This window comes from Uloborus diversus, chromosome 1, assembly GCF_026930045.1.
Source record: "Uloborus diversus isolate 005 chromosome 1, Udiv.v.3.1, whole genome shotgun sequence".
Taxonomy (NCBI): domain Eukaryota; kingdom Metazoa; phylum Arthropoda; class Arachnida; order Araneae; family Uloboridae; genus Uloborus; species Uloborus diversus.
Genome location: NC_072731.1, coordinates 241,820,832 through 241,881,779, shown reverse-complemented (window position 1 = coordinate 241,881,779; position 60,948 = coordinate 241,820,832). Strand labels below are relative to the sequence as shown.

The 60,948-nt window shown below is 33.6% G+C and overlaps 2 protein-coding genes across 2 annotated transcripts; both read left to right on the top strand.

Annotated features, from left to right (window-relative positions):
• Positions 1-16,515: 16,515 nt before the first annotated feature.
• On the top strand, positions 16,516-27,287 carry LOC129226199 (uncharacterized). The gene is made up of 6 exons (XM_054860802.1): positions 16,516-16,731; positions 18,454-18,515; positions 21,858-21,959; positions 23,754-23,795; positions 23,930-23,965; positions 27,033-27,287. The coding sequence occupies exons 1-6, from the start codon at positions 16,614-16,616 to the stop codon at positions 27,147-27,149; spliced, it is 477 nt and encodes a 158-aa protein (XP_054716777.1). The 5' UTR covers positions 16,516-16,613; the 3' UTR covers positions 27,150-27,287.
• A 15,752-nt stretch (positions 27,288-43,039) lies between these two features.
• On the top strand, positions 43,040-51,057 carry LOC129226188 (uncharacterized). The gene is made up of 6 exons (XM_054860791.1): positions 43,040-43,194; positions 44,901-44,965; positions 47,091-47,192; positions 48,951-48,992; positions 49,127-49,162; positions 50,908-51,057. Exons 1-6 carry the CDS (start codon positions 43,074-43,076, stop codon positions 50,959-50,961), a joined length of 420 nt encoding a protein of 139 aa, XP_054716766.1. The 5' UTR covers positions 43,040-43,073; the 3' UTR covers positions 50,962-51,057.
• Positions 51,058-60,948: the final 9,891 nt, after the last annotated feature.

The window sequence follows — 60,948 nt, the reverse complement described above, 5'->3', positions numbered from 1 at the left end:
GACAAAAAAAAAAAAAAAAAAAAAAAAAAAAAAAATCAAAAGCATGGTTTTGATTTTGATACTGCTGAAACCAACTGAATAGAGCTGATTCTACTTCAGGAAAGGTACACATCCTCATTCGCTTCAAATTCGGATTCATGGATTCTACCGCTTTAAAAGTTTCTCTTTTTCTTTTAATATCATTGAAAGAGTACTTGCTTAGATGTGTCTTTAATAGTAAAGGAAACTCACTCTGTCTCTCAGGAACTTATCAGCAAATGATCGAACTAAGGAATGAAGGGGAACGCATCTTAACCTAAGAAGTCATCTTTTTTTCAAGGTACAGTCAGTTAACTTGACAGCAAGCAAATTCGAAGTCCAGCAGCATGTCAGAGTGTAAACAGTGCAGTTCAACATAAGAAAACAATTCTAATTTCCGCACGTATAACTCCTTTATTGCACATTGGCTCAACAGGCGCTCTTCTTGCTTAAGAGGTATATTGGGCAGGAATTGAAAAAGTGAAGGTAAATTAATTTTTCTCTCAAAGTCACTTGTTTCTTTCTTTCTTTCTTTTTTTTTCGTTCTTCCAAAATAAATTTCGAGTCATCTTTAAAAAAACTTCGAGTTAAAAAAAAGTTAACTTCGAGATATTGAGAATAATTAGCACGGGACCCATAAGACAAAGAGATTGGAACTTAAATAAAACTTCGAGTTATAGTAATATTCGAGTTATCAAACTTTGAGTTTTCGTGAATCGACTGTAGTTTGCATTTTATATAAATAGTTTGCTCTCTAGAATGTATGCTTTGAGTTTTCTTTCAAAATCATTGGTCCTTCTTGATACCACCAAAATGACCGTTCCCCTGTGGCGAATGAAGAATGGACTTACAGTTAAAATTATCTATGTGAAAATAAAATTATAAAAGAAAAAAAGAAGAAGAAAAGGCTTCATTTTCCGGAAATCCGGTTAAATGAGGGCCGAATTTACTCTACTTGTATTTTTTCTCATACAACTGATTATATTTATAAGATAATGATCCCTCTCCTGACGAGTACGGTAAAGGTTCTCTATTGCAATTTGCAATAGCTATGAGAACTATGTTTATAACACAGGTCTCCCAAAAATCAAATGTATACTCGGAGGAATCACTTTTTTTTTTAAATCTCCGATACTTCAGTAAGCATATAATAGAATATGTAAGTGCTTCTTGACGTTTGCCAGGAGCTCTAGGTCATGTGGACATGCGTTTGTCCAGACACATCTGGACATCGCTCCCAAACAGGGTAGAGCTGGGGATATCACAGCAGCGCCCGGATTGAGAAGAGGTTCGAGATGACAAAAATATATTAAAACTTATTATTATTTTTTGTTAAATACGCGAGATTTCATTTTAATAGAAGCTCACAGAAGTTGTACTCTTGCTCTTCGTTTCCGTTTTATGCAAATTTTAACATTTTAGACGAAATTCAGGCTAATTCCGCGTAAAAATAAGTTTTGGGGACTAAAATGCTCCTGCACTTCTGTTTGCACTCAACTTTATTTTTTATTGTTAATTGACTTCTATACAACACTTTTGTTTTAAAAGATATTTAAAAAGAACACAAAACACGCAAAGCATATTTGAACAAAAGCATTTTTGTTTGCTATATTGTAATCGGAGGCCAGAGTGGTGGAATACATTTAATTCACTTAACTAACTGGTTTAGAATTCAAGGGATAGCTATTTCACGATTCCTCCATCTTCTTTGATGGAATCAATAATTAACATTCATGGCAAAACCGCAATGTTGAAGGAAACGTTATGTAGACCAAAATGCTATGTCAACTGTATCAAGGATTTAAGAACTTCACAGCAACTGCTTTCAATTATAGAGGGTTAGAAATATCAAACATATTTTACGTCCACAATCAAAGTATATTTGTGTATAATGTTTATGTACTTAAAAGTAGATTAATTGGCCTTAAGGTATCCTAAAAATACATTTTAAAATAACCTTATGAAAACTTTGTCTTGAAAAATGGCTTTCATTTTAGCTAATAGAAAAAGCAAGAGATGGCAGCACTAAAATATTTGTCTTAAGCTTGGAGTTCCCGAAACACGCATTGCAACTTTTTCTTCCAACGAGAAGGGACAGGCATATTCCCGTTAATTGGAGGACCAAAAGGGGGGTTGAGAAACAGAATGAAAAAAAAAAGTATTTTCATTGGCTGCGCACAGTAAGAGTACTAGTGATACAAAATATCAGTTAAATTTTAATTTTCGCATTAAAATGAATTAAACAATACATCTTGGAACTCAACCCCCCCCCCCCCTAAGACATTGCTTTTATTTGTTTCCTATGGTTCATAGTGTTGAAAAGAAATAGTGTAACTGCTCTTAAGGTTCATAGTCAGAACAAGCTAGACTCTCGACCCTGGCGGCAAATTCACCCGATTATTATGTTTTTTTTTTTGGTTTGAAACCAGATATAAAAGCTAAGAACGGAAGTTTCAAATTTTTTCCCTGCCTTAGAAAAATTACGGATCCAGCAATGTTCATTATTTCCATTTTTAACTGCCATTTCTAGTTTTTTTTTTTTTTTTTTTGAGCAATCACATTGCTTATTGTTCTCACTTGACTGTCCTTGGCGTTACGCTGATTTTATTTTCCCCCCACCTCCCCCTGCAGCACCACCGTCGACCGGCTCCTCCCGATGCTGCTCTTCTCGCGAAAACCGTTTCCAGGTTGCGTCCATATCCTACACACACACACACACACACACACACACACACACACACACACACCTACACACATACCCACACAAACACACACACCTACACACACACATACCCACACCAACACACGCGCCTACATATACACACTCGTGATTGCGAAAAACATAATTTGAATTCAAAATGTCTAAATTCAAATTAATTTTTTTAATGTTTTTTTAAATTTGTTTCCAGTGAGGCTGTATAAGATGCCATATGGCCTTTATCGGACCTAGTGCGCTTCCTGACAAAAGGCGTCGGTTCATTTTGACGAGAGGAATTCAAAGCTAAACGAATGCCCAAGGCATATTTTCATGCCATATAGTCATAAGACATAGGCGCTGATGATTTTCTACACCCATTTTCCAAATGCACCGACTGGCCACCTCAAGTCAGAACCCGGGTCCAAGGCGTAGAAGGCCAGCGCCTTACCTCCCGCCACCTGGCGGCAGCCATTTCTAAATTGAAACAAACAATTACATTGGTTATAGAAATACAGTATAACCCCTATTTAACGATTATTAAGAGACTGGGAAAAAGTTAGCGCTAAATCATGGATATCGTTAAATCGAGAAGCATGGACATTCAATGCAGTCAAGTCCAGACCAGGGAAATGTATCATTAAATTGAGGAAATCGTTAAACTGGGTATCGTTAAATCGAAGTTATACTGTAGTTTTAAGAAGACTACATGGTATGACTTCTATGCTTAATTAGCCGGGATACGGTAGCCGGACCGGCGGGACGTCGGTCTCATAACCTTAGCGTTCCGGGTCCGATGCCAGCCGGTCGAAGATCCTCCGTGTTCGTTCGGTGGCTGGAGTATGTCAAACATGTCGTGGTCACAAAGTCCTTCAAGTGAACTAACACTTCTGAGGGTGCTGGACCAGAAGTGGCTCGACTTCTGTACTGGATCAAAAGTCAGAGCTGTATTTAGGGCCCCATTCAGCCGGGCCACAAATAGAGGTAGATACGGGGGGGGGGGCTAGGAGCGTGATGTGATTTTGGGCTTAATTGATCAGTAAGAATTCTGCAGTCACCAAACAACTTCAGTCTTCTTCTATTTCTCTCATAGTTAATTTGAGTTGTTGAGTGTCCATTATGTTACAATACTGTTAAATTATGTTATTGTACAGTTAAAATAAAACGATTTTGGATATGGAAATTGTAAGCAAAATAAGTTTTAGCTCACTGTTTATGTATGTTCTGTAATAACTTTTCACGACTAAAACGATTTTTAAAAGGCTTAGTTGTTCACTAGGGTGGGCCGAAATAAGCCGAAAAAATTTTTTTTTCGAAATCAATTTTTGGATAGCGCGCAAAAGTTGCGTAGTGAGCTAGTTAGCACTCACAAAAAATTTCTTGGATATTAAAAAATATCTAGCCGGCGCTATTTGACATTGAAAAACCGTAAAAAAAGAGAAAAATGAATTTTTGTCGAAATTTTTTAAAAAAAACTAAATTCCAAATATTTTGCTGGAATGCACCGAAAATGTTATATAATGAGCCAGTTCGAGCCCATAAAATGTTTCATTGATTTTAATGAGCATTTAACCGCTCCTTTCCGACATCAAAAATTGGACAAAAATGAAAAAATATTGAATTTCTTTAAAAACCAATGTGAAAATTATTTTTCAAAATTAAATCATAGATTAATTAATTAAATAGTACTTTTAATCATAGTAATTATTATCACGCAATAGTATCATACATTTTCTAGAATTACATATATAGATAATAAAATTTAAAAAAAGAAATCTTCAAATTTGATTTATAATACCTCAAGCATAATGAATATTATTTTTTGGAATAATATTGTCCCTTGTTATCAAATGATGGAAGTTCTTTCCTAGCATGAAGTTTTGCACGAATGTATCCATCTCGTGCAGTTTCACCACGAACTTTTATTGCAGCTTCGGTTATTAGTTTCACACAACGTTTCACAGCTTGTGTTAGACAGGGAAATTTCTCGAAAGTAAACTCTGTAGAATGTTCTTTGCACATTTCTTTCCATTGTTGGTCTTTTAGATGCATTGTAAGAGTTGGCTCTGTTACAACACAGTTTGCCCAATCAACTAAATCAACATAATCAACGGCTTCAAAATTGAGTTTAGGACAGTCAAAAAATCGTACACCATCCGAGCACTTCGTCTTCTTATTTCTAGAGTTCAGAATGCGCCTAACAGCTAATTCCCGAATGTATTTTCTTGAGTCAAACAACATTGTCAACAGGAGCTGTTCAGGATGAGCGAAATATGCATTACTTGAGAGAACTTTGAAAATTATCTCCTTAACGTTGTCTGGAAACTGCCTTCCAAGAGAAATCATTTTCCAAAAATGTTGGGCGCCGTACTGGCAGTTCGGTTTTATTTTTATTTCAAACCACATTGGAGCATAAACTAACATTACATACTTTACAAGTATTGTAAGATTTTCTGATGGAGTTGGAGTGCCTATATACAAAAAAACAAATGGTTTGCAGTTGTCAGCCATCGCGCTCGACTGACTGAATTTGCCTGGGCTACTGTCAGCCACGCTTGAAGGACAACTGACCATCTTTTACGGCAAGACAGATTCTATACAAATATTGTTGTTACTACTTAAATTTTTTATATCTTCCATGTCCAAAACCAGAAGATTGCAGTCAATTTTATCAAATTTGACCACCGGATTTTTTTACAATCTCTAAGAAGTTGTTCGATAGCTCCAGAATATGAATGTGGCCACTTTGTGCAACCGTCCAATTCCAGTATAAGATGCCTCAGTGGCAACTCATTGTGGACATTGGACGCAAGAGAGGACCCCTTTAATTGCTTAACTCCCAGCTGTGGAGGTGTAGAATTACAGCATTTCTTAAAGAAGAATACTTGCGTTCAATTCATTAATCAGTTTAAAGGACTTCAGAGGATTCACATTTTTTTAATACTCAAGGGCTCTATTTGTCAAATATATATAAAATAGTTATAAAATAATCTTAGGAATAATAGAAGTAGTTGAGCGCCGTTTATTATCCCGAAGAAACTACTGGAACCAAAGATTAAAAAATTAGCATCTTATGTAACTATTTTTTATTTGAGTGTGTGCATTTTTTAAAATTGGCGTACAAATGTCGCATGAAATTGATTGAATTTTCACTGTTTTTTCTAGGTAACGTATTGCGTAACATTTCAGTACTTACTTATTTCAAAACTACTTTTAATTTTTTTTTTTTTTTTCATTTTTCCAATGTTTCAGTCTTAAAGGAGCGTAGCTAAATATTCTACGAAATGTATAAAAATCTTTGAGGATTTCAACTAATGCACTGACAGATACTTCTAATGTTTGTTGAAACTAGCTTCAAACTTTTATTTTTGCCTCCCCCCCCCCCTCTTTTTTTTTTGAAAAAAGTGCATTTTTTTCAGTTTTTCAAGGTCAAATAGCGCCGGCTAAATATTAAACAAATTTAGCGAAATTTTTTATGGGTAATAACGGGTCCATATAGCAACTTTTCCGCACTATCCAAAAACAGATTTCCAAAAAAAGTTTTTTCGGCCCACCCTATTGTTCACCCTCTTATACTTCATATGTAACTGAGAGGTCAAAAGATTTAAAAATCCTTCATGAATTACTTATGTACAAACCATTGTGCATACATTCATAAATGAAAAACCATGAAAGATATGCTTGGTTGGTGGTAATTACAGTAGACCGTGTAAAATCTGAATGTACATTTCAAAGTTCTCTCAGCCGGAAATCAGTGATTTTTTTACTGAATTAAAATTAGTTTTTCATCACATTGGATAATTCAACTTTTTCAGAAGTTCATCCAATTTTCTTTAATTTATTACTGTAAAATATTTTCTCACTGAGTTAATTTTTCTTTTATATTCAGTAAACAGTTAGATTTTGTTACAGTTAGAAAAAAAAGATATTACATACTGTAGTGTGAAATGTGCTGCATTGTAGAGTAAATTGTCGTATCACGCCTCATCAGGTAAAATGTCTGAATCTAATTCACAATTCCAGGGACAGACTGCGCCTGTGCAGATTTAGTGTATAGAGAAGTTTTGTGCATATACTACATCCATTTTCAGCGAAATTTTAGGGGTAGTTACAGCTTTATAGCAAAGTGAAAGGGAAGAGTGACCCTTTTTACGCAGTTTAAAACCTGATTACAATCATACTGTTCTCCAAACCGGAATTTTCTTTGTTATTTTCGAAAATCCGAACTGCTTATATCCAGGAGCGCACTGGCTATAGGTAGTTCGACCCGCGAGCCGAAGCATCCTCCCACCTGTGCGCCCTCGAACGTCCTCTGTGCGCCTTCGTTTTTTTCATTTTTTTTTCGCGTCCTCAAACCCGTGCAACTCTTTTTTTTTCTTTTATTTTTTTGGATCCTTGAACCTGTGGGTCTTGGTTTTTTGTGCCCTCAAACCTGTACGCCTTCTGTTTTTTTTTTCTTTTCCCGCCCCTTCGAACTTCTTTCGTTTTTCACTTTATTTTGCTTGCGCCCTCTAACCTGTGCGCCTTCTGTTTTTTTACTTTTCCCGCTCCTTCGAACTTCTTTTGTTTTTCATTTTATTTTATTTGAGCCCTCTAACCTGTGCTCTTTTGTTTCTTTTTGCTCCTACAAAACTGTGTGCCTTTTATTTCTTTACTTTTTGCGTCTTCAAGTATGTGCTCCTTCGATTTTTCTCTTTTTTTTTTTTTTGGCTCTTTTAAAACCTGTGCGACTTTTTTTTGGCGGTCCTCGATCCTGACCGTCTTTTTTTTTTTTTTTTTGTACGCTCAAACTTGTACGATTTTCCCCCTCAACCCCCGTGCGCCTTTGTTTGTTTGTTTGTTTTTTAAATATTTTTTTGCACCCTTTGAGAGTCAAGGTTGGCGCCCTCTGGGGCACCCAATCGGTCCCTGCCATTGCCTAAATTAATTCGGATTTTTTGACGTTCTACTAACTACATTAAAATTGATTTTAAAAATCTCTTAAAAATGTCGATAAAATACCTTCTACGAACTTACCTGGAAAACCCAATTAGCTTGCAAAACTTTTGTACACACGTGACGCAATGAGAAGCAAAAGGATGTAAGTGGACATTTTCAAGTGTTGAGTAAAACGCGTATAAAGATTACGTCCTAGGTAGGCTTTCATTGAAATTTTTTTCTAAATCATGCTGTATAGCAGCAACTACCATGGCTACTAGTACCATCTCTTGCCCCAAGACAGAGGAGAGATTCACCTACCGTGCGTACCAAATCTCCAAATTTTTAATTTTGCCACTTACATCCCTTTCCTTCTCACTGCATCACATGACCTTGATGAAGTAGGAAATATTTATCCCTAAAAACGAAAATAAAGTTTATGCAAATATCGGATGAAGTTCACCCGCAAAATTACTTCCTTATGAAGCAAAAAACGCCACCTATATTCTAATTCAAAAACGCATGAAAGTTATTCCACCTCATTCAGATATATTAGTGCATTCAATAACTTTCGCATGCAACATTTCAAAATCATGCAGCTATATGCTTATCATGTCACGCTCTCAGTTATTTTAGAGCACTTTCCTCTTCAAGAAGAAACATAAATATGGCCGAATCCAAAGTTACTCCAGTTACCCTCTTATCAACCAACGCGAGTAACTCTGGGGTCCAAGGGTTACCTGCCAATCGAAGGGTTGACGTTATTTACCAACGCGGATTGGAGTTAACGCCGTGTTGTGAACAGGTTTTTCAGCTCCAAATCTAACGCTCGTATTAACCAGCGCGAGTTGAGGAAGGGTAACACTGCCGAGTAGGTGAACCCAGGGCTAACTCAAACCGCGAGGTTACTCACAGTTGTTATTATCCAACAGCGAGTCACCCAGACCGCTGATTTTTTTCTCCCTAGATGTAAAAGCCCCTCTCATTGGTGGATTTTGGTCATGTGATATTGTTTACAGGAAAGGCAAAGCCGACGGTCGGGGGGACGGCTAGCACGGCCTCGTTGTTGATTTTGAAGCACGTTGTTAAGCTGATTTTCGAACGAAAGTGTCTTTTTTCCTTCTATTTATCACTAAAAGATGAATTTCGCTTCCACAAAAACAAATTATACTCCTTTCGAAGTTAAAATACTGGCTTCGCTGGATGACAATTACAAAGAATTCAGTGCAAGAACTATTTTTCAATATCTTGGGAAATTCCATGAAAATTATAATTTAAACGATTTTTTTTAAACTAATTTTATTGATATGATTTTACAAATTTTTCCCCATTATACATATTCACTAAATTTATATGAGACAAGTGTGAAATTTTTTTTTTGTTTGTTTTTTTTATTTAAAATATTGTTACTTTTATCTTTATTAATAGAATTTAAACATTCTTGTCATGTCGTCACAGCACCTAAACCTCAACTATTTTAATCCGCAGCATAAATCGTTATTCAGATTAACAGTTTCTTATTGTTACTTCGGTATCTTAAAAGTACTCATCACTTAAAAAGAATTAATTTATACCGAATTCACATAAATTTCGTTTGGTAATAAGAAGTTCGAAAACTTTGTTGACAAAAATGTCACTATATATACTCATGAAACAAACAATAGCGTAAAAGATTAAAAATAAAACCTATAAAAATACTATATCTTTCTGTTTTTGTTTTAGTACTTTAGTTATGAAAAAAGAATTGGAAAAGTTATGGAGAAAGTTAGTTATGGAAAAAGAAAAAATATCAGTTTTAATGAAAATTATTTTACTATATAATACCTCAGACTATTGTTTTTAATCAAAAATGTCATTCAGTCACACATGAGTTTGCACAGCTATTAATGAATAGACTTTGTTATAGATTGTGCTGCATATTCATGGCTGTTTATTATCAATTTTAACCAGTTATGGGCCAATTGCAGGAGAGTCGGGGAGGGGGGGGGAGGAATGGGACAGCTGTATATACACCGAAAGAAACTGTTTCAGGCTCTTTCCTGATTCTGACTTGTTACGTTTACTTGACAAGAAATAGTTTTTCTTTTATTTCGGTATGATTACAGTTCTCTCATTCTTCCATTTCTTCTCATTTTTTAAATGACAATTAACCTCACAGTTTATGTTTCAGTTATAAGATTTAAATAGTTTTTAATTAGGAGAGAGAAATAATGGAGAGTTTTTACCAATCATAGTGTAACAATTCACTTAAGCTAACGCAGAAAAATATTTTAAACAATAAAAAATTGAGACGTCCCTTATACTTAAAAAAAATCTCCAGTTATTTCCTCATCAAACTTTGATTTTTCTGTATGTTTATATCAGAACAAAATCATTTAAGCACTTTTGACCAACACTGCTTTTTAAATAGATCTGACCCTCTTAAAATTTTTTAATACATCAAAAATTTCCTTTACCACCCTTTCATCTTCCACACGATCCATTCTCCTGATAAAATCGAAACACTGGAACTCGCTAAATTATTTGAGTAAATTTCAACGATTGGTCTCAGTTCGGAGAATTCTGATTTGATAACTGCCATAGAATAAGTCTTCAAACAGGACGTTAAAAATCAAACAGTATAATAATACAAGCAATGTTAAAAAAAAAAAAAAAAAATAATACGTATATTGTAATATTTTGTTATCAAAAAATATTTTTGGTAATATTTAAAGGCTAAAGTTCTTGTTATTAACGTTTGAAATATTAAATGACACCTACTAATATTCAGTGCAGCATTATTTGCTTAATATTAAGCATATTTGTATAGTAAATGCTTTGTACTATGAAGCATTTCCTGTCCATGCGGAGCAAAGTGGATGGGGCTATGTGAAATAGTTCATATCATTTACTAATTCAGTCTTTTATCAAATCACGTACGTGTTCATTTATTAATTAGTTCAGAGGTTCCCAAATTTCAGACTCCCATGGACCCCCTCCGGAAAAATTACGAACTTCGAAGAGCCCTCCCCCCCCTTGCCCCCTCGCGCAAAAAAAAATGATACAGTTAAATCTATTCTTTTTTCTAATATATTTTCACGCTTTTTTCCCATAAAATTTATTTATTCATTGTTCTGTATATTTTTCAGAGCACTTATCTGGTTTTCATTTCTTTTTCTAAAATTATTTTTTTGAGTTATGGAAGTAAATTCTATTTGAAATTCAATTAGGAATAAAAATGTTATCAACAAATTTCTACAACAAGTTTACAATTAAGAATGAACTTTTGAAGTTGTGAGCAAAACAGTGATGAATTTTGGCGCGTACTCCACTGGCTCGCTGAATGCTTACGCTTGCTGTCTACCGCGCTTTCAGGTTATGATATTTAAGAAGCGAATTAAATACTGCGGTCTGTGCTAATGGCGTCAGTGAATGCTAGTCAGTTGTGAAGCCTTGTGCAGAAGCGTAAAAAATGAAATCGAATCTGCGCACTAATTAAGATAATTGTTGAAAAATATTAAACTTTGTCAAATTATTTCAAAAATTCCCAAATCCTATGTTTTTAAGCATGCTCTTTGAGAGAAAAAAAATACTTTCAAATTTCGGAAACGATCTCATTATTAAAATCGACTGCAAATTATAGCATTTGATCTATTTCAGCCATTGCTAGAAATTTTGAATGTTGACTATTAAATTCAGTTTTAAAATTTTTGGAGCAAAAGTTTTATTTAAAGTGTAATATCACAGTTGTAAAAATGTTTGCACTTTCCTCAATAGTTTTGTAACAATATGAACTTTGTCACGCACACAAAATTAATTAATGTGTAGTGTGTTTACTTCTGAGAGTTCCGGGGTGGGAGGGGGGGATTGCTGCGTCCTGCATGTACCTAAGCAAGAACTTTTTATTCCTCATAAATGGGCTTTCTTTTCGAATTAAAATATCGTTACTCGTCCTTCAATCTCAATTATATTTAACGTTTTAGCTGGTAGCACCGCGAAACCCCTGGCATGGACTCGCGGACCCCGGGGGTCTGCGGACCGATGTTTGGGAAACTCTGAATTAGTTCATTTACATTTCTTTATTTAATAATTCCCTTATTTACTCCTTCCTTCATTTATTTTCTTATTAATTTGCTATTTTATTCACTCATTTAAATTATTTTCGTTTATTCTTTCATTTTCTTCTCATTTAATTCACTTTTTTATTTACCCATTTATTTGATAAAAAATTCCTTCAATCATGAAATTAAAAACAGTTCATTAGAAAAATATTTCATTTTTCACTTTGCCCCATGAAAAAAAAAAAAAAAGATGAAAAATTTCCACCTTTTTTGTGAGGCACAAATTTACTGCTAAAAATAAAAAATAATATTCCATTGCGAGTTTTATCGTAAAATATATTGGTCTTCCTTCATGTACCGTAATTTTCAGAAAAAAATTCAAATTTGTTCATATTGAAAAAAAGTAAGTTACCTTAAATGTTTCACTTTGCCTCCATATACAAAAAAAGACGTGCAAAATATTTAATTTATTCACATATCACCATTATCAAGATAATTTAGTTTGTAATTACTAAAAATCAAGTATATTCGATTCTCATCGCTGATTACTGTTTAATGTTAAATAATTGCAAATTTCATCACCAGAGTCAGTGGCAGATTAATCATGTCGCAGTTGCGAGGAGTCCCCATGACATTAGGGCCCCTTTCTTTTATTTAAGCCGAATTTTTCGAGGCTTACGTTCAATTAATTCCAGCAGTTCCAAATCCTCCAGCATAAACAAGTCGTAGTTGCGTTGTTGTCCGATGTCCGCCATCTTTAGTAGCTCGCTGTCGGGAGTTAACTCGCCGAATCCGAGGGGTTAGATTTGGAGCTGAAAAACCTGTTCACAACACGGCGTTAACTCCAATCCGCGTTGGTTAATAACGTCAACCCTTCGATTGGCAGGTAACCCTTGGACCCCAGAGTTACTCGCGTTGGTTAATAAGAGCGTTCGGTTTCGGCGAGTTAACTTCCGACAGCGAGCTACTAAAGATGGCGGACATCGGACAACAACGCAACTACGACTTGTTTATGCTGGAGGATTTGGAACTGCTGGAATTAATTGAACGTAAGCCTCGAAAAATTCGGCTTAAATAAAAGAAAGGGGCCCTAATGTCATGGGGACTCCTCGCAACTGCGACATGATTAATCTACCACTGACTCTGGTGATGAAATTTGCAATTATTTAACATTAAACACTAATCAGCGATGAGAATCGAATATACTTGATTTTTAGTAATTACAAACTAAATTATCTTGATAATGGTGATATGTGAATAAATTAAATATTTTGCACGTCTTTTTTTGTATATGGAGGCAAAGTGAAACATTTAAGGTAACTTACTTTTTTTCAATATGAACAAATTGGAATTTTTTTCTGAAAATTACGGTACATGAAGGAAGACCAATATATTTTACGATAAAACTCGCAATGGAATATTATTTTTTATTTTTAGCAGTAAATTTGTGCCTCACAAAAAAGGTGGAAATTTTTCATCTTTTTTTTTTTTTTTCATGGGGCAAAGTGAAAAATGAAATATTTTTCTAATGAACTGTTTTTAATTTCATGATTGAAGGAATTTTTTATCAAATAAATGGGTAAATAAAAAAGTGAATTAATAAATGAGAAGAAAATGAAAGAATAAACGAAAATAATTTAAATGAGTGAATAAAATAGCAAATTAATAAGAAAATAAATGAAGGAAGGAGTAAATAAGGAAATTATTAAATAAATGAATGTAAATGAACTAATTCAGAGTTTCCCAAACATCGGTCCGCAGACCCCCGGGGTCCGCGAGTCCATGCCAGGGGTTTCGCGGTGCTACCAGCTAAAATGTTAAATATAATTGAGATTGAAGGACGAGTAACGATATTTTAATTCGAAAAGAAAGCCCATTTATGAGGAATAAAAAGTTCTTGCTTAGGTACATGCAGGACGCAGCAATCCCCCCCCCCCGGAACTATTAGAAGTATACACACTACACATTAATTAATTTTGTGTACGTGACGAAGTTCATATTGTTACAAAACTATTGAGGAAAGTGCAAACATTTTTACAACTGTGATATTACACTTTAAATAAAACTTTTGCTCCAAAAATTTTAAAACTGAATTTAATAGCCAACATTCAAAATTTCTAGCAATGGCTGAAATAGATCAAATGCTATAATTTGCAGTCGATTTTAATAATGAGATCATTTCCGAAATTTTAAAGTATTTTTTTTTTCTCTCTCAAAGAGCATGCTTAAAAACATAGGATTTGAGAATTTTTGAAATAATTTGACAAAGTTTAATATTTTTCAACAATTATTTTAATCAGTGCGCAGATTCGATTTCATTTTTTACGCTTCTGCACAAGGCTTCACAACTGACTAGCATTCACTGACGCCATTAGCACAGACCGCAGTATTTAATTCGCTTCTTAAATATCATAATCTGAAAGCGCGGTAGACAGCAAGCGTAAGCATTCAGCGAGCCAGTGGAGTACGCGCCAGAATTCATCACTGTTTTGCTCACAACTTCAAAAGTTCATTTTTAATTGTAAACTTGTTGTAGAAATTTGTTGATAACATTTTTATTCCTAATTGAATTTCAAATAGAATTTACTTCCATAACTCAGAAAAATAATTTTAGAAAAAGAAATGAAAATCAGATAAGTGCTCTGAAAAATATACAGAACAATGAATAAATAAATTTTATGGGAAAAAAGCGTGAAAATATATTAGAAAAAAGAATAGATTTAACTGTATCATTTTTTTTGTGCGAGGGGGCAAGGGGGGGGAGGGCTCCGCGAAGTTCGTAATTTTCCGGAGGGGGTCCATGGGAGTCTGAAATTTGGGAACCTCTGAACTAATTAATAAATGAACACGTACGTGATTTGATAAAAGACTGAATTAGTAAATGATATGAACTATTTCACATAGCCCCATCCACTTTGCTCCGGTTGGACAGGAAATGCTTCATTGTACAAAGCATTTACTATACAAATATGCTTAATATTAAGCAAATAATGCTGCACTGAATATAAGTAGGTGTCATTTAATATTTCAAACGTTAATAACAAGAACTTTATCCTTTAATATTACAAAAAATATTTTTTGACAACAAAATATTACAATATACGTATCATTTTTTTAAAAAACATTGCTTCAAACAGGACGTTAAAAATCAAACATTATACTGTTTGATTTTTAACGTCCTGTTTGAAGACTTATTCTATGGCAGTTATCAAATCAGAAATCTCGGAACCGAGAACAATCGTTGAAATTTACTCAAATAATTTAGCGAGTTCCAGTGTTTCGACTTTAACAGGAGAATGGATCGTGTAGAAGATGAAAGAGTGGTAAAGGAAATTTTTGATGTATTAAAAAATTTTAAGAGGGTCAGATCTATTTAAAAAGCAGTGTTGGTCAAAAGTGCTTAAATGAGCTTGTTCTAATATAAACATACAGAAAAATCAAAGTTTGATGAGGAAATAACTGGAGATTTTTTTTAAGTATAAGGGACGTCTCAATTTTTTATTGTTTAAAATATTTTTCTGCGTTAACTTAAGTGAATAGTTACACTATGATTGGTAAAAACTCTCCATTATTTCTCTCTCCTAATTAAAAACTATTTAAATCTTATAACTCAAACATAAACCGTGAGGTTAATTGTCATTTAAAAAATGAGAAGAAATGGAAGAATGAGAGAATTGTAATCATACCGAAATAAAAGAAAAACTATTTCTTGTCAAGTAAACGTAACAAGTCAGAATCAGGAAAGAGCCTGAAACAGTTTCTTTCGGTGTATATACAGCTGTTCCATTCCTCCCACCCTCCCCGACTCTCCTGCATATGGCGCATAACTGGTTAAAATTGATAGCAAACAGCCATGAATATGCAGCACAATCTATAACAAAGTCTATTCATTAATAGCTGTGCAAACTCATGTGTGACTGAATGACATTTTTGATTAAAAACAATAGTCTGAGGTATTATATAGTAAAATAATTTTCATTAAAACTGATATTTTTTCTTTTTCCATTTCTTTTTTCATAACTAAAGCACTAAAACAAAAACAGAAAGATATAGTATTTTTATAGGTTTTATTTTTCAATTTTTACGCTATTGTTTGTTTCATGAGTATATATAGTGACATTTTTGTCAACAAAGTTTTCGAACTTCTTATTACCAAACGAAATGTATGTGAATTCGGTATAAATTAATTCTTTTAAGTGAAGAGTACTTTTAAGATACCGAAGTAACAATAAGAAACTGTTAATCTGAATAATGATTTATGCTTCGGATTAAAATAGTTGAGGTTTAGGTGCTGTGACGACATGACAAGAATGTTTAAATTCTATTCATAACGATAAAAGTAACAATATTTTAAATAAAAAAAACAATCAAAACAAAAATTCACACTTGGCTCATATAAATTTAGTGAATATGTATAATGGGGAAAAATTTGTAAACTCATATCAATAAAATTAGTTTAAAAAAATCGTTTAAATTATAATTTTCATGGAATTTCCCCAATATATTTAATGAAAAATAGTTCTTGCACTGAATTCTTTGTAATTGTCATCCAGCGAAGCCAGTATTTTAGCTTCGAAAGGAGTATAATTTGTTTTTGTGGAAGCGAAATTTATCTTTTAGTGATAAATAGAAGGAAAAAAGACACTTTCGTTCGAAAATCAGCTTAACAACGTGCTTCAAAATCAACAACGAGGCCGTGCTAGCCGTGCCCCCGACCGTCGGCTTTGCCTTTCCTGTAAACAATATCACATGACCAAAATCCACCAATGAGAGGGGCTTTTACATCTAGGGAGAAAAAAATCAGCGGTCTGGGTGACTCGCTGTTGGATAATAACAACTGTGAGTAACCTCGCGGTTTGAGTTAGCCCTGGGTTATTCTTTGGTTACTCTTCCTCAACTCGCGCTGTTAATCAACCGGCATCCGTGCACGAAAAACTTCCATCATGATCCTCGGACTCTTTCTCTGCTTTGTGCTCGCAGCTTCCGTCCCATACGCCCTAGCCGGTGAAAAATCTGAAGAAAAAGATGTGGCTTTGGCGATGATGTTTATGAAGGTCTGCTGTAAGTGGAATTTTTAAAACTGTGCTATGTTGTATGTAGAGTAAGAAATAACAAAGTTTAATTGCACAAATTTGCAGATTACTGCCTACGCAAGTTACTAGTCACTCCCTTTTCAATGCAAAATAAGGGAGCTTATGGCTGAAAAAATATCCGAAAAAAGTTGTCGAATTTCAGCTTTTGTCGGATGTCTTTTCATCCACGAGCTCAGTTATTTTGCATTGCAAAAGGGGTTCATTGATACCACGAAACACGTTTATGCAGTAATCTGCAATTTTAAGCAGTTAAATTATTTTTTTTTTTTACTTTTCAACACAAAGGTTTTATTCAATTTGATGATGTGCGGCATTTTTTAAGGGACAAATTTGAAAGTGTTCACATTCATTTCTTACCCTGTCTTTTCGTTTTGCTTACAATTGATACATTTACCTTGTTTTCAGCGCTCTTTTTCTGTAAGAAGGGTTAAAAAATAAAGTATAAATTAAAATAAATAAAGAAGCATAAGCATGAAAACAAGTTTATTATCTAGCAAAAATATTTCAAAAAACAAGGGAAGTGTAAAAATGTATGTCTGTTGGTCTGTCTCTTCGACAACCAAAATAATAATAATAATAATAATAATTAATAAAATAAAATAAAATAAAATAAATAAATAAATAGATAAAAAACATAATTAAATTAATAAAAGCAAAATTTGAAAAATGAATAACTAAAATTAAGAAAAATGTGCTGTTGATTTCTGCTTACTATTGATACATTTCCCTTGTTTTTAACGCACTTTTTTGTAAGAAAAGTTAAAAAATTAAATATAAATAAAAATACATAAAGAAGTACAAACATAAGAAAAAGCTTATTCTTTCTCAAAAATGTTTCAAAAAAAAAATAAATAAAAGGGGGGGAAGAAAAAAAAATAGAAAATGTATGTCTGTCGGCCTGTCTCTTCGTTCAACAAAAGAAAAATATTAATAAATAAAAAAAATAATGCAAAACTTAAAAATAAATGAATAATATGAAGAAAAATGGGCTATTGATTTCTGCTTACTATTAAAAGAATTACCTTGTAATTAACCACTTTTTTTTCGTACGAAAGGTTTATAAGTAAAACATAAATAAAAATAAATAAAGAAGCACAAGCATGAAAAGAGGCTTATTATCTCAAAAAATATCTAAAAAAAATAACTAGGGAAGAAGAAAAATGGAAAATGTATGTCTGTCGGAGCCTAAAAACTAAATAAAATTCAATATGGAATTAAATTTATAACAATGATTACATTTGAACACTTAGTCGCTGAATGTCCATTGCTGACTGCAACTCCCTACAACTCCAGTATCAACAATAGGTTTTCTTAATTCAATGAAGAACACCTTAGCGAATGATTTTGGTCCATCCTAAAGTTTTAGTTGAACAAAGTACACAAAGACCTGTTTTCTTTTTACTATAGCCATGTAACTTTTCCCCCATCACAAAAAGAGGAAAAAAAAAATTTTTTTTTTCAGGAAAAAAAAACTCTTAAAATATTTATCTACATACTCCTTCAATGAATTTATTTATTTCAGAAATATTTTTCTATTTTTGTCCAAACCGACGAATATTCGATAACTCTCTTTGTATCATCAGTACAAAGAAAAAAAAAATCTTACAGGCTTTTTTTTTTTTTTTTTTTTGAAAAATTGTGTTACAATTTTAAAATTAATTTGCTACAAAATCTGGTTATGTCGTTTTAGCAAGTGAAACAGACGAAATTGTGGAGAAAGCTATGGAGGTAGACCAGGTCCAGAAAGAAATAGTAAGGCTTTTTTTTTAATGTTTTAAATTTTTAACCCTAGAACCCAAATATAACTTTTCCAAAATTTTAAATCGATCATCCAAAATATTTTTGTTTTATACTAATATTTTCCAAGTTTTGTGCATAGTAATGAATTTTTACGTAAGAGCTAAAACAATGCATATCGTCGCCTCAGAGAATCAGTAAAATATCTAATCCCAGAAATAGCACTAAGATATTTTACTATTGCTCTGAGGTGACGATATGCCGAAAGTTTATTAGTAACTTTAGATCAAAGCAATCAAAAATTTGCTGTTAATAGATAAGTAGTCATTGTTAACGACAGGGTTATTCTACAACCAAATGTAGTTACATTTTCGTCAGATACGGGAGCTCTTAATAGCATATCCTGCACTACTATCGAGACATCAATTATTATCTAAATGCTTTTCAAGAATAATTCATAGATCTGTACATAATGCAATTTTAAGCTGTGGAATAATATGGAAAAATGTAGTTCTATAGGGGAAAATCCAGCTATACAGGACACGTTGAAAAACGAAACGTAAAATCATGAGCAGCTTTTCATTGGATACTTGCAACTTGTCCTTCTACAAAAAGTTTGGTGGAAGTGTTTGAATGCTGGTGTTTCTGTTTTAATTTCCGACACTTTAGTTAGTTTTTGACATTAAGTTGATCTTATTCAAGACATTGGCTTTAATTTCTACAAGTGCTAAATTCATTAATGCTTGAAATAAAAGAGTCGTGTTTCAAAGCAATCAGCGTTGACAAGACACAGCGACTACTCTTTTATACTCGTTGCACCGAGCTAAAAATTAGCCCTGGTAACCAATCAGGATCACTCATCAACCGCTAATCGAACCTATCGTTTTGGATACGAAAAATTTCTGATACTGCTTGGGTGTCAATAAAAATCAAAAGATCGACTAGAAATAAGGCATATAATATAGGCATAAAAGTTGCATATTAATTTTATAAGAAATGAAAAGAAGTAGTGGCTCAAAGATTTACTTTCAGAAATAATTGATGAATTGAAAAGACTACTGAAATCATGAACATTTTATTTGCTAAGTGTTCGAACTTAATGTGGGCGGATAATATTGTCGACGATTAAGAGTGGTCATGACCCCCATGTCCCTCTCCTTGTATACGCCACTGGATTCACGTACCCAATTAAACCACTAGCCAAGCAAAGTATAACTAGAAAAAAAAATCGCAATCTTAAGTAATTTTAAGTATACAGGGTGTCCCTCGTATAACACGGTTAATTCGTTCCGTGTAGTATCAAAACCGTGTTATACGAGACTTTTTTTTATAAATTACATTTTTACTTATTTTTAATACTAATTATGAGCTCGAGAAAAATCAGGTTAAGACGTATCGTGTTATATCGAAACCGTGTTCCGTGTTACATCGAAACCGTGTTGTACGAGACTTAGAAATAATGTAAACCAAGGGATGTGTACCGTGTTGTATTGAAACCAAATTCTATTAAAAAAATTAAAATATTGGAGATATTCGGAACTCCAGCGCTCGAATACGCTACCTTGCGGTGATTTATAAAACTGCGTCTGCACCTAAAACATTGCCACGTTGCGCATCACGTGTGTCTGTTGACGTAAACGCGGTCAGTTTGTTCTGAGTAACGCATTCAACATGTCTAAGAACGCCTTCAACAACAGAAATTAATTCGTCCCTTAGTAGTATTCTCGAGCTTCTCAAAATAATGTTAGTTTTCCTTATTTCTTTCAAAAAAGTATTAAATGGTGGAAGCGTAAACAAGAAAACTCTGGATTAACAAAATTGGATAACGTTATACCAGGTAAAATTTTTTATTGTTTTGTATGAATTTGTAAGAATATGGGGTTTTTTTTAATCTTAAATTAATTAAACTTACCATATTTTACAGCAGCATTTAGTTGGAATGGACAGTATGCAAAATATTTTCTTGAATATATTATCGTAGAACAAAATGAATAACCGAGAAAGAATTTACTTTATTCCTTTTATTCTCAGCTGAAAGGTTTCGCCAAATTTGTTTAGGGTTATTAATTTTTAGTATTGTGCGAGCAAAGTAGCCTTGGCGAGATTTCGCGTTTTTAGTTAAACCATTTTTAATTTTTATCATGAGTGGAATAAAATGGTAGTAAGATTACAGAATTCGATAAGTGAAAGGAAATAATGGTCAATCAACTGAATAGAAAACTACCACCATATATCCGTGAGAATTTTGTTGATGATTTGCATAACATGACACAATTAAATCGTAACTCAGAAATTAGAAAAATCGAAACAGAAAATTTTTAAATGAACCGATTCGGGAATTCGAGAGAAATAACTCAACTACAAATGGAAAAAAAAATAAGCGCTAGCCAAGCAAGGCAAAAAAGTATCATCTTCTTTCGATAACAATTTGTAATGTCACATTGAATTTTCTAGCATTAATTGTTATTCTTGTCAGGCCACAATTATTATTTAGTTTTATCAAGAATTGATAAATATCGAATTCAACATCGTGGAAATAGCTGCTTAGAACTACGAACTACGTAGTTTGAATGAATCTTTGACGTTTAGTAATGCTTCTTGAATTCTCATTTCTTTCTACGTGGGCCAGAATATCCACAAGACTTTGAAAATTAATTTTAAAAGAATAAAGCGAAAAAATCATACGTACGAACAAAAATCACAACACTTTTAGCATTTTCTTCGTTACCATGTGCGTTTGTTGTAGTTTTCAATTCCGCCATTAGACAGTGACTTCAGTGCCCCCTATAGTTCGTTGGAGTTGCGAATTAGCAAAAATTAACAGAATGTATTAAACAAAAATGAAATTCCATCTTTTATAAATGTAATATTCGTGTTGTATCAAAACCATGTAGCATTAAATTCAAGTTTCGTACCGTGTAATATCGATACCGTGTTATAATAATCGCAAATTTGGTACCGTGTAATATCGAAACTGTGTTGTAGAAGTACCATGTTATCCGAGGGACGCCTGTACCTCTTAATGATTTACTGCGAGAAATAAATACAAATAGTAAACAAACATAACCATCAAAGTTTTATTTTATTTTAAATAATTATGAACAATCGTTTCCGCCACATTTTAAGCAAGGACTTACCTACGGTCAGTGTAACTTGAGCTAAGGATCTTAGTAAATAATCTGCATTCTCGTCACAATGTCTAAACTTGAGAAGTGCAGGAGCTAAGCTCCTGTGAGCTCCTACGCAAATGAAGTCCTGCTTAAGCTCTATGAAGCAATAGAGTACAAGCAGCACAAAACATCAATTTTACACTTCTACTTTAAAGTCTTTCACACGAATCTCTGCATTTCATTACAGATAGATTTGATACCCAAACCTTGTTGGACAGGCCTTGAAGACTTTTCTGCAAAAGAATTGAAGAATTATTACTATAGACAAGAAGGGGAAACCGCAAGAGAGGTGAGAAATTTATCTTTTTCTACATAGATTATAACTCAGCTGCCTATAACTTGCGCGTTTGATTTGATATAGACGTTCATTGAGTTAAATATGGGTTATCCATGGAAACGTAATGCATTCCATGCCTTCTTTACATCCATCCGCACTGAATATGTTCTACTGAGTGATCCAAAAGTAACGCAACCCATTGTAAAAATCTCATTTGAAAAATTCTTTGAATTTTAAGCACAAATTATTTAGCTTGTTGGCAATATTGTACTTTTCGGAATTAAACGTCATTTTGATGTTCACTTTCCATGCATACTGACACTTTTAGTACCTTTTAGTTTGTAGTAATCAAGATGGATTTTCCTCAGAAGAAACTTTTGTCGAAAGGTAAAATCTTTTCATGATTTACGTACGGATTTTCGGTGGATCGAATTCTCGTACTCTGATAACTGACATAGCCTATGAGATGAAATGACAACCCTTCATCTGCAAAGAACACGGAATCAACTTTTTCAATTCCATTTCCATCAATCCTCAGCCATCGACATTAACTAAATATAATTAATAAAAATGGACCCTTGTTTTGGAGAAAATCCAATTATCCAAATCTTTGATTATCGGAATGGGATCTAGTCCCAATTGATTCGGATAGTTGAAGTTCTACAGCAATAGTGTTTTTAAATAAGATAATTTATAACGGGTAGCTTGATTGTGGGTGCATAGGGACTTATGCTTCCCACAAGACTTATACTTTTGCAGACAGTGTCCCCGAGACTGATAATCAATGGGAATATTCAAAAGATTGACATGGAAGGTACATTTTTTATCTATAACTTCTTGAACATGTGTTTTAATATTTCCTGATGGAAATTGTTGCGTGACTAGTTCATTTGGTGCAGTTGACTTAACATTATGCACGTATTCATGAACATATAATTGAAGCTAAAACAAGCAGAGAAAGCCTTTTTTTATGTCACTTCAACAGAAACTGGTTAACAGTACTTTAATAATGAAGTGCAATAAGTGAACAGCACAGGAAAGAAAAGCGAAATGTCAATCCTTTTCCAGCAGTAAACTTATCGTTTTGATAGTTCTCCTTTATTACCTGTTTTAATAGAGCAACAGATTCTACTCAACAATTAATCACTGTTGTCATACTAATCTCAACGTGAGCATAGAGATATAAAATAAATAAAATGTGTTTTAAAAAATGTTAAGAATTCCAAAAAAAAAAAGAATTTTTGGCATTTTGAATTTAAATTATGTTTTACACAATCACGAGTGCGTGTGTGTGTGCAGGCGTGTTTGTGTGAAAGACGTGTGCGTGTGTGTGTATGTAGGCGTGTGTGTCTGTGTATGTATGTAGGATTATGTGTGTATGTAGTGGTGTGCATGTAGGCGTCTGTGTATGTGCATGTAGCTGTGTGTGTATGGTGGTGTGTGTATGGTGGTGTGTGTGTAGATGATTTTGTATGTAGTAGTGTGTGTAGGTGTGTTTGTATGTAGGCGTGTATATGCGTGTATGTGTGAGTGTGCGATATTGACGCAACCGCTCAGGAGTAGCGGATTCCAGTAAACAGTGGTGCTGGTAGAGAACCAGCACCAGAGGAGCAGCACCTGCAGGGACCATTTGCGATTGCTGAAAAAGAGAAGAAAAAAAAAGACTTCCGCCTTTCTTTCGTGCTGTCTTCCAAGTATTCCTTCAATCTATATTATTTTCTCTTGATCACTTATTTTGACTTAAAACTATACTTCTTATAAAAGTAATTATTCTTGGCTCTTTTTTTAAATTTCTTCCCATTGCAGTGCCATAAATGTATTGAAAATGCGGTGCAAAATGCCGACAATGTAAGTATCCTGTTTTTAATATCATCTTACGAGATTTTTTTTCTTTTTCAAATATTTTTAAAGTATGTACTTTGCCTGATTATTCTAGGAACACTCAGAGGTTGATTTATTTTTTATTTGTCATTTCCTTTCAGAAAGCAGAAATTGAGGAAGCAATGAGGGCACCAATGGTAATTGGCTTTTGAACTAGCTTTTTGTTTTCTGTTTTTATTTTCAGTTCTTATACTTTTTACTTTATAGATTGTTAGTTTTACTGTTATGAGAGTTGGTAAGAACTACGCTGAACTCCGACACTGATTTCTTTACCCTACTCATTGAGTTTGTTTATTAGGGGTGTATTGTCCGTTTTTCACGAGAAGGCACTTCGCCACGCCCCCTCGAACTCTGAGTTCCATTTTACGCAGGGGTGATCGGTACGCAATCAACGCGCTTCTAAAGGAAAAAGCAATACAGCCTTAACTTAAGGCGTGCATTTTAATGTGCAAAAAAAGTGTTAGTGTCCTTTACATCACTTGCTTCACTTGTCTTGTTGTCATTTTAGTTATTCTTACATTTTAAAAACTGCTGCTGCTACAACAAAATGCTATGATCCGAATATACCTTCTGCCGAAAACAGCGAAATAGAATCATCGGATACCACGTGACAAGGGAGAAGTCAACTGCCATCTTGTGAAAAACGAACAGTATATATAACTTTGAGCTTGCTGTTTTCTTAAAGAAATCCCCTTGATCAGAGGGCAAACAAAAATAGGACAGTAAAGTTTTACCCTACCACATTTGCAAAAAATTGTTTTCGCACAATACAAACTTCTTAATAAAATAATGTGTGGTTGCTAATGATTTTTTTTGTGTGTACTTGTGTGTGTGTGTGTGGGGGGGGGGTCTACAATGCATTCTATTAGCAATTACACGAGAGAAATATTACTTTAAATTTTGACAAGTTAGAAAAATAATGATTTGGCAATGCTTGTCTTTTATTTTGACTTTACCGGAGTCAAAGAACAGAGAATAATGTGACTTATTCAGTGTCTGTTAATGTATTTAAAGGACGTGTCTTGTTTAAAATTAAGAATTTTATATTATCCGTAAAATGCTTTTTTTTACATTAAAAAAATAAACATTTTAAAGATTTTGATCCTTTTATTAAAAAATTATAATTTTTACTTAAGTGTTGACGCTTTGATCAGGAGCCAATTTGAAACTGTAAACTATCATAATTTATTTTGAGTTTATTTTTAAGTCTGCGATGTTTTAACGATATAGTAAACTTAATTTTAAGATATTATTAAGATTAATAGCTGCGTCCCACGGCTTCGCAGGGTCCACCTCGAAAATAAAAGTTATGTCAAATGACGCGTGTTCAATAATCAGGCAAAAACCGAAAAAAAAAAAGAAAAATCAGTAAAATTTTGCGGTAGATTGCGGAAAAATAACCAAAAAGGAAATATTTTCAATCCCCCGATATCAGGAAAAGCCTCAAAATAAACGCCTGAATTTTATTTCTTCATATTCGAGAAAACAAAATGGCAACACATCTTTCTTTTCAATGATTTTCTTCACGCTACAAATTTTACTAAAAGCATTGTTGCGGAAAGTTGAGATGAAGCACTGAATAATAATTTGAATGGAGGAAAGCCTTCGAAAAATAGGAATTTTATGTCGAAATCTAAGTGTCATAATTAATAGTTTTTAATTCGGAACTCCAGCGCTCGAATACGCTACCTTGCGGTGATTTATAAAACTGCGAATGCAACTAAAACTATGCCACGTTGCGCTCCATGTGTGTCTGTTGACGTAAACACAGGCAGTTTGTTCTGAGTATTTATTAACGCAATCGATGTGTCTTAGTTTGCTTTCAGCTACAGAAATTAATTCGTCCCTTAGTAGTATTCTCGAGCTCCTCAAAATAATGTTAGTTTTCATTATTTCCTTAATAATAGGTGAAAGCGAAAATTCTGGATTAACAAACTTGGATAACGTTCTACAAGGTAAAAAATTTTATTGTTTTGTATGAATTTGTAAGAATATGGGAGTTTTTTTAATCTTAAATTAATTAAACTTACCATATTTTACAGCAGCATTTAGTTTGAATGGACAGTATGCAAAATATTTTCTTGAATATATTATCGTAGAACAAAATGAATAACCGAGAAAGAATTTACTTTATTCCTTTTATTCCCAGCTGAAAGGTATCGCCAAATTTGTTTAGGGTTATAATTTTGGCATTGTGCGAGCAAAGTAGCCTTGGCGAAATTTCGCGTTTTTAGTTAAACCATTTTCAATTTTTATCATGAGTGGAATAAAATGGTAGTAAGATTACAGAATTCGATAAGTAAAAAGAAATAATTGTCAATCAACTGAAAAGAAAACTACCACCATATATCCGTGAGAATTTTGTTGATGGTTTGCATAACATGACACAATTAAATCGTAACTCAGAAATTAGAAAAATCGAAACAGAAAATTTTTAAATTAACCGATTCGGGAATTCAAGAGAAATAACTCAGCTACAAATGGAAAACAAGCGCTAGCCAAAGCAAAGCAAAGAAGTATCATCTTCTTTTGGTAATAATTTGTAATGTCATATTAAATTTTCTAGCATTAATTGTTATTCTTGTCAGGCTACAATTATTATTTAGTTTTATCAAGAATTGATAAATATCGAATTCAACATCGTGAAAATGGCTGCTTAGAACTACGAACTACGTACTTTGCATTAATGTTTGACGTTTAGTAATGCTTCTTGAATTCTCATTTCTTTCTACGTGGGTCAGAATATCAACAAGACTTTGAAAATGAATTTAAAAAGAATAAAGCGAAACAATCATACGTACGAACAAAAATCACAACACTTTTAGCATTTTCTTCTTCTTCGTTACCATGTGCGTTTGTTTTAGTTTTCAATTCCGCCATTAGACAGTGACTTCAGTGCCCCCTATAGTTCGTTGGAGTTGCGAATTGGTATCTCCGCAAATTAGTATCGGAGGATGATATTAAATAGCCAAACATAAAGACGGGAAAAATGCGAATCTCTCGATACCTGGTTCGATGGTCAGTTCACTATCGTTCGGGAGAAGTAACTTGGACATACATACATAGGTACATACATAGATACATACGCTCAGTTTTAAATTATATAAGATTAATTTTAAGATCTTTGCATGAGATTAGCGTAAACAAGTATTTTGATTCCCTACCATTCTCTAACTACATTGTTGATATTTTTTTTTACAATAGGGATGCATCATGGAGCATGGCCCCCCTGAATACGTAACGGCCGTGGCAATCGCTGAAACTCATGGCAACAAAGGGGGCGCCACTGACTACCCCTGTTTTTGTTTCCACTTGGCGTGATTGTGAGCGTTGGCGCTTTGGCATCAGTGAATACGTGATTTCTCGACTTATTGTCGGGCGTACGTCATTTGACGAAAATTTCAATTTCAAAAAAAGGAATGAAGAGAAAAAGTGCTGAATAAACATTGTATTACAAAAGTGAAGAGCATTTCTTGTCATTATTTTAATATTATATCAAAAATTACGCGTAATAAAATTTTTTAACTAAACACAGAAAACATATGATTCTTTTAATATTAATGCGTAATTCTTAATATATTTTTTCAAACTTTTTTTTTTTTGAAAGCTTTGAATAATTTTCAAATTTTTTATTGAAAATCCCTTGGGGTTTCCTTTTTGGATACAACAGTTCTAAGATTGATGATATATGGCAGGCAGCCCTCATTTCTAATTTTACATGCTCATTTACATGCGAATTTTTTTTCTGCTCAATAAATTACATCGAAAAAAAAAAAAAGAAAAGAAAACTTAATTTGAATTTTGACATCTTGAATTCAAATTATGTTTTTCGCAATCACAAGTATGTGTGTGTAGGCGTGTGTGGGGGGTATGTGTGTTTGTGTGTAGGGGGTATGTGTATGTGCGTGTGTAGGCATGTGTGTTTGTGTCTGTGCACTGGCATAAGTGTGTGGGTAGTTGTGTATATGAATGTGTGTGTGGGGGGGGGGTATGTGTATGTGTGTGTAGTTGTGTGTATGTGTTTCTGTGTGTGTGTGCGTGTGTAGTTGTGAATGTATGCGCGTGTGTGTAGGACATGGATGCAACCTGGAGATGGCTTTCGATATAGGAGCAGCATCATGAGGACTTGGTCGACGGTGATGGTGCAGAGGGTGGTGGTGGGAAAATAAAATGATAGGACATCAAAACACTCAAGTGAGAACAATAAGCAATCGTGATTGCTCAAAAAAAAAAAAAAAACACGCTCCGCAATCTGTAAATACATTCATTTCGCAAAACTTGAGAGGGTCATTCATTGCCCCTTTTGACCCTGATGGGGATTAGAGGGGGGGGGGGTATAGGAATTTACGTTAACAATTGCCATTCTTTTCGCTCGTAATGTAATGTATATTTTACAACGAACAGAATTTAATTAAAAATGTACGCTTGGGAACAGGTCCGACATTTAAAAATTCGCGGGGGGGGGGGGGGGGCAAAGGTTTTGTGTTCCGGAAAAAACAAGCATAATGCCTAATTTTAGTATGTTTGTAAAATTTAGGGGTGTCATAATTGCCCCCCCCCCCGTGATATCCCCACTTGACAGGCCTGGTTAGGAATATTCTTTTTCAAATGAAGAAGAACAATAGAAAAGTTAAAAATATGACGGCAATTTGAGAAAATGAACCATTCACATAATTTCAAAAACATTTAAAATAAGAATGTGACTAATACATGGTTCTACGACGGGTCCGTGGTTCTCGCACCAATATTTTACCGACACCAAAATAATGTCATTTATCTTTTTCCCCTTCCATTTTTAGCACATCTCATGTTATAATAACTTTAGTGTAGATTTTAGTAGTATATTAGTGTACAATACGCATAGAGATGCACAAACGTTTAGTGCACAAGAGCTATTTCGAAAAAGTGCAGATTTTTTTCCTTACAAAAGGAAATTCATAGCATAATCAAAAAATAAATAAAAATAACATGGAGCTAGAAAAAACTTTCATTTTTCCGAAGGTTAGTTTTTAATTTTTTAAATGTCTGATTTTGAAAATAAGACGTGGTCTTTATGACGTCACAAATGATGTATTTTCGCGCATCTGTCTACCGCGTTTCTACGTTATGATGATCAAGAAACGAATTACATATTGCACTCTACGCTTACTATCAATCATATAGTTGCCAACACTTGTGAGTAAAGAAACTAATTGAATATTGTGCTCTGTGAGTGACATCAGTGAATGGCATTTCATCATTTGTGATGTCAGCTGCAGAAGCGTAAACAATGAAAGCGCACCGATTAATGCATTATTTTTTAAATATTAAACTTAGTCAAGTCATTTTAAAAAATGGTCAGATCCTATGATTTTAAAAATGTTCTTTCAAAAAAAAAAAAAAAAAAAACAAACCCTTAAAAATTTTCGCTCGTTTTATAAATAATTTTTATAAACTACACAAAAAAAAGTCCGCACAAAAACAGGTTTGAGTGTACATACACACATCGGAAGGCGCACAGACCGGAGAGCGTTCACTTTAGTTCAGGTTCTATCCCCACCCCCAGGCTCCCACCTTACCGTTAGCATCCCAGGTGCTATTACTTCAATATATTTTTCAATTGTTATAAAGTGTTCACGCAAATAATAATTTTTATGATAAAGGTCAGATTCGGCCATAAAATATTTATCTTATTTACAGACTCATATTACCTATTCTAGAAAATCAACAGACATATTATGACGGGTGCAAATTTCTTGGTCATTTCCATTTCATTCCATTTGTAGAAATAGTCCAGTCAATAGATACATTTTACCTTGCAAAAAATGGGGTCAAAGATTTTATTTTTTAAATTTGTGCATATTGGTGCCGACATGGAAAAACCAAGTTATCCAACACGAAAGACCCCGGGAGAACTTTTGGCGGCCGAAAAACCACAAAAATTTATCACTTTTTTTGTTTTTTCCAAAATATCTCCGAAATGGTTCAACTTAGAAAAAAGTTTTAAGTGTAAAGTTTAAAGAACATAAAATTTCCTACAACTTTTGTATTTACAACTTTTTTGTAGCACAAATAACAAGCTTGCTATAGCTCTTTGAAAATATGCAGTTTCCTCCACTCCGAAAAAAAAAAGCTTTCATACTGAAAGCAAGGCGTCATAATTATTAGAACTTGAATAGAAACTGTGGTTTCAGAGAGTTAATCGAAAGTTAGAGTAGTTTGAGTTTCTTGCTCACCCCCCCCCCCCCCCCCCCGCTGGACACAGTAGCAGTTCTGGCTGACAGATTAGTTCCCACTAGACTCCAAAAACAAACGATGTATTATGAAACTGAAACACATATATACGCATTCATTTAAAGCACATACGACGATGCGATAATAATTTTTAAAAAAAAACCTTCCTCACTGCTCACGAACTAACTTTTCTGATCTGACAGAGGTAGTCTTCATCAGACTCCAATAATAGATGATATAATGTTATTTGTAACTGGATTACACAATATATACATTCATTTGAGGGATATAATTCGTACATTCTAGTCTAATTATTGCAAACAAAGATGCGATTTTTAAATATTAATGTGAAGGAATGAATATTAGGCAGCTAATAAGCAAACAATCAACACAGTCATGCAACCTATGCTCTCATACAATGATAATAATAAACCCTCCCCCACCGCTCACGAACTATTATTTCTAGTCTGACAGAGGTAATCTTCAGTCAGACTCCAATAACATATGATTTATATTGAAGTTTGTAATTGAATTACATATACTTCTCATTCATTTAAAGCACATAATTCGTACCATCTATTCTATTACAAGTGAAAATGCAACATTCGAATATAAATATGAATGAATAAATATTAGGGTGATAATAAGCAAACAATAGACATAATAATGAATAAATAAAGGTACAATAGTAATACGTAATGAACACTTTGAAAAAATTCTGCAGAAACTGACTTTTTGAGGCATGAAAAACCTAAAAGAATTACCTTACAAAATGAAAATCCAACTGTAGAAGATTAATACATACATCTAAATTACAGAGAGATTCATTCGACCTTAAAGCAATAGAGAAATGACAACAAAATGCGCTGTTTATCTTCTTCGAAGCCGTTTTGAAGGTCCAGGTTCTTCCGGTTCAGAATCTGTAGGGGGTAGAAAGAAGCTATGGTCCTTTAATTGTTCATCTCCTTGTTGCGGTAATTCCAAAAGCTCCTGGAACAAATCATCTTCTTCGGCAGTCTCATCCAAAGATGAAATTTCTGCAACATTTTCACAATTCGTGCCACTGCAGTGTTTGCACGTGCTGGAGCATTTTAAACCTGCCTTGTGACAAGAACAGGCTCCAGTACAATTTTTCTTGCAGGTACAAGGTACAATCTTCAAAAGATTCTGAGTAACTGAATCTCTTTTCGTGTCAACATGCATTAGACCTTGCGTCTTGCGTTCCCAACCCCATTTCTCTGGATCAATTATGTTGCCCAACCAACTTTGAATTTGGTGGTAGAACCGATATGAGTGATAACGTCCAGCAGGTAGCCCTGCAAGATTTATCTTAGCCCTGTATACTAGTTTTATAAAAAGATTAAATTGCAAAGTATCCAAAGATAGGTTCAAATACTTTACGTCACCTGTGTATAATATTTGCAAAATGTTTTCTCCAGCTGCAGCTAAGGAAGGCATCATGATGACAGATTGGGTCCATAAATACTTCAACAGCTTCCTTAATTTCATGAATTTTTTTTTTTTTTGACTATTTTGTACAACTTAATTTTGCCTTGGCCAAAGATTGCCGAAGTCGTATCACACCCATTAAACGCATGGATGAAAAGAATATTGCTGGGGTCAAACTTAAAAGATTTAGTGGGGAAAAAAACAAATCACAAGCATTCCCTCTTCCAGGTTTTAAAAAGAACAAGTTGCTAGAAGGCTGTCCTAAAGCTGTCATCAATCCTCTCGCCTACTATAACCTTTTCAGTTTCTTTTGCCTTTGAAAGAGCAGAAAGTAAGTCGACATCATCTTGAGTCTGCCTGACTTCAATGCCATACTCTTCGAAATATGTCTCAAGAAGTAGAATAAGACAATTATTTTTGTTACAATTTGCCAGAAACCTTTCTTGTGGAATTTAGTTAACATGTTAGGTTCAACCATTACTTCAAGGGAAGAGATTGATTGCTCATTGATATAGCATTTGTGACAGGCAGTGCAAATTGTCACTTCTTTTAAGAACTTCAAAAAACGCTGATGTTTTTCATTTTGCCGTTTTGCGCTGCATCTTTGAAGATTTTCTGTTCCCTTCTCCTTCACAATCTTTATTTCGCATTCATGCAAACTGATTTCGCAAATAATAATGATAATAATAAAAAACACCTTGATCAGGCGTAATCATTTCTAGGGAAAAAAAACTGTAATTCAGAACATACAAATTGATAAAACATACTCTCGCTCAAACCCTGAAGTGACCAACATGAGTAGCTATTGAGTCGATTCATCTCATTTGGAGAAAAAAAAAGGGGGGGGGATGGAATGGGGGTGTTTTGTTTAACTTAAAGGGATCGGAGGCATTTACCCTCAGCTGTGAAAGACAAATGATTTCCAAGGTCAGACTGCCGGCTTTTCTCCTTTTTTCCTCCGTTATCCGATGCGCTTTCACGCACTTCGCTGAAGGGGTTCAGAAAAAGTGTGACTTTCAAGAGGCTGTAACTCGCTTGCTTTTCATGCTACAAAAATGTTGTAATGACAAAAGTTGAAGGAAATTTAATCCTCTTTATCACTTGCATTGGAAGTTTTTTTGTAATTGTAACCATTTTCGAGATATTTTGAAAATACCACAAAAAATCACAAATTTTTGGGGTTTTTCGGTCCCCAAAAGTTCTCCCGAGGTCTTTCGTGTTGGACAACTTGGTTTTTTCATATTGGCACTAGTGTACACAAATTTAAAAAATAAAATCTTTGACCCCATTTTTTGTAAGGCAAGCCCGTTTTTTTCTACCTATTGACTGGACTAAAACAAGACACCCAACGAGTAGGATCCTATTGCAATTCATGATCGTGAATAACTTTATTCGAACTCAAGCAGCCAAAATTCAAATTATTATTATTTTTTAAAATTTATTTTTAACATTTAACAAATACATGCAATAGGGAAAGAAACTCCTCAAATATCTACACATGAATTTGTGAAACTAATTTTTTAAAAAAAAATGTGGAACAGATTATTTTACAAACTATCAACACTGTTGATATTTTGTAAAATCCTAGCAGGGGAGAATTCCGTACAAAATTTATTTTGTCTTTGCAAAAGCAAAACAATGATATGATTTTTTTTATTTGCCATTTTAAAGATATTTTTAAACATACATTCGATTTGCGATAGCTCGAATGTAAAAAAGAAAGATGGAAAACTTCGACTGATCGAAAGTTTGACTTAACGATAGTTTTGGTTTTTGATATTTTAATACTAAAAACCATCGAATGCTTTAATATGTACATATAACAGACAAAATTATAGAACTTAAGTTTTTTAGCACAATATGCACAATTTAATCAAATGTATTGATAGAAAAAAATCAAAAGCATGCTGGAACCGCTTGAATAGAGCTGATTCTACTTCAGGAAATGTGCACATCTTCGTTCGTTTCAAATTCGGATTGGAAATGAAGGCGAAATAATTATTCTCCCATAGTCACTTCTTTCTTTCTTTTTTTTTTTTTCGTTCTTTCGAAATAAATTTCGAGTAATCCTGGAAAAAACTTCGAGTTGAAAGAAGTTAACTTCGAGTTATTTATAATAATTAGAATGGAATTAAAGACAAAAAAGTAGGGACTTGATAAAAATTTCGAGTTATAGTACTGTTTCGGACTTCGAGTCATCGCAAATCGACTGTATTTTTAAGAAAATTAAAATATTTAGCGATGTAAAATCCTGTAAACATTGAATTCTAGTCATAAAAAAACTATTTTCTACACTTGAAAAAAGAATGAGAAAGGAGCTTTGAACTAAAAACTTTGTAAGATATTTGATCGCCAAGTTTGGCGAAAATTTGGATATGAATTTTCTGTTGGAAAAATAAAATACACACACACACAGTAGATCGTCAAGAATCCGCAGGAGTCTAAGATCTGCTTACAAATTTTTGTCATCTTCTTCTAATTGTATAACATTAGGAGCAGCTCTAAATATCTATCATTTCTTAAAATAAAAAAAAGGTGGGGACGGGGGTAATTTTCTGTTATAGGTACGTAGCGGTGCATTTTTTAAGCTGGCGATTAGTTTCAATTTTATTTATTGTCATGGACTATTTCAAGTTACATATAAAGTACTTATTTGGCGATACCATTTACCATGAACTATTTTGTCTTTTTAAAGACTTATAAGCGAAGCAAGCCTAGAAACAAAATCAAAAAGTCCATTAAAATAAAAAATAATCCTCTGAATAATTAAGTTTCTCTATTAAGCGTAAAATAATCCAACAAATGAAGCACAAACTATAAATGATCATGTAAAATTAAATTAAAAGAAATTGCCAAACCAACTTTAGATGCTCAATTTACGCATTAAATAATCAGCTGAATAACATTACTGATTCGATTCGAATTGGTTGATTCGGTATATTTCTGAGCATCTTGCGAAATATTAATGTTTGTTTTCTGTTTCATTTATTAATTAAAATAAACAAGCTTTGAAACTTGTCGTTGATTGGCTGATGCAACCGTGGCTTGTGGCGCCTCCTTGCGGTCAGAATGGGCAAATATGAAGTTTTGAAGTTTTTCCATCTAGTGTGGCAATGTTCAAGTGCAGAAATAGTTGCCCCGGTTTAACACAGGAAAGTCAAAAATTGTCAAGGCCTGGTAAGCGCCAGCGCATTCAGTGGGGCCATGCATGGAGGTAATGCAAAGCATGGCAGAGTAGGAAGAAGAGGATTAAAAACATACCTATAGAAATGCAAAGTTTAAGTTAAATCAATGATATTTGAATATTTTCTTGATTGTTGGTTGTGAAAAATAAATACTTTGTTTTGTTTTTGTTTGCTCTTTTTTATCGATTTTTTTTTGACATGTTTATCGTGCACATATAAAAAAAAAATATATATATAAATAAGTAAAAAAGAACTTGAGTTTATTTCTGACGAGGTAAAGTTTTTGCAATCGAGAATGGCTGTCAAGTGATTATTCCATAATTCTAAAAGTTAGAATTTTACCCACATTTTACTAAACCATTTTAGGTTTATAATTCCTTCTTAGTTTGAACGATGTGTCCAATTCATGGATAAAAATTAGTCTTTGTATATTTTTCGCCCAATTACATTGCTAACCGTTAATTACATTGCTAACCGTACTCGCGCGGCTTTGCACGTAGTAGAAAATTAAAAGGTCATTTAGTTCGCCTGTATATTTACAGTTAACGTCTACTATGTGTTAAATATTTTTTTTTTTCAAAATCTCTTCATATTTTTGGCAGATTTGAAAATTTAGCATAACAAAAACCAGCAGAAGTCTTAGAAATATTTTAAAAGAGGAAGGAAGTTTTTCCCTTCCTTGTTACAATGCAGAATAAGACATTTTCCCAAAATAAACCACTATAGAAAGAACGTTGTAATAGCAATATTTTAATAATTTACTCAAAATAATTTCCTAAAAACTAAGAAAATAAAAGCAGATTACTTTTTCCTAACAGTTATAAGATTTTAATTAAAATCCTTTTCAAGCCCCGACACACAAAGGAAGGGGTTTATAAATTTAACGTGTGCGTGTGTGTCTGTGGCACTCTAGTGCCTAAACGGATGGAACGATTTTGAAAAACTTTTTTTGCGAAAGGAGAGTTGATCGAGTGTGTTCTTTGCTAGGTTACGTCTAGGATGATATTCATTAACGAAGATATTAACTAAAAACCTCTACAAGGTTTTTCGTGATTTTTGCAGTGAAAATATATTTAAAAATTTTAAAATTTGGTACCAAAATAAAGAGTATTTTTTCGTGTGTCTGATAGAATGTGTTTGGAACTTCCATGTTGCATAGAATTAAAACTATAGCGTTTTTTAAAGCAGATCTTAATAACGGCTAAGAAGCCTTTATTCATAGCATTTATACATATTTTACAGAAATTTCATTCTCGTTTTTCTATCCTATGTTTAAAATTATATATAATAGAAAAATAGTTTAACTATTCAAAAACTTTTATTTTTTTAAATTTGTATTTATTACTAAAATATATTTTAAGTGAAATTTTTGCTTTATAACTTACCTTTCAAGCATCTTTCTCAAAATTCGCACCTTCAGATGAATAAAAGTAATCGAAAAGTACCAACAAGGAAATTAGTGGATTTGAATATAACACCAATTTTTTATGCTGATACTGCTCGATATTTCCTTCGACTTCTCCTCGCACATATTCTGGCGTGGCGTGGAAAAGCATACATGAAAAATAGAATATTTTTATTTTCAGAATGAGTCAAATAAAATACCATTAAAAACCGGTTGACTTTATCATGGAATAATATACCTGATGGAGAATACCGCATACCAATTTACTGTGTTTAAAAACAGAATCATTGACATACACGTGAAGAATTTTTTGCTCAGATGATGTATACCCCCCCTCCCCCCCGGTGAATTCCACATTTTTCACTCATTGGATTAGCAACATAGATTTTTAGTGCATAAGCATTATACTTAGGCTAAACATATCAATCAGTTCGTTTTACCCGAAATGTTTTTACAAGAAACTTGCAATAATCTCAAATAAGTTGTTGAAATAATTTATTTTTTTATTATAAATGAAATCACGAAAGGAGTAATGAATGTTTCCAGATTTCTAAGAAGTCAAGAAAACTTATTCTTGTCAAAATTGTATTTTCAAAGATTAACAATCTGCTATGCCTTTTCGCAAAAAATATAACAGCAAGAAATACTTTTATTTAGAGATTCAAAATGTTTACTAGACCGGGATCTGAAGGAGGTTGAGCATGCATGGAAAGGCTGACGCAATATTATTTCTGATTATTGTTACAGGCACGATGGTGATTATGAAACCACATGTCGTCGCCCCCCTGGGTGGTCGACAACCCCGGGGGAGGGGGGAAAGCAGTGGGGGGAGTCGTTTGCTAAAACACTCATAACTCGCGAACTATTTGAGATAAAACACTGAAAAAAGTGGATATCGACACAACAAAACAAGGGCTTCATAAAAGCTAAATATGATTATGGACCTATCTTTGTTGGTTTCGGAGTAAAATTCCATTTTTCGCAAACAAGCAAAATTTTTGAATAAAATGCGCAAAACAAACTTTTTTTGACCAAAATAAATTCCAAATCAAAATTGTTTGATTATTTTTTCAAATGAAGTCCAAAATATCATTATTCAGTTTGTTAAAATCATTTAAGTACTGCTAACGCGTTGAAAAACAAAATGAAAGTAACAAGCTCGAACACGATTTGCATTATAGTTCAGGATCTGAAGGGGTATTTTGAGCATGCATGGAAGACCTGACGCAAAATTATTTCTGATTAATGTCACAGGCACTATAGTGATTATGAGACCACATGTCGTCGCCCCCCTGGATGGTCGACAACCCCCGGGGAGAGGGGGAAGGCAGTGGGGGGAGCCGTTTGCTAAAACACTCATAACTAGCGAACTATTTGAAACAAAACACTGAAAAAAGTGGCAATTGACGCAACAAAACAAGGGCTTCATAAAAGCTAAATATGACTACGATCATATCTTTGTTAATTTCTGAGTAAAATTCTATTTTTCGCAAACAAGCAAAAAATTTGAATAAAATACGCATTTTTTTTTTCAAATTATCAAAATTATTTAACTGTTTAAGGAACCAATAAAATCTGAAATATCATTATCCAGTTTGTTTAAAATTACTTAAATATTATCAAAGCGTTGAAAAGTGAAATAAAAGCAAGCTCAAAAAGCATTTGAGGTAATTCACAAAAGGAAAAAAAAAAAACAAGTTTGCGGAATGTACCTAGAAGACTCGACATAAACCAAAGTAAATTTTGTGGCTCTCCTGTTTTAGTGGTTCTATTTCGTAATATTATCAAAACAATGCATTATAGCTTCTTAGTATATGTCACAATGGGACTTTTTTAAAAATTAAAACATGCAAGTTTGCAAGTACGAAGTAATTACGGAAAGGATAAATGATCAGGATAACCCTTTAGCAGATTTTACACCTGAGTTATGAAGCATAGTGAGCGAGGCTATTGCCACATAAGCAGCATCAAAATTTCAGTGGAACGTTCAAGAAAATGTGAATAGTCTCTTATCCAGAGAAGTCCTGCAATGGCAATGTCTTCAATAGCGACTGCAAAACAGCAAAAGAAAACCAAAAAAACATTTAACCTGGGAAACGTTAGCTCAAAAGTGATGTTAGTACATCTAAAAATCATTCCCATACAATAAGCCCAATGCTAGGTTAGGTTCATCAGAATGGCTCACTGAAGCAAAGCGTGAGGTTCGATTTCGTGAATGTAATTGAAAATGATACTTCTTGCAGCAAAACTCTGGAAGAAGCACCCTATTTTAAGAACAAAGTTCAAGTTATCGATGGAATGAATGACTTTGGTCCATAATGTCCCAAACACTACTTTCAAATGTAGCAAAGATTTTGCAGGTCTCCAAATAAAAAATAATAAAATTTTCTCGTCAACTGTCAAACTACACGAGTGGACCTTAAACACGATCGGTACATCTCACTGTCGTTTTCATAACTTGAAAACCAGAAGTTCCGGAAAGTACATTACAATAATTTCTTGTCATTTCCATCACAAATAAATATAATATCAGCTCTTTACCATGCTCCTGCAATTCTTTCCAACATATGCTAAGAAGTATTGCTCAATACTGTACTATTGAATCAATTCCCCTGTACCTTAGCAGTGCCTTTAGATGTAACCAAGTTTGGGTTTCACTTGAATGAAAATAAATCAATAAAGCCCCACACCTTATGATGCAACCAGTGTTACCAGATAGTTTAATTCCACCCTGCGCAGGCAAAAGCTGTAAATAATCTTGTAATTGTTTTATTAATAATTCATCTTGCTGTAAATACTGTGCTTTTAAGACTAAAGCAAAAATCCATAAACTACAAAATACTCGGAAGAGAACGATTCAATAGAACAATTACAAGTCAACAAAAAAGAGTATGATCCAGCTTTCAGAATTTCTGATATATTAATGCTTTATGTATGCATATTGATATTCTACAATTATTTTTTAATGCGCATTATTTTACTAATTTTATTTAATTAGTTTTCTTAGAACTCTAGTGTATAATTTTATATTTATATTCGTTTTCATAAAAGCTCAAGCTTCACATTTTTTGTATTGATTTAGTACATATTATTTCTTGTTTCATTGTTCTTTGTTGAGTAAATTATAAAAAGCAATATCCGCAAAACAGTACCCGCAATACCCGCAATATTCTTTTGTGCAAATTGAAAACACAAATTAATAGAAATAAATTAAAATTATATTTGAATTGAAACTACTCTGGGCCTGGTTCACTAGTTCCTCTCAAATTTAAAGCAGTATATAACAAAATTAAAGTCATAGTTAAATACTTTGCAATTAGAATAAGTTTGTAAACTGAAGAATGAATAGTTCGTCATAAGGATAATAAGGCTATTTTTTTCTCCTTAGCATACTGCCGTTTTGTTCAATGCGCTAACTTACGCAAGTGCTTGCATTTTCTATTTCGCTTTTTAACGCTAACGTTGGTAATAATTAAGTAGTTTTAAACAAACTGAATAATGAAATTTCAGGTTTTATTGATTCCCTAAACGGTTAAATAATTTTAAAAAAGAACTTATCTTCGACAAAAAAGCTTTTTGTTTTTATTCAAAATTTTTGCATGGCTGCTAAAAAAGGAATTTTAATTAAAAACCAACGAAGATAAGACCATAAACATATTTAGGTTTTTCAAGCCCTTGTTCTGTTGCATCTTTTGCCACTTTTTTCAGTGTTTTATTTCAAATAGTTCGCGAGTTATGAGTGTTTTAGCAAACGGCTCCCCCCACTGCTTTCCCCCCTCCCCGGGGTTGTCGACCATCCAGGGGGGCGAATACATGTGGCTTCATATTCACTATAGTGCCTGTGACATTAATCAGAAATAGTTTTGCGTCAAGTCTTCCATGCATGTTAAAAATACCCCTTCAGATCCTGAACTATAATGCAAATCGTGTTCGAGCTTGCTACTGTCATTTTGTTTTTCAACGCGTTAGCAGAACTTAAATGATTTTAACAAACTGAATAATGATATTTTGGACATTATTTGAAAAAAAAAATCAAACAATTTTGATTCGGAATTTATTTTGGTCAAAAAGTTTGTTTTGCGCATTTTATTCAAAAATTTTGCTTGTTTGCGAAAAATGGAATTTTACTCAGAAACCAACAAAGATAGGTCCATAATTATATTTAGCTTTTATAAAGCAATTGTTTTGTTGCATCGATTGCCACTTTTTTCAGTGTTTTATCTCAAATAGTTCGCGAGTTATGAGTGTTTCAGAAAACGGTTCCCCCACTGCTTTCCCCCCTCCCCCGGGGTTGTCGACCACCCAGGGGGGCGACGACATGTGGTTTCATAATCACCATCGTGCCTGTAACAATAATCAGAAATAATATTGCGTCAGCCTTTCCATGTATGCTCAACCCCCTTCAGATCCTGGACTATACATTCAATCTGTCCAAAAAAAAAAACTGAGTGATTTTTTTTCTATCTTGCTCGCACACTACGATAATCTCCGGTTGATACGAAATGTTGGCATTTAACGTTTTAATGATTTTCAAGAATACAACGCGTTAGAGCAAAAACAGTAACTTTATAATAGTTCTATAAATTCTAAATCAGCTACCATCGAAATTCTATCAAATGCATATTAACAAGAAAAATACATTTGTATTTTAACATGTACAAAGATATTCAACAATACTTACATGTGACCAGCGGTGCTAAATTTAAGTGTCTCCATTGCATCTGGATACAAGTAATCCAATAGCCTTTATTTTAAATGGATAACACGGGATCCTAAAACTTTTCTCACCGCTAGAACACACAATATGACTAACGAATAGAATTGTTCGAAGTATTGAGCAAAATAATACACCGCAATAATATTCTAATACTGACTCAGTAAAACCCACATCAAATCATCAGGGCGATCAAAACGCATCTGCCAGTCTAAAAATGGCGCGAACATTTTTCCAAACCTACAAAGCTCAAAGGCGTATAAACAATTTCGACATAACGAGTATATTACTCTCCAGACATGAAATAGCAAGCTATCTATTTTGTCTACAGCATCAGAGTTGTTATTCTAAATATGCTTTTAATTAGCAAAATGTAACAGTGCGATTAATAAGCACTATCAATAAGGGATGTTTATCATGACTTGAAGACTAATCAGAGCAAAGTACAGCACAGCGGCAACCCTAGAAATGGAAAAATTCCGTTTTCGTCGGGATGTTTACGTTGTTGTAAGGAAAAAATACGTTTTGAAGCATTACAGAAAAATTCTGTTAAAATCAGTCAGAAAACTACCTGAACTTTCAGGTTTTTTTTAACAGTGTAAAATGTCTGAATCTAATTCACAATTCCAGGGACAGACTGCGCCTGTGTAGATTTAGTGTATAAAGAAGTTTTGTGCATACACTACATCCATTTTCAGCAAAATTTTAGGAGTAACTACAGTTTTATAGCAAAGTGAAAGGGAAGAGTGACACTTTTTTAGGCAGTTTAAAACCTGATTACAATCATACTGTTCTCTAAACCGGAATTTTCTTTGTTATTTTCGAAAATCCGAACTGCTTATATCCAGGAGCGCACTGGCTATAGGTAGTTCGACCCGCGAGCCGAAGCATCCTCCCACCTGTGCGCCCTCGAACGTCCTATGTGCGCCTTCGTTTTTTTTTCATTTTTTTTTCGCGTCCTCAAACCCGTGCAACTCTTTGTTTTTCTTTTATTTTTTTGCATCTTTGAACCTGTGGGTCTTGGTTTTTTGTGCCCTCAAACCTGTACGCCTTCTGTTTTTTTTTTTCTTTTCCCGCCCCTTCGAACTTCTTTTGTTTTTCACTTTATTTTGCTTGCGCCCTCTAACCTGTGCGCCTTCTGTTTTTTTTCTTTTCCCGCTTCTTCGAACTTCTTTTGTTTTTCATTTTATTTTATTTGAGCCCTCTAACCTGTGCTCTTTTGTTTCTTTTTGCTCCTACAAAACTGTGTGCCTTTTATTTCTTTACTTTTTGCGTCTTCAAGTATGTGCTCCTTCGATTTTTCTCTTTTTTTTTTTTTTTTTTGTTTTGGCTCTTTTAAAACCTGTGCGACTTTTTTTTTTTTGGGGGGGGGGGGGGTCCTCGATCCTGACCGTCTTTTTTTTTTTTTTTTTGTACGCTCAAACTTGTACGATTTTCCCCCTCAACCCCGTGCGCCTTTGTTTGTTTGTTTCTTTTTTAAATATTTTTTTGCACCCTTTGAGAGTCAAGGTTGGCGCCTTCTGGGGCACCAATCGGTCCCTGCCATAGCATAAACTAATTCGGATTTTGTGACGTTCTACTAACTACATTAAAATTGATTTTAAAAATCTCTTAAAAATGTCGATAAAATACCTTCTACAAACTTACCTGGAAAACCCAATTAGCTTGCAAAACTTTTGTACACACGTGACGCAATAAGAAGCAAAGGAATGTAAGTGGACATTTTCAAGTGTTGAGTAAAACGCGTTTAAAAATAACATCTTAGGTAGGCTTTCATTGCAATTTTTTTCTAAATCATGCTGTATAGCAGCAACTACCATGGCTACTAGTACCATCTCTTGCCCCAAGACAGAGGAGAGGTTCACCTACCGTGCGTACTGGTTATCTCCAAATTTTTAATTTTGCCACTTACATCCCTTTGCTTCTCACTGCATCACATGACCTTGATGAAGTAGGAAATATTTATCCCTAAAAACGAAAATAAAGTTTATTCAAATATCGGATGAAGTTCACCCACAAAATTACTTCCTTATGAAGCAAAAAACACCACCTATATTCTAATTCAAAAACGCACGAAAGTTATTCCATCTCATTCAGATATATTGTTGCATTCAATAACTTTCGCATGCAACATTTTAAAATCATGCAGCTATATGCTTATCATGTCACGCTCTCAGTTATTTTAGAGCGGTTTCCTCTTGAAGAAGTAGCATAAATATGGCCGAATCCAAAGTTGCTCCAGTCAATCAACCGGCATCCGGACACGAGAAACTTCCATCATGATCCTCGGCCTCTTTCTCTGCTTTGTACTCGCTGCTTCTGTCCCATACGCCCTAGCCGGTGAAGAATCTGAAGAAGAAAAAGATGTGGCTTTGGCGATGATGTTTATGATGGTCTGCTGTAAGTGGAATTTTTAAAACTGTGCTATGTTGTAAGTAGAGTAAGAAATAACAAAGTTTAATTGCACAAATTTGCAGATTACTGTCTACGCAAGTTACTAGTCACTCCCTCTTCAATGCAAAATAAGGGAGCTTATGGCGGAAAAAGTATCCGAAAAAAGTTGTCGAATTTCAGCTTTTGTCGGATGTCTTTTCATCCATGATCTCAGATATTTTGCATTGCAAAAGGGGTTCTTTGAAACCACAAACACGTTTATGCAGTAATCTGCAATTTTAAGCAGTTAAATTATTTCTTTTTTACTTTTCAACACAAAGGTTTTATTCAATTTGATGATGTGCGGCTTTTTTTTTTTAAAGGGACAAATTTGAAAGTGTTCACGTTCATTTCTTACCCTGTCTTTTCGTTTTGCTTACAATTGATACATTTACCTTGTTTTCAGCGCTCTTTTTCTGTTAGAAGGGTTAAAAAATAAAGTACAAATTAAAATAAATAAAGAAGTATAAGCATGAAAACAGGTTTATTATCTAGCAAAAATATCTCAAAAAACAAGGGAAGTGTAAAATGTATGTCTGTTGGTCTGTCTCTTCGACAACCAAAAAAAAAAAAAAAAAAATTAATAAATAAAATAAAATAAATAAATAGATAAAAAACATAAGTAAATTAATAAAAGCAAAATTTGAAAAATGAATAACTAAAATTAAGAAAAATGTGCTCTTGATTTCTGCTTACTATTGATACATTTCCCTTGTTTTTAACGCACTTTTTTGTAAGAAAAGTTAAAAAATAAAATATAAATAAAAATACATAAAGAAGTGCAAACATGAAAAAAAGCTTATTATTTCTCAAAAATGTCTCAAAAAAGAAAAAAAAATTGAAAATGTATGTCTGTCGGCCTGTCTCTTCGTCCAACAAAAGAAAAAAAAAATAAATAAATAAATTAATAAATGCAAAACTTAAAAATAAATGAATAATATGAAGAAAAATGGGCTATTGTCTTCTGCTTACTATTAAAACAATTACCTTATAATTAACCACTTTTTTTCGTAAAAAAGGTTTATAATTAAAACATAAATAGAAATAAATAAAGAAGCACAAGCATGAAAAGAGGCTTATTATCTCACAAAAATATCTAAAAAAAAAAAAAAAACAAGGGAAGAAGAAAAATGGAAAATGTATGTCTGTCGGAGCCTAAAAACTAAATAGAATTCAATATAGAATTAAATTCATAACAATAATTACATCTGAACAACATGAACTTGAAAGAAAGTTAGTCGCTGGATGTCCATTGCTGACTGCAACTTCAGTATCAGCAATAAGTTTTCCTAATTCAATGAAGAACACCATAGCGAATGATTTTAGTCCATCTTCAAGTGCTAGTTGAACAAAGTACACAAAGACCTGTTTTTTTTTCTATATAGCCATGTAACTTTTTCCCCCATCACAAAAAGAGAGAAAAAAAAAAAAAGAAAAAGAATTTTCCCAGGGAAAAAACTCTTAAAATATTTATCAAAATACTCTTTCAATGAATTTATTTACTTCCGTAATATTTTTCTATTTTTGTCTAAACCAACGAATATTCGATAGCTAACAATTGCTCTCTTTTTATCATCAGTACAAAGAAAAAAAAATTTACAGTTTTTTTTTTGAAAAATTGTGTAACAATTTGGAAAATTAATTTGCTACAAAAACTGGTTATGTCGTTTTAGCGAGTGAAACAGAAGAATATGGAATGAAAATTATGGAGTGCATGGAATCTGTCGAATCAGAAAGGGTAAGGCTTTTTTTTTAATGTTTTAAAAATTAAACCATAGAACCCAAATATAACTTTTCCAAAATTTTAAATCTATCCTCCAAAACAGTTTTGTTTCATACTAATATTTTCCAAATTTTATATGCTTAGTAATGAATTTTCACATAACAGCTAAAACAATGCATATCGTCGCTTCAGAGCAGCAGTAAGATATCCAATCTCTGAAATAGCACTAAGATATCTTACTATGGCTCTGAGGTGACGATATTCTGTAAGTTTATTAGTAACTTTAGATCAAAGTAATCAAAAATTAGCTTTTAGTAGATAATTAGTCGTTGTTAACGACAGGGGTATTCTACAGCCAAATGTAGTTACATTTTCGTCAGATACGGGAGCTCTTATTACCACATCCTGTACTACTATCGAAACATCAATTATTATCTGAATGGGGCTTTTCAAGAACAATGCATAGATCTTTAAATAATGCAATCTTAAGCTGTGGAATAATATGGAAGAATGTAGTTCTATAAAGGAAAATCCAGCTATACAGGACACTTTGAAAAACAAAACGTAAAATCATTGGCAGCTATCGCATTGGATATTTTACAACTTGTCCATCTAGAAATAGTTTGATGGAAGTGTTTGAATGCTGGTATCCCTTGTTTTAATTTCCGATACCTAAGTTAGTTTTTGACATTGAGTTGATCTTTATTCAATACATTGACTTTAATTTCTACAAGTGCTCAATTCATTCTTGCTTAAAATAAAAGAGTCATGTTTCAAAGCAATCAACGTTGACAAGACACAGTGACTACTCTTTTACTAGTTGTATCGAGCTAAAAATTTGTCCTGGTAACCAATCATGATCACTCATCAACCACTTAATAGATTTTTTTAATGCTAATAAAAGTGCAAGGGTAATTAAATACAAAATAACTCTGGTTCATGCAGGAGCAGATATAGACTACCATGACTCCCTCCCTGAAACGAACCTATCGTTTTGGATACGAAAAATTTCTGATACATACCTTTTGGGTGTGAATAAAAACCAAAAGATCGACTAGGAATAAGGCATCTAATATGAGCATAAAGGTTGCAAATTAATTTTATAAGAAATGAAAGGAAGTAGTGTTTCAAACATTTACTTTCAGAAACAATTAATGAATTGAAAAGACTACTGAAATCGTAAACATTTTATTCACTAGGTGTTTGAACAAAATGTGGGCGGAGAATGTTGTCGGCGGTTTAGGTTGGTCATGACCCCCATGTCCGTCTGGTTGTATCTGCTTCTGGATTCACGTACCCAATTAAATTACCAGCCAAGCAAAGTCTAACTAGAAACAAAAAAAAAAAAAAAAAAATCGCAATCTTGAGTAATTTTAAGTATACCTCTCAATGATTTACTGCGAGAAATAAATACAAATAGTTAACAAAAATAACCATCAAAGTTTTTTTTTATTTTAAGTAATTACGAACAATCGTTTCCGCAAAATTTTAAGAAAGGACTTACTTACGGTCAGTGTAACTTGAGCTAAGGATCTCAATAAATAGTCTGCATTCACGTCACATATGAGGTAGTGATAAGCAAAGGGATGCAAGTGGCAAAATTAAAAATTTGGAGATAACCAGTACACATGGTAGGTGAACCCCTCCCTTGTCTTGGGGCAAGAGATAGTACTAGTAGACCTGGTAGGTGCTGCTGTACAGCATGATTTAGAAAAAATTTCAATGAGAGTCTACCTAAGACGTAATCTTTATACAGTAAAACCTGTAAAGTTGACCACCCTTGTAAGTTGACTACCTGTCTTAGTTGACCGCTATTTTCGGGCACATAATTAGATCTATATTATGTAATTCAACCTCTATAAGTTGACCACTAAAGTAGTGCACCGCAAGTGGTCAACTTACACAGGTTTCAGTGTACGCGTTTTACTCAAAACTTGAAAATGTTCACTTTGCTTCTCACTGTCTCATATATGTAAAAATGTTTAAACTTGAGAAGTGCAGGAGCTAAGTTCCTGTGAACTCCTACGCAAATTAAGTCCTACTTAAAGTGTATGAAGCAGTAGAGTACAAGCAGCACAAAACATCAATCTTACACTTCTACTTTAAAGTCTTTCATATGAATCTGTGCGTTCAATTACAGTACCAGGAGATAGCCAGATCTTGTTGCACAGGCCTTGAAGACTTTTCCGCAGAAGGATTGAAGAATTATTACTGCAGTCAAGAAGGGGAAAACGCAGTAGAGGTGAGAAATTTATCCTTTTCCACATAGATTATAACTCAGCTGCCTATAACTTGCGCGTTTGGCTTGATATAGACGTTCATTTAGTTAAAAATGGGTTATCCATGGAAACGTTATGCATTCCATGCCTTCTTTATATCCATCTGCACTGAATATGTTCTACCGGGTGATCCAAAAGCAACGCAAACCACTGTAAAAATTTCATTTGAAAATTTCTTTGAATTTTAAACACAAATTATTTAGCTTGTTGGCAATATTGTACTTTTCGGAATTAAACGCCATTTTAATGTTCAATTTCGAGGTACACTGACACTGTCAGTAGCTTTTAGTTTGTAGTGGCCAAGGTGGATTTTCCTCAGAATAAAAGGAACTTTTGTCGAATGTAAAATCTTTTCATGATTAACGTACGGATTGCTGACATAGCCTATGAGATGAATTGAAAAGCCTTCATCTGCAAAGAACACGGAATCAACTTTTTCAATTCCATTTCCATCAATCCTCAGCCATCGACAATAAATAATTAATTAAAGTGGACCCTTGTTTCGCAGAAAACTCAATTATCCGAATTTTTGATTATCCGAATGGGCTCTAGTCCCAATTGATTCGGATAGTTGAAGTTCTACAGCAATAGTATTTTTAAATAAGATATTTTATAACGGGTAGATTGATTGTGGGTGCATAGGGACTTATGCATCCCCCAATCCCCCCCCTTTTTGTAGACCCCGAGCCTAAAAATCAATGGGAATGTTCAAAAGATTGACATGGAGGGTACATTTTTTTATATATAAAACTTCTTGAACATGTGTTTTAATATTTCCTGATGGAAATTGTTGCGTGACTAGTTCATTTGGTGCAGTTGACTTAACATTATGCACGTATTCATGAACATATAATTGAAGCTAAAACAAGCAGAGAAAGCCTTTTTTTATGTCACTTCAACAGAAACTGGTTAACAGTACTTTAATAATGAAGTGCAATAAGTGAACAGCACAGGAAACAAAAGCGAAATGTCAATCCTTTTCCAGCAGTAAACTTTTCGTTTTGATAGTTCTCCTTTATTACCTGTTTAAATAGAGCAACAGATTCTACTCAACAATTAATCACTGTTTCCATACTAACCTCAACGGAAACATAAAGATATAAAATAAATAAAGTGTGTTTTAAAAAATGTTAAGAATTTCAAAAAAAAAAAAAAAAAAGAATTTTTGGCATTTTGAATTCAAATTATGTTTTACACAATCACGAGTGTATGTGTGTGTGCATGCGTGTTTGTGTGGAAGACGTGTACGCGTGTGTGTATGTAGGCGTGTGTGTATGTGCATGTAGCTGTGTGTGTATGTAGTGGTGTGTATGTAGTGGTGTGTATGTAGGTGTGTGTGTATGTAGTGGTGTGTATTGTGGTGTGTGTGTAGATGATTTTGTATGTAGTGGTGTGTGTAGGTGTGTTTGTATGTAGGCGTGTGTATGCGTGTATGTGTGAGTGTGCGATATTGACGCAACCGCTCAGGAGTAGCGGATTCCAGTAAACAGTGGTGCTGGTAGAGAACCAGCACCAGAGGAGCAGCACCTGCAGGGGCCATTTGCGATTGCTGAAAAAGAGAGAAAAAAAAAAGACTTTCGCCTTTCTTTCGTGCTGTCTTCCAAGTATTCCTTCAATCTATACTTTATTATTTTTTCTTGATCACTTATTTTGACTTAAAACTATACTTCTTATAAAAGTAATTATTCTTGGCTCTTTTTTTAAATTTCTTCCCATTGCAGTGCCATAAATGTATTGAAAATGAGGTGCAAAATGCCGACGATGTAAGTATCCTGTTTTTAATATCATCTTATGAGATTTTTTTCTTTTTCAAATATTTTTAAAGTATGTACTTTGCCTGATTATCCTAGGAAAAACTCAGAGGTTGATTAATTTTTCATTTGTCATTTCCTTTCAGAAAGCAGAAATTGAGGAAGCAATGATGGCACCAATGGTAAGTGTCTTTTGAACTAACTTTTTGTTTACTGTTTTTATTTTCAGTTCTTATATTTTTTAAGTTACAGATTGTTAGTTTTACTGTTATGAGAGTTGGTAAGAACTATGCTGAACTTCGACACTGATTTCTTTTCCCTACTCATTGAGTTTGTTTATTAGGGGTGTATTGTCCGGTTTTCACGAGAAGGCATTTCACTACGCCCCCCCCCCGAACGCGGAGGTCCATTTTACGCAGGGGTGATCGGTACGCAATCCACGCGCTTCTAAAGGAGAAAACCAGACAGCCTTATCTTGGACGTGCATTTTAATGTGCAAACAAGTCTTAAATTTCCTTTACATTACTTGCTCCATTTGTCTGTTGTCATTTTAGTTATTCTTACATTTTAAAAACCGCTGCTGTTACAACAAAATGCTGTGATCCGAATATACCTTCTGCCGAAAACAGCGAAATAGAATCATCGGATACCACGTGACGAGGGAGGAGTCAAGTGCCTTCTTGTGAAAAACGAACACTATACAGGAGAACACTTTGAACTTGCTGTTTTCTTAAAGAAACCCCCTAGATCAGAGAGCAGTAAAAATAGGACAATAAAGCTTTACCCTACCAAATTTACAAAAATTGTTTTCGCACAATGCAAACTTCTTAATAAAAATAATGTGCGGTTGCCAATGATTTTTTTGTGTGTGCGTGTGTGTGTGGGAGGGGTGGAGTGTATAAATGCATTCTATTAGTAATTACACGAGAGAAATAATATTTTAATTTTTAGCAAATTAAAAGCAAGTTAAAAAAAATAATGAATTGGCAATGATTGTCTTTTATTTTGACTTTACCGGAGTCAAAGAACAGAGACTAATGTGTTTTATTCCGTCTTTGTTAATGTATTTGAAGAACGTGTCTTGTTCAAAATTAAAAATTTTATTTTATCTATAAAATGCTTTTTTTTTTACATAAAAAAGACATTTTAAAGATTTTGATCCTTATTAAAAAATGAAAATTTTTACTTAAGTGTTGGCGTTTTGATCAGGAGCCAATTTGAAACTGTTAACTTTCCAAATTCATTTTGAGCTTATTTTTAAGTATGTAATGTTTGAACAATGTAGTAAACTTAATTTTAAGATTTTATTAAGATTGCTAGCTGCGTCTCTCAGCTTCGCACGATCCACCTCGGAGGGAAAAAAAAAATGCGATAGATAGCGGAAAAATAAACAAAAAGGAAACATTTTCAATCCCCCAATTACAGGAAAAGCCTCAAAACAAACACCTGAATTTTATTTCTTCATATTCGAGAAAACATTTCAATACATCTTTCTTTTCAATGACTTTCTTCACGCTACAAATTTTAATAAAAGCATTGTTGCGGAAAGTTGAGATGAGCATTGAATAATAATCTAAATAGAGGAAAGATTTCGAAAAATGGGGATTTTATGTCAAAATCTAAGTATCATAATTAATAGTTTTTAATTGATGTCTCCGCAAATTAGTATCGGAGGATGATATTAAATAGCCAAACATAAAGACGGGAAAAATACGAATCTCTCGATACTTGGATCGATGGTCAGTTCACTGGTGTTCGGGAGAAGTAACTTGGACATACATACATAGGTACATAGTACATAGATACATACGCTCAGTTTTTAATTATATAAGATTAATTTTAAGATCTTCGCATGAGATTAGCGTAAGCAAGTATTTTGATTCTCCACCCTTCTCTAACTACATTGTTGATATTTTTCTTACTATAGGGATGCATCATGGAGGTAATTCAAGGCATGGGAGGGGAGGAAGAAGATGATTAAAAACATACCTAGAAATGCGGAGTTTAAGTTAAATCAATGATATTTGAATATTTTCTTGATTGTTGGTTGTGAAAAATAAATATTTTGTTTTGTTTTTGTTTGCTCTTTTTTATCGAATTTTTTTCACATGTTTATCAAGCACAGATTAAAAAAATAAATATATAAATAAGTAAAAAATAACTTGAGTTTATTTCTGATAAGATAAAGTTCTTGGAATCGAGTGATTATTCCGTAATTCTAAAAGTTAGAATTTTACCCACATTTTACTAAACCATTTTAAGTTTGCAATTCCTTCTTAGATTGAACGCTGTGTCCAGTTCATGGATAAAAATTAGTCTTTGTATATTTTTCGCCGCTGTTAATTACATTGCTAGCCGTACTCGCATTGCCCGTAGTAGAATATTAAAAGGTCATTTAGTTCGCGCCTGTATTTTTACAGTTAACGTCTACTACGTGTTAAGTATTTTTTTTTTTTTTCAAAATATCTTCACATTTTTGGCAGAGTTAAAAATTTAGCATAACAGAAACCAGCAAAAGTCTTAGAAATATTTTAAAAGGGTAAGGAAGTTTCCCTTGCTTGTTACAACGCAGAATAAGACATTTTCCCAAAATTAACCACTATAGAAAGAACGTTGTAATAGCAATATTTTAATAATTACTGAAAATAATAAGAAAACAAAAGCAGATTACTTTTTCTTAAAAGTTATAAGATTTTGATTTAAATCCTTTTTAATAAAAGGAAAGACTTTGGATCGCAAAAATAAGTAAGGTAAATACACCAGTAGTAGCCAGTGCTTAATCCTGCCGTGGGATGGTAAAAGTTTTACATGTATCTGCAGAAATGAGTTTTCGAGACATTTGAAGAAATGTGTGTTGGAAACAATACTAACAATAGGGAAATGTCCGGAATAAGGCGTTTTTCTGCGTTTTTGTTTTCCTTGGAAAACCAAACAAAGCAAAAGCTTGTACAATAAAGCCTAACGCACTGTAGATGTATAATTCAAAAAATAAATAAATAAATAAAATAAATAAATAAATAAAAATAACTAAATGAATAAAAAATAAATAAATAAAAATGAAAAGTTTGCAGTTACTACTTTTTACATGCCCACGACGAACCGTGCTTCAGTAGTGGCCACTTCAAGGTTCGTATTTGAAAAAATAGGATTCCAGGTTTCCCAATGGATTCAAACGTGCTGGAGGTAATAACTCCTGCACGTTTGATGCACTTTTTAAATAGACATAGAATCTTATTTTTTCAAATAAGTGACCACCACTGGTGTGTTTACCTTACATTTTTAAAAATGTTTAAAGCAAAATTAAAAAAAAAAGTAATGAAACAATCAAAGGGAGTCCTATACGTAACCATGGTAACATACAAAAGTTAATTTACATTTACCAAATTGCACTGGAAATGTATATGTTACGGCCAAAGCCCGAAATCGGCTAGTTCGCGAATTGGCCAGCCAATTCGTGAACTGGTGAACATTGCTGAAAACTTACCGACCGCAAAACCCGAAATTTTCTTCCTTTCGGGCTTTGGCCCGCTAATTCGCGAAGTGGCTGTGGACGATCGACCAAAGTACGAAGAGGAAAATCAAGAGCAGATTGTATTACACTGTTAAAAATGCAGCATTTTAAAATGAGTACTTTTGTACTGTTTTTTTTTTTCTTGATATACACTTGTTTCAGAAATGAGTTCAAATATAATGGATACTTCTGTGTTAAAAATGAGCTCATCTTCACAAATAATAAAGCTGAAAGTCTCTTTGTCCGGATTTTCTCTGTCTGTCTGGATCTCTGTGACGCGCATAGCGCCTAGACCGTTGGCCGATTTTCATGAAATTTGGCACAAAGTTAGTTTGTAGCATGGGGGTGTGCACCTCGAAGCGATTTTTCGAAAATTCGATGTGGTTCTTTTTCTATTCCAATTTTAAGAACAAAATATCATAAGATGGACGAGTAAATTACGAAATTATCATAACGTGGAACCGTAACATGGGTACAAGCCAATTGGCGAGAAAATTCACCATACATTATTTGTAAATATACAGGCGAACCAAAAGATCTTTTAATTTTTTCTATTACGGGCAAAGCCGTGCGGGTACCACTAGTCTTAATATATAAAAATCAATGTCCTGAGATAACATATATACATATATATATATATATCAACGCACAGCCGAAACCGCTGAAGCTTTAGACTTGAAATTTGGCAGGCATGTCCGCATGATTACGAAAGTAACCACTAAGAAAGGATTTTTCGAAATCTCAATTAGTTCGGGAGAAATTAATTAAAACCTCTTAATTTCTGCGAAATTAAAACCTGTCATTGAATTCAAATCCCTTATTTTCGAAGGCTTTCCTCCATTCAAATCATTATTCAGTACTTCATCTCAACTTTTGGTCGATAGCGAACTATAAATTTGATATTGTTTTTGTTTCTCACGTGGTTCTTCGAGGCTTTTCTCAAGTCAAATCATAATGTTTCTGTCTATTGCTTTCATTTTTCAAAACTAGAAACGAAGTTTTTAAGAACATCATCACAGGCGGACCTATCTTTTTGAATTTAGAAGAGTGCAGTTTCCTGTTAAAGTTTGCTTTGCAATAACCATTAATAAGTCACAAGGACAGACATTAAAAGTAGCAGGGACCGATTTAAGAGAAGACCTTTTTTTTTACACGGCCAATTTTATGTAGCTTGCTACAAAGTCAGTTCATCAAGCAGCTTAATAATTTTAGCACCAGAAAAAAAAAACTAAAAATGTTGTATACAAAGAAGTTCTTGCTTAAACATAGGTATATCAATAAAATGTGGATGGCCTGTGTTTGCAAAGATAATCAATACTTTAAAAGGATCGTTAATAACAGTTAAAGATCGGTTAAGGACAAGGGCATATATATAAGGAGTCCAGGGACCCCGGGATCCTCCCCAAATTAGAAAAAGTTATAGGTAATAAGTAATTATTATAGGGGATTTTCGAAACTAGGTGCACCAAGCACTGTTAACCCTGCTAATTCCATTACCCGAGCAATGCCGGGTACGGGAATGCTAGTATATATTAAAAATGCTAGAGGACCCGACAGACGTTGTTCTGTTCAAACTTTGTAAATTGAAAAGTTAAAAAAAAATCAATAAACTATCAAGTGTTTGAACCGTTTTGTTGAAAAAAGAAAATGTTTTAAGCTGCTTGGTGTAAGAATGCATATATTTCTTACAACTTGATTTGTCTAATGTCCACTGAGCAGTTGTTTTATTAACTATTTATCTCGCTTACTAGATGGTTTGTTTCATCAGCCATACTGAAAGGATAAAAAGCGTCCTCAGATATTAAGTGTAAAAAATAGCTACCCATCTAGAACAAACGGGAAATCCGGCTGCAACATCCCCATATGAAAAAGAATAAAACAATCGAAAGGATATCGTTTAAAAAAAAGGATAAAGGTAAAAACAGTTCTCTGAATAAGCGAAAATCACTCATCCCTCCCCCACCCCTAACGATGTAAAATAAACGCTTTCTTCAACTAAAATGACTAAAAACTCTTTAAAAACGAAAAGCAACTCTTTGCAATTGGAAATAATTCGCCAAATAAACAAAATATACAATAAATTACATTAACAGTAGCTTTAAAATGTAAACAAATGATCACACAACTCTATTGTTTACAGCCAAAGTCGCCAAGCCACCACGTTACTGTAATCCAGCCGATCAGTGAGCGAAGCCAACTCCGACCGATTAGCGCTCCGATCTTTTGAACGAAAACTTTTTAAACTTCATATATTGCCTAATTTGTTCTTTCCACCAAAGATAAAGATCGTCCACTGCACTGATCTTTTGTGTACAGAACTACCCTGTTGTAATTTATCTGGACGAAAATAAAATTTGTTTCGTCTTTAAATTCCATCATCTTTTCCTTTAATAATGTACTGATTAGTTAGATAATCCTTAAAGTATTCTTGACATTGGTGCCAAAACTCAGATGGATTTGAGCCGAGAAACAAATGTTGCTAAGTACGGTACTTTCTGATCATTTGGTTAGGAAAACCTAAAGCACCGATCCGGTCACATGGTTCAACTACGACGACAGAACACACGTTTTGCGTGAACCTTCCAGTACTTTACTTTAAAATATATCACGGGACCTAAAATCGTTGCTTTCAAGAAATGAAGGCTTCACTCTCTCTCTCTACGTTTTATCTATTCTCAATTGACATATCACAGTAGGAAATTTCATTACAAAAAGCAGAGCTGGCTTTCTTATTGTCCTTTGGCAACGGGTTAAATATTTATTTCAGTTCTCGCTCAACAATAGGTTAAAATAAATATTAATCATTTGGGAGATATAACCATCCAATGTTTAAATTATTAATTAATTAACAAAAACGTTTCCGATTCGATCCATCGCGCTTCGAAACCATGCTTGCACAACTTATTCTGTTTTTATATTAAAAGCCATAATAGATATTATTCAGTGAAAGTATGATGTAACAACGTGATAGCGTAAAGAACATTTGCGCCCTTCAAATGAGCGAATTATATCTTAAATAAATGCGTTGTGTAAAGTGTGCGAATGCAAAGGTAAATTGAATTAAGGAGGATCGACAGTCTTTTTCTGCTCCGTTGATCTAATTTTAAAGATCACATTGTACCAAGAAATATCGTTTCAAAAATATTTAAATTATTTTGGAAAGCCTCCATAATAAGGGCTTATTAAGACAAATATAAAGAGAAAATTAGTTTTGTTGTTAATATTATTTAAAGACATTTCTTTGATTCGAAATTACCCTACAACATGTCCTTGTTAATATTTTATGCATAAATGTCATTACATTTATTTTAATTTACTCTTATGCATGAAGATGCGTCTTGTTTGCGTAATACGTCTTCTAGGTGACAGATTCCAGTTTTGTTTTTTTTCTTCTGAAAATGCTTTGGAAAGCGATGACTTGTAGTTTCAATCTATCAACTCCATGCAAAGTAAAATAAAATGTTCCGTTTGATTTTGTATCATGAAAAGACAAGAGATCTTAAAAATAGAATCATTCTGATTACGTGACAACAAATTCATCGAGTCATCCGCGCATTTTTAAATGCCCATTGTGTTCGAAGAACGTGCTAGGACAGTAATTAAGTCAAATTTGCTGTCTTAAAATGCGATGTGACATTTTCATGTCTAGAAGAATAGGGCATTTCCATTAATGTATTTAGTTTTAGCGCAAAAACATCTCAGCATTTGTGTTGATTGTTGGAATTTAATGAGATGAAAAGTTATAAAAAACAGTATTCCTGAACGTAAAATTAAAGTTCTACTTTCGATCACATGAAGAAGATCTCACTTTTCGGGTAAGTTATGTGACGCAATGCTTGTTTAACTTCTTGTAATTTGACCATGGATCAATTATTAATATTTAAAGGAAATCTGATCAAAATAGCTGTTTAATTACTCTAAAATGTTCTAAAATCTAACTTTTTTTCGTAAAAACTGAAAATATTTACCATTTCATTTTTTTTTCACACACACAGATATCTTTAAATTTTATTTCCTGCTAAGTTAAACTTTTAAGAATATGTTTTACTTATTTCGTAAAAATGTTAGCACACTGAGTCTGGATTTTCAAAGGTAATAGAAGGATAAATAATATTTTAGCATTGCAGAGAAAATGGAAAGCAAACGAAAATATTGATTTTGCCATGCTGAACTTTCTTACACAAGTTTAATGTAAAGGGATCGCGTTATTTACTTTAAAAACACTTATTTTCGCGAAAAGGAAGGTATCATTGATTTTTCGAGTAGCAAATTTCGCGAATTTTATATTAACAGTTCCGGAAGTTGGTAAAAAATATAAATTTGAAAGATTATGCGAGGCTTATTATTTTGCGATTACACGCGAAAATCACGAAAATAGGTGTTTTTTCAGAATTCCTGTTTGTGAATAAGAAGGCAAAATTCCAAGCGTTACCTGATATTATGGACGATCTTTTCAAGTGCAACAAATACATACACTTCTTCCAAAAATTAATGAAAACGGTTCATATAATGCGTATTATATAATTGACTCACATAATGCGTAAATACTGACTTTAAAAAAAAAATGTCCTCATTTCTCTTGAAAAGTGAATTAAAATAGCATCTTTCGTAGTTTCAGGAATTTTAGCAAAAGAGAAAAGTTATTGTTTGTAACAACTTTGAGTCAGGAACCTTATAATCTGCAAGGAATTCAATTGCAAAGCTCTGAACAAATCATTATAATACTATAATAAAGTAAATAATATTATTTAATATATTATATTAAATAATATTATTTACTTTACTAATATCCTAATGTATAATAATACTTATTTATTAAATATAAATTTATTTATTTTATATATAAGAAAACTGTACAAAGTATTTTTATTTAGTATGATAACGAATTTGGACATCTATCTACATTAGCTTGCTATTTTAGTTACTAAAAAGTGACTTACAGCTTGATTCAAATCAGGGCTCCATAGTCGGAAGGAAAATGACCGGCTCAGACTCCCACTCCTTCATCCCAAAACCAGTCCGACTTTGATTTCGAAAGCACTGGAAAATATGCAGACGCATTGGGAAAATGACTGACTCCGACTCTAGAAACTTTAAACCTGACTCGACTCCACTCCTATCTACATTAGCTTGCTATTTTAGTTACTAAAAGTGACACAGCTTGATTCAAATCAGGGCTCCATAGTCGGAAGGAAAATGACCAGCTCAGACTCTCACTCCTTCATCCCAAAACCAGTCCGACTTTGACTTCGAAAGCACTGGAAAAGATGCAGACGTATTGGGAAAATGACTGACTCGACTCTAGAAACTTTAAACCTTCGACTCCGACTCCTACTCCTTTATCTACATTAGCTTGCTATTTTAGTTACTAAAAAGTGACTTACAGCTTGATTCAAATCAGGGCCCATAGTCGGAAGGAAAATGACCGGCTCAGACTCCCACTCCTTCATCCCAAAACCAGTCCGACTTTGATTTCGAAAGCACTGGAAAATATGCAGACGCATTGGGAAAATGACTGACTCCGACTCTAGAAACTTTAAACCTTCGACTCCCGACTCCTACTCCTTTATCTACATTAGCTTGCTATTTTAGTTACTAAAAAGTGACTTACAGCTTGATTCAAATCAGGGCTCCATAGTCGGAAGGAAAATGACCGGCTCAGACTCCCACTCCTTCATCCCAAAACCAGTCCGACTTTGATTTCGAAAGCACTGGAAAATATGCAGACGCATTGGGAAAATGACTGACTCCGACTCTAGAAACTTTAAACCTTCGACTCCCGACTCCTACTCCTTTATCTACATTAGCTTGCTATTTTAGTTACTAAAAAGTGACTTACAGCTTGATTCAAATCAATGCTCCATAGTCGGAAGGAAAATGCCCGGCTCAGACTCCCACTCCTTCATCCCAAAACCAGTCCGACTTTGACTTCGAAAGCACTGGAAAAGATGCAGACGTATTGGGAAAATGACTGACTCCGACTCTAGAAACTTTAAACCTTCGACTCCCAACTCCTACTCCTTTACCCCACAACCAGTCCGATTCTGACTCCGCAGTCCTGATTGAAATGTTACTCATCTTATATGTCACTCTCTTCGTACTCTCCAAAAAGGGGCCTCATTGTGTAATTGAAATAACAGATTTTTTTTAAAAAATACTAAGCACTTTTTATAATGCACTCAAAAAGACAAGATAGCTTTTCTGGGTCAGAAAGGACAATTAAAGAATTCCTGTAGTTTTCAATTATTCCAAGAAAAAGACTTCTCAAACGAAGAAAAGTTTGACTCAAGTCATGTAGAGAATGTTTTATCATTATCTAGCTTTCGATCATAAATTTGAGTGTTGAAACATGCATATTTTTCTTAATGGGAAAGTTTAGTTTGAAATGACTTGGGCGCATTTTTCTTCGTTTGAGAAGTCTTTTTCAATGAATAATTGAAAACTACAGGAATATTTAAATTGTCCTTTCTGACCCAGAAAAGTTATTTTGTCATTTTGAGTGCATTATGAAAAGTGCTTAGTATTTTTTTAAAAAAAAATCTGTTATTTTAAAGTTTATCGTTTTCAAACAAAGATTTTAAAACCAGAGAAGCCTTGATTTAAAATTTTCATTATGATTACTATTAACATTACTGTCGCAAAGCAACAAAATTTGTAACAATGGGTTTTATATTTAAACATTTAATGGAGAAATTAAATGAAATTTGCTGTTTTCCATCCTAACCGAAATAATAATTGTGTATTAGAATTTTAATTTTTCAGCGTTAAGTTGTACCTTATGATTAAACAAATCATTTAGTGAAATCCCGAAGTCTCTAAGTAGTCTCGTTGCTGAGATACTAGCAAAACCAAGCCTCAGATTACTCCGTGACAATCAGGCCAAATATAATAAAAGTGCTTAAAAATGAAGGATTTGCGGCGGGTAAAATCATTATTTTTCGGTTTGGGGGTGGTGCTCATGATGAAATTCCTGAGAGCGAATTGGTTACATTTATTTTTTTTTACTTATCATAAACACTTTACACGAATTCATTTCATTCCAAGTGAATTATTTTTCAAGAGTGTGTGTGTCATCATCTGATCCAAAATTGGATCCGTGGGTTCTCTGGTTCATAAGGTTCTGTTGATGTATTCATGTTATGAGTCAAAAAATATAGTCTAGAGCCTTCCAAAAACAATAGATCTTCATTTGGTATCATAAATGATTATTGAAAATTTGAAGTTAAGTGGGCTGGCCTGGATCTGTGTACGCGCAGACCCCGCAGTGTGGGAGGGCCCACATCCTTAAGGGACCTAACGACTCAAGAACTTGAAAAAATGGAAAAAAAAAATCCTAGCATTGAGACTTATTAGCGTTGCAAATATACACTGGCCTCTTGGGAGAGGCCCAACTGATTTTGTTGCAGGGGACCCAAAATTTATAGATCCGGGACTGGTCAGAAATTACTTGCTAGAAAACTGATAGAAACTTTGTGTCAACAAAATAACACCGTAGTATTGACGTCAATATTTCTTGGTTTATATTTTTTTTGTTTTATCCTTTCTATTTTAATAAATAAATAAATAAATAAATTCCATATTTTTCCTGCCTTTGCGAGATTCAATACCACGTGCAACCCAAAGGTAAAAATAGTTACCTGGCTTACCACCGCTTACTGAGCTATTTCATTTACATTTGAGGTAGTGAGAAGCAAAGGGATGCCAGTGGCAAAATTGAAAATTTATGGATAACCAGTACAAATGGTAGGAGAACCCATTCTCTGTCTTGCGGTAAGAAATAGTACTGCTAGCCTTGGTAGGTGCTGATGTATAGCATGATTTAGAAAAAAAATTCAATGAAAGCCTACCTAGGACGTAATCTTTATACGCATTTTACTCAAAACGTGAAAATGTCCACTAACATCCCTTTGCTTCACACTGCCTCATATGAGGCAGTGAGAAGCAAAGGGGTGCAAATGGCAAAATTAAAAATTTGGAGATAACTAGTATAAACGGTAGGTGAACCTCTCCTCTATCTTAGAGATAACTAGTATAGGTAGAGATTGGGATAGACTCTATCTTGGAGATAACTAGATGGTACTAGTAGTCCTGGTAGTGGCTGCTATACAGCATGATTTAGAAAAACTTTTCAACGAAAGCCTGCCTAGGACCTTATTTTTAAACGCATTTTACTCAAACCTTGAAAATGTCCACTTACATCGCTTTGCTTCTCACTGCCTCATATGAATTTTTACCTCACGTTAGAAACATGTTCTGGCTACTTTTACTCAGTACTTCAAGCATGGGAGAATTACATAATTATCCTGGACACCACTTACGAAGGACGTCACATTAAGCAAAGATCAATCCATCTCCATTTCAGCTTTGATGGCGAACTTTAAATGGCGAATTTAGAAGTCAACATTTTCTAGCAAGAAAGTTGATTTCCTTTTTTCTCCCGTGTGTTTTCTTTGTAAA

Coding starts and splice junctions, on each gene's coding strand:
- LOC129226199 (XM_054860802.1), top strand. CDS start 16,614: ATGATCCTCGGACTCTTTCTCTGCTTTGTGCTCGCAGCTTCCGTCCCA. Junction 16,732..18,453: donor GATGTTTATGAAGGTCTGCT/GTAAGTGGAATT, acceptor ATGTCGTTTTAG/CAAGTGAAACAGACGAAATT. Junction 23,796..23,929: donor CGGTGCAAAATGCCGACAAT/GTAAGTATCCTG, acceptor ATTTCCTTTCAG/AAAGCAGAAATTGAGGAAGC.
- LOC129226188 (XM_054860791.1), top strand. CDS start 43,074: ATGATCCTCGGCCTCTTTCTCTGCTTTGTACTCGCTGCTTCTGTCCCA. Junction 44,966..47,090: donor AATCTGTCGAATCAGAAAGG/GTAAGGCTTTTT, acceptor GTTCAATTACAG/TACCAGGAGATAGCCAGATC. Junction 47,193..48,950: donor AAGGGGAAAACGCAGTAGAG/GTGAGAAATTTA, acceptor TTCCCATTGCAG/TGCCATAAATGTATTGAAAA.